Raw genomic sequence first — 66,594 nt, 5'->3', positions numbered from 1 at the left:
AGAGCACTACTTCCTGTGCCACCGGTCATACACACGTAAACATTGATTTTGTGTTGTAGATATGTGGTAGAGTAGAGGGCTGAGGTGCACACACTTAAAATGTCGTGAAATCTGTTGTGTGCATTGTAATGTTTAAAAAAAGTGGTATAACTGCCTTCATTTTGCTGGACCCCAGGAAGATTAACAGAAATGCAAAATACCTATGGAAGGTGTGTGCTACCAACTCGATCTTGTAGGATCATGAGCAGGATAGCCAGATAAAGCCCAGGCCTTGTACCATAATACCATAATAGCAGTCGTTTTATTACACATGTAGGCTGTAGTTGGCAGCTAAGAACTGAAATACATACAAAGCATATAAGTAATTAAACAAAAACAGTAAAAATCAGGATGGGAGCCGAAGCAGCTAGTTTGGGCTGAGCGGTTGAGCGGTTGAAGAATAATGTTCATAGCCAGGTGGGGGGGAATTGATCAGACAGGTCCAAAGCCATTTATCAGCACAGCTCACCGTCCACTCACATACAGCCAGTTGCATTAATCCCCCCTTCCCTGTCTTCCCTTACAGCATCCTCCTTTGTGCCAAGCCAAAGCTAACAGGTATGCTCCAACAAAGGCTATCCCAGTACTACAAAGCAATGCAAGCGATAATGCGGGTGTAACAGTTGTTAAAGTACTATGTGAATTTCACCAGGTTCGTATATTAATATGTTGTGTTGATTTGTTATGCATGCCTGCATCCTGGGAGAAGGGGAGTGTGTACTTACGTTTTGCCCTGCTTGCTCAAATCATTTTGATGCACTGAGAGAGGTAGGCACGCTTTTTCTGTCTTCAGAAAAGTTTGATTATTTTAAGTACAAAGTTGTTACGGAGTCTAGTTGATAGGTAATCGACTAGCCGGACTGTTCCCCGGGACTCCAGTTGTTGCCATTCATACAATGCACAAACAAGGCTATTGAACCTGACATTGGTGTCTGTCGTTATTCCTTTATGTAACATATCATACTGAAACATGGTATCAGAAGTGGCTCGGAAAACACACGTTTGTTATTTTTGTAGCTAAGTACAGTATAGGCGCAGTTACGTTCCATATGCGAACACACGCCGTTTCCTACTCACAACACTGATCAACTCGTTGTTAGCTGCCTAGCTAGCATCACTACCTACGTCGATGACTGAAGGCAAAGAAATCTCATATTCCATTGCTATGGCAGCGAACATTCCGCCACCAAATCCCATGGTTCTCACAGGGGACTGGAATACTAATTGGGACAACTTCAGGGATGAATTCGAGGACTATGCGCTGGCGACCGGTCTACATGAGAAACCCAACGAGGTACAAGCGGCAACTCTGAGGAGTTTAATGGGCAGCGAATGCAGGCATATCTACCGGCACAATCTCACCCTCACAACACGTCAACAGTGTGATGCAAAGGCTATATTGGATGCATTGGAGAATTACTTCAAACCCGCCAGAAACGTAATTTATGAGCGGTTCGTTTTCGGAAGCTGTAAACAGGAAGAGGGTGAGTCAGTACACAACTTTTTAACCCGTTTGAGAGAGAAATCCGCCACTTGTGAATACGGGGGATTGAAAGATGAATTGATTCGTGACAAAATAGTGCTGGGAATTGCAAATGAGGATACACGCCGGCGTCTACTGAGAGAGAGAGACTTAACATTAGTAACTGCCATTGAAATGTGCCGCACTGCTGAAGCCACTGACATGAGAATGAGAGCAATGGAAATCGAAATCCCACGCTCCGACGTTGATACCGTTCACGCTGTTGCTAGGCAGACATTCAGACTAAACCAATCGAGGCAGAGCAATTCACCACGAACGGTGAACACAGAGAACCCCGTAGCATGTAAATACTGTGGGAATACACACACGTGGCAAAGAGCACTGCCCTGCCTACGGAAAACCATGCAGAGCTTGTGGAACTAATAATCATTTTGCAAAAGTGTGTCTCAAAAGCAAAAGAAGGGTGAGTGAGGGCAAGATTCACTGTGTTGATGATGTCATTCAATGTTCAGAGCTGAAAAGTGAAAGTGACATTTACATGCATGAATCCATTGGGGCTGTACACTCAAGAGGGAAGAAATGGTTTGTGACACTACGATTACACAACAAGCAACAACAATGTCAACTGGATTCTGGTGCTACATGCAACGTAATGAGCTACAAAGACAAAATCAATCTGGCACCTGACACACATCTATTGCCCAGCGATACTAGACTAAAGCTCTACTCAGGGGAGCTAATGAGCTCTATGGGCACCTTTGAGACCGAATGTGTTATTCGTGGACGCAAACACAAGCTGGAGTTTGAGATTGTAAAAACCAGTCAACATCCTCTCCTCTCAGGCTCTACATGCGAACGCCTGGGACTGATGCAGTTCACTGTACCAAATGACCTGCACATTGTGGATCATGTCCAGCATGAACCACTGTCCAAAGAACAACTACTTAGCAGATATGACGATGTATTCAACATGCCCGTTGAATCTGTGCCTGGGGAGGTACACTTTGAAGTGGATGAGAGCATCACTCCAGTCCAGTGTGCTCCTCGCAATGTGCCCATTGCAATGAAAGTGGCTGTGAAGGCCTAGCTGGACAAGCATGAGGCCGATGGCCACATGACATCTGTGACTGAACCAACTGACTGGATCAGCAATATGGTCATAGTGAAAAAAACAGAGAAGCTGAGGGTCTGCATCGACCCAAAGCATCTGAACCAAGCACTGAAACGATCCCACTACATCATGCCGACACTAGAGGATGTCCTCTATAAGCTTCCCAAGGCCAGGATTTTCACCTTGGTGGATGCCCGAGATGCATTCCTTCAATGCAAGCTGGATGAAGAAAGCAGCCTCATGACTACCTTCTGGACCCCCTGGGGTCGGAAACGCTGGCTCAAGCTCCCGTTTGGTGTCTCGGTGGCGCCTGAGATATACCAACGTAAGCAGCACGAGTTACTGGCTGGGCTCAAGGGCATTGAACCCATCGCAGATGATGTCCTGATCGTAGGCTGTGGTGACACAGACGAAGAAGCAGTACGCGACCACGATGTGAAGCTCCTGGCACTGATGGAGCGCTGCCGATCAGTTAAGCTTCGCCTTGGCCTGAAGAAGCTGCAGTTCAAGGTGAAAGACGTCCACTTCCATGGCCACATTCTCTCGGCAAAAGGCCTGAAGCCGGACCCAGACAAGGTCAGAGCGTTCCTCGACATGCCAAACCCGTCTGATGCAAAAGGAGTACAGCGTCTCATCGGCTTTGCAAACTATCTTGCAAAGTTCATGCCACACCTATCAGCAGTCTGTGAGCCTCTGCGCCGGTTGCTGGACAAAGACACACCATGGCACTGGCTACCCAAGCACGAGGCCGCAGTGCAGGAGATTAAATCTCTGGCTTCATCCATGCCAGTGTTGCGCTACTACGACGTCATGAAGCCTGTCACAATCCAGAGCGACTCCAGCCAAAGGGGACTTGGATGCTGCCTTATGCAGGAAGGCCAGCCCGTTGCGTTTGCCTCGAGAGCGCTCACCCCCACCGAACAAAACTATGCACAAATTGAGAAAGAGTGCCTCAGCATCGTCTTCTCCTGCCAACGATTCCATCACTACTTATATGGGCGAGACCTGGTCATCGCTGAAACTGACCACAAACCACTCATTGCCATATTCAGTAAACCTCTCCTCAACGCGCCCAAGAGGCTTCAAAGCATGCTCCTGACTCTGCAAAACTACAGCCTGAAGGCCATTTACAAGCCAGAACCAGAGATGTACATCAGCGACACACTGAGCAGGGCAACAACACAATGTACAGGCAGAGGCACTGTCTATCAGCGGCAGGCCATCTGTTCGCTACAGCAGGAACAACAAGATGTTCAACAGATCAATCAGGCAGACTACTTAAACGTCACAGATCACCGCCTAGCCCAAATAAGGCAACACACTGACAAGGACGAATGCCTACAGTCACTGAAGTCCATGGCTCTCGCAGGTTGGCCATACCTGAAAGAGGAGACACCTTTCACAGTGAGAGAATACTGGACCTTTCGAGATGAGATCAGCGTGCAAAATGGCATCTTGTTCAGAGGTCAGAAGGTCATTATTCCCAAATCACTACGTCCAGAGATGCTTACCCGCATACACTCCAGTCATGTTGGAGGTGATGCATGCTACTGCCAGGCTCGTGAAACATTATACTGGCCAAACATGCAAGCAGAAATTAAAGACTTTGTCAGCAACTGTACCACATGCAACGAGTACGCTCATGAACAGCAAAAGGAAACCATGATGTCACACGAACTGCCCACGAACAGGCCCACAAGGGCCTGGCAAATCGTCAGCATGGACTTATTCAGCCACAGATAAAAGGACTATCTTCTCATCGTTGATCACTACTCTGACTTTTGGGAAATTGAACTGCTCCCTGACTTGTTGCCAATCACCACCTTCCGGAGACACCTGAAACCCCACCTCTTTAAGGAATACCTAGGATAGGATAAGTATCCCCCCCCTTTAAGATTTAGATGCACTATTGTAAAGTGACTGTTCCACTGGATGTCATAAGGTGAATGCACCAATTTGTAAGTTGCTCTGGATAAGAGCGTCTGCTAAATGACTTAAATGTAAATGTAAAATGAGACGGTCATAAAGCGCTGCAAGGCGCAGTTTGCAAGGCAAGGTCAGCCTGACAAGGTAATCACGGACAATGGCCCACAATTCACTGCACAGTTCAAGCGTTTCGCCTCAGAATGGGAGTTTGACCACGTGACCTCCTCTCCAAGACACCCAAAAGCAAATGGCAAGGCAGAATCAGCTGTCAAGATTGCAAAAAACCTGTTAAGCAGGGCCTTGAGCGACAGCAACGACCCATGGAAAGCGATCTTACAGTGGAGGAACACACCCATCGAATACATGGACAGCAGCTCAGCACAACGCCTTCTGTCCAGACGTCTGAAGACTACCATCCCCGTAGCTAACAAGCTACTTGAGCCCTGCGTCATGGTTTGCGTCACGGACAAACTGCGTCACAGAAAGCAGCTCGCTAAGTGCTTCTACGACCCGACTGCTCGGGACCTACCAGACATGGAGGTGGGTGAAACAATAAGGATGAAACCGCTGCCGGGAGACCACACAGGACTTTGGAGGCTAGGCACATGCCTGCAGAGAGTTGCACCACGTTCTTACCTGGTGGATGTTGGTGGCTCCCTCTATCGTCGCAATCGGGTGGATCTGCGCGTAGCAGAGCAGACAAACCAGAACACGCCATACACTCACCTAGATGAGCTGGATCACAGTCCAGGCCTAAGGGTAAGGGGTGCAGAATTGAGACATGGGCCAACTGAAGGTGAGGCTTCTACCCCACCAAGCTCTCCAGCTCGTGCCCCTAATCCTACCCCTGTCAGAGCCAATACTTACTCACGGGTGGGTCGGCTGTGCAAGCCACCGGACAGGCTTACTCTGTAAGCAAGGGACTGTTAACTTGCCCTCGGTTAATTAAAATCTATATTTGTTCTTAAATAATTAAATTGAAATTAAAAAAGGAAGATGACAACTGAAGTAAAAAAGAAAATGTAATGCTTTTTCTATTGTTATGACTTGCCCTCTATTGTTAAGAATTTAATGTTATGCCTTTATGTTTGCACTTTCTATTGAAAAGGATGATGTTACGGAGTCTAGTTGATAGGTAATCGACTAGCTGGACTGTTCCCCGGGACTCCAGTTGTTGCCATTCGTACAATGCACAAACAAGGCTATTGAACCTGACATTGGTGTCTGTCGTTATTCCTTTATGTAAAATATCATACTGAAACAAAAGTCATACACACAGTGTTTTGTTCATGAAGAATGATGTATATTTAGAGGTTACTTATACGTGGATGGTATTGTTAAGATGAACATGTAATTGTACTTTTTAGGATGATATCAACATTCTGAATTCAACATGTGGTTAATAGCTAGCTACGGTATTAGCAGGCTATTGTATGTGTGAATGATGGCTAGCTCCTCGAATGATCCCAGTCCCTCCTATTGTGCATATGTTGTAGAAAGAGGCGACGATTCTCAGAACATACGTGCTCTACAAATGTTTTATTTCCTTTTGGATGCAGATGCAGGATGCAGAGAGTGAGTTCTGTTTGATTAAAACTACCTGATCTCCAAAGTCCACGTTTATAGTCTCAATCAACCACACACAACGCAGAGTTACAGAGGTGCAGTATAGCACCGTCTACACGGGGTCAATTCAAAAGCCCAGGCACTTGTGTCACAGGGAGTAAGCCTTAGTGCTCATGTCTCTGCACAGGATTTAACCGCTGTGAGAAATTTACTTACCGCTATTAACATAGCGCTCAAGAAGTTTATAATCTCAAAATGCAAGTTTGTGATCTACCTCACTACAAAGAGATTGGAAGTGTCTATTCATATGCAATCCAACAGTTGAACTAAATCTCATCTCATCTCAAATCTAAAATATTTTCCAAGATCGAGAGGAATGTATGGCGTCGGAATAAATGTTCCCCTAGATAAAGATCTCAGATCAACTTCCCCAATCCTAATGCAAAATTGACCCAAGATCAGCATCTCTGGGCAACTTTAACATACATCAAATGGAAGTTCCAAAAGCCCCAAAAATAAATGTAAAGCAGAAACATGATGACCATTTATCTTCATGGAACCGCAATAGAGGAAATTGTATTACACCGGTGAAAGTTGATTTATTGCAATTAAGAAACACATGATAACCAAAAGTAGTGTAATTTACTTAAACTCACTTGATTGCAACCAACCTGCAGTTAACATAACTATATGCTTTGTTTTGAGCTCAAGGGCACACACTATAGAGAAATACATCTTAATCCAAAATCTGGTGTTCCTTTGAAAGTGTTTTGCAAGGAAATAAACAAAATAACTCACATTTTAAATAGTGAAATACATGCAATTTTAATTATTTCATCTTTACAATACATGCCTTCTGTTTTGTCATCCTTCAACAAAAACTTGGAAAATGTACAATTTCATGACCAACACGGAACAATTTTGGTTGCTCGAGTAAAATAGGTCGTCACAGCTGTAGTTTCAAAATCATGATCACCATCTGCAGAAGACATATTTACATTGCAAACAGGATCAGGAAAGCAACCATCAAGCAGAACACACCCATGGCTTCAGATAGGGCAAATCCCAGGATAGCGTAAGAGAAAAGCTGCTGTTTTAGGGAGGGGTTCCTGGGGAGAAAAACAAGTTTGTTAGATCCATGAATCAAAGCTGTGGGAGAGACTTGCAGCCATAGCAATTGTTGTCAAAAAAGCATATGAAAAAAATCAGCAAAGATGCACATTGTTGAGGGTATATAGTAGGGGACCATATCTACTAATGTCAATATTTATCTTGCATATCCGATGATAAGGCTGCCGAACACAGTCCCGATTCCAGCACCAGAACCTGCCACTCCAACTGTGGCAGCTCCAGCGCCAATGATCTTGGCTGCTGTGTCAATGTCTCTGCTCACAGCGCTAGTCTGGAAACCCCTCAGTGCTACCTGGAAAAAGGTGCTCTGTGGCACAAGGGCAGTACTAACCAGGGAGCAAAAAAAATAATATATTTTTTCATTTAAATAATTTTAAAAATATTTTTTTAATTTAAATCATAATTTTTTTATATATTTTGGGGGGGACTAAAATGACCAAATTGACCATAAAAACAGCTTGAAGATAAATATTACAAACATGTAAGATTAAGACAACATTCAGATCATTGCAGAGGTTCAGTATCATTTAAATCAAATCCAATTTTATTTGTCACATGGTTAGCAGATGTTAATGCGAGTGTAGTGAAATGCTTGTGCTTCTAGTTCCGACAATGCAGTAATAACCAACAAGTAATCTAGCTAACAATTCCAAAACTACTGTCTTATACACAGTGTAAGGGGATAAAGAATATGTACATAAAGATATATGAAGCATAGGCAAGATACAGTAGATGGTATTGAGTGCAGTATATACATATGAGATGAGTATGTAAACAAAGTGGCATAGTTAAAGTGGCTAGTGATACATGTATTATATAAGGATGCAGTAGATGATATAGAGTACAGTATATACGTATGAGATGAATAATGTAGGGTATGTAAACATTATATTAGGTAGCATTGTTTAAAGTGGCTAGTGATATATTTTACATCATTTCCCATCAATTCCCATTATTAAAGTGACTGGAGTTGAGTCAGTGTGTTGGCAGCAGCCACTCAATGTTAGTGGTGGCTGTTTAACAGTCTGATGGCCTTGAGATAGAAGCTGTTTTTCAGTCTCTCGGTCCCAGCTTTGATGCACCTGTACTGACCTTGCCTTCTGGGTGATAGTGGGGTGAAAAGGCAGTGGCTCGGGTGGTTGTTGTCCTTGATGATCTTTATGGCCTTCCTGTAACATCGGGTGGTGTAGGTGTCCTGGAGGGCAGGTAGTTTGCCCCCGGTGATGTGTTGTGCAGACCTCACTACCCTCTGGAGAGCCTTACGGTTGTGGGCAGAGCAGTTACCGTACCAGGCGGTGATACAGCCCGACAGGATGCTCTTGATTGTGCATCTGTAGAAGTCTGTGAGTGCTTTTGGTGACAAGCCGAATTTCTTCAGCCTCCTGAGGTTGAAGAGGCGCTGGTGCGCCTTCTTCACGATGCTGTCTGTGTGGGTGGACCAATTCAGTTTGTCTGTGATGTGTACGCCGAGGAACTTAAAACTTACTACCCTCTCCACTACTGTTCCATCGATGTGGATAGGGGGGTGTTCCCTCTGCTGTTTCCTGAAGTCCACAATCATCTCCTTAGTTTTGTTGACGTTGAGTGTGAGGTTATTTTCCTGACACCACACTCCGAGGGCCCTCACCTCCTCCCTGTAGACCGTCTCGTCGTTGTTGGTAATCAAGCCTACCACTATTGTGTCGTCCGCAAACTTTATGTTTGAGTTGGAGGCGTGCGTGGCCACGCAGTCGTGGGTGAACAGGGAGTACAGGAGAGGGCTCAGAACGCACCCTTGTGGGGCCCCAGTGTTGAGGATCAGCGGGGTGGATATGTTGTTGCCTACCCTCACCACCTGGGGGCGGCCCGTCAGGAAGTCCAGTACCCAGTTGCACAGGGCGGGTCGAGACCCAGGGTCTCAAGCTTGATGACGAGCTTGGAGGGCACTATGGTGTTAAATGCCGAGCTGTAGTCGATGAACAGCATTCTCACATAGGTATTCCTCTTGTCCAGATGAGTTAGGGCAGTGTGGTTGAGATTGCATCGTCTGTGGACCTATTTGGGCGGTAAGCTAATTGGAGTGGGTCTAGGGTGTCAGGTAAGGTGGAAGTGATATGGTCCTTGACTAGTCTCTCAAAGCTACCTTAGCTTTCTTGGGAACAGGAACAATGGTGGCCCTCTTGAAGCATGTGGGACCAACAGACTGGAATAGGGATTGATTGAATATGTCCATAAACACACCAGCCAGCTGGTCTGCGCATGCTCTGAGGGCGCGGCTGGGATGCCGTCTGGGCCTGCAGCCTTGCGAGGGTTGACACATTTAAATGTTTTCCTCACGTCGGCTGGGGTGAAGGAGAGTCCGCATGTTTTAGTTGCGGGCAGTGTCAGTGGCACTGTATTGTCCTCAAAGCGGGCAAAAAAGTTATTTAGTCTGCCTGGGAGCAAGACATCCTGGTCCGTGACGGTGCTGGTTTTCCTTTTGTAGTCAGTGATTGACTGTAGACCCTGCCACATACCTCTTGTGTCTGAGCCGTTGAATTGAGATTCTACTTTGTCTCTATACTGACGCCTAGCTTGTTTGATTGCCTTGCGGAGGGAATAGTTACACTGTTTGTATTCGGTCATGTTTCCAGTCACCTTGCCCTGATTAAAAGCAGTGGTTCGCGCTTTCAGTTTCACGCGAATGCTGCCATCAATCCATGGTTTCTGGTTTGGGAATGTTTTAATTGTTGCTATGGGAACGACATCTTCAACGCACGTTCTAATGAACTCGCACACCGAATCAGCATATTCGTCAATGTTGTCGTCTGACACAATACGAAACATATCCCAGTCCACGTGATGGAAGCAGTCTTGGAGTGTGGAATCAGATTGGTCGGACCAGCGTTGAACAGACCTCAGTGCGGGAGCTTCTTGTTTTAGTTTCTGTCTGTAGGCAGGGATCAGCAAAATGGAGTCGTGGTCAGCTTTTCCGAAAGGAGGGCGGGGCAGGGCCTTATATGCATCTCGGAAATTGGAATAGCAATGATCCAAGGTTTTTCCAGCCCTGGTTGCGTAATCGATATGCTGATAAGATTTAGGGAGTCTTGTTTTCAGATTAGCCTTGTTAAAATCCCCAGCTACAATGAATGCAGCCTCCGGATATATGGATTCCAGTTTGCAAAGAGTCAAATAAAGTTAGTTCAGAGCCATCGATGTGTCTGCTTGGGGGGGAATATATACGGCTGTGATTATAATCAAAGAGAATTCCCTTGGTAGATAATGCGGTCTACATTTGATTGTGAGGAATTCTAAATCAGGTGAACAGAAGGACTTGAGTTCCTGTATGTTGTTATGATCACACCACGTCCCGTAAAGCATAAAGCATACGCCCCTGCCCCTCTTCTTTCTAGAAAGATGTTTGTTTCTGTCGGCGCAATGCGTGGAGAAACCAGCTGGCTGCACCGTCTCCGATAGCGTCTCTCCAGTGAGCCATGTTTCCGTGAAGCAAAGAACGTTAGTCTCTGATGTCCCTCTGGAATACCCTTGCTCGGATTTCATCAACCTTGTTGTCAAGAGACTGGACATTGGCGAGGAGAATGCTAGGGAGTGGTGCACGATGTGCCCGTCTCCGGAGTCTGACCAGAAGACCGCTTCGTTTTCCCCTTTTTCGAAGTCGTTTTTGGGGGTGGCCGGCTGGGATCCATTCCGTTGTCCTGGGTGAAAGGCAGAACGCAGGATCCGCTTCGCGATATGAGGTTACAGTACAGAATGTCACCTTCTATTTCAGGGTATTTTTAGACTTTTCTGATTTACCGTTTCGAAACGAAGGCACTTTATATGTCTAGTTGCAAGTTTTATTAGGGATATGTACAGGATACTGATGGTAACATGATCCAATGAAATACTTACTTGCAGGTAGCTTCTCGACAAAGCAAATAAAAATGCTGGAGTGTAGAGACAATTTCAACATTTTAGCATCACTGTCCAGAGTGCAATAACAACATCCTGGCAAAGCTTTTTCCTCCACATTTCCTTTCATATGAAGCAATCTGCCATTCCACATTATATAATTAGTCTTAGTTGAATTCATTCAAATCCACAATTACAGACAGTGGTTCTTTTTGTAACCACTGTCTGTAATTGTGAAATCTTGGAGGCATTTGCCTTTGAGGAGAGTTTACTCTGTAGTCAAAATACACTGAGTGTACAAAATATTCCTAATATTGAGTTGCACTCCCTTTTGCCCTCAGAACAGCCTCAATTCGTCAGGGCATGGACTCTACAAAGTGTCGAAAACATTCCACAGGCCATGTTGACTCAAATGCTTCTCACAGTTGTGTAAATTTGGCTGTATGTCCTTTGGGTGGTGGACCATTCTTGATACACACGGGTAAATGTGGATAGTGGAAAACCCAGCAGCATTGCAGATCTTGACACAAACCGTTGGACCTGGCACCTACTACCATAACCCTTTCAAAGGCACTTACATATTTTGTCTTGCCCAGTCACCCTCTGAATGGCACACATACACAATCCATGTCTAGATTGTCTCAATGCTTAAATATCCTCCTTAAACTTGTCTCCTCCCCTTTATCTACACTGGTGGATTTAACAGGTGACATCAATAAGGGATCATAGCTTTCACCTGGTCAGTCTGTCAGGGAAAGAGAATGTTTTGTACTCAGTGTGTTGTTGCTGTTTTAAGAACATTCCGAATTTCTATTCGATGATGGGATCAAGTTATGTTGTTTGATATTCCAATTTAGACTTTACTCAACATTTTGGTCTGCCATGTAATTGAATTTACTGTAGAATCAAAGCTGAGGTTTTTGGCTTGTCACACCATAGATTGTGCAGAGATATATTTGCTGTCACCTACTTACAGCCCTATGTGTGTTTTAATAGATTAATTGTATCATATTCTTAATTGAACTATTTTCCCATTTTTGTGTTTTCAAAAAAGCAATACTTTATAGAGAAATTAACATTCTCCTAGCTGACTTAGAAGACCCTGAGTGTTCAAATCCTGCTGTGCATCACACAGTTGGAGTGTGAGGAAGGAACTCTCACAGGAGGGAGTCCAGGCCTGAGATGGTAGGTTCTCTGCTGGCTGCACAGCATGCTTCTCAGAAGATCTGTCAGTCATGCAATGTGAAAAGGGCTATTCTGCGATGTAGAGACTGTCTGCCGAAACAGCTTTACTGCGAAGACTGCGATGTCTACACATGCGAAGTTCCCCCTGCACAACAGAGAGTCCATGATCGAGGGGTTCTACACCCCCCTTCCTCCAACTACAGCCATATCTCTCCACAGTGATGGCAAATATGCACTTCATGAACAGGGTGTGTTTAAAAAAAATTGTGGCTGAATGTGTTATATCAAAGTTGAAATGTATTCTTGTTTATTGTTGTATATAAATATTGTCCTTGATTGTTTCTTACCATTGGATGTTCCAGAGGTGATATGTGGTTGCCTGACAAGCACCATCCATGTTGGCCCTGGAAAACGTATAATACTCATAGGAATAAATGGTATGTGCAATATCTACAAGAACCAAACAGTGATGTAGCAATGCAATGTAACACAACATTAATTCAGACTACATTTTTCTCCTCAAGGTCGCTACAATGTCACAGTGCCTGTGCTTACCTGCACAACTTGTCTTAGCACCTGGACAGCAAACTTGGCAGATCTGATAAAGAATGGGTACTGGCCTGCAACTGTCAACTGTGACACCATATACCATGTAGATCTGTTCAGCTCTTTTGAGGAGCTGAAAGTGTCAGCCCCAGGAATGTCCCGTCCGGCGTTTATGTGGATTTTGGAGCAACGTACTGACTACTTTGGCAGGGTAACAATCAATTATACTCAGCTTTACCAATGTATGACTTCAGGTTAACTATGTTACAACACTTTGTGTAACAACTTTATTTCCAGTACTATAACTATGTTTAAACTTCAGGTCTCTTGCTACAGTATGTGTTAGCCTCCTGCACCATTGTCCTGCCATGCACCTTATCTGTGCCCCTCTTGCATCCAATATTTCCTGCTGTTTACAACATAAGTACTCGTCTTACTTTTGCATTGACTTTCACCTGCTTTGCTGTCAATACTATGTACTGGCCCTACTTTAACTCAAATCCAGTCAGCCATAGTGAATTATAGTATGTTTTGTTTATACTATTGTTGTAAGTTATTGAATATACAGTATTTTCTTTATGTATTTTTCCCTCACCAGAACAGAATGATCTGTGGGGACACTTTTCAAAAGAGCTTCGAGTGGACGTACTGCCGCTCTGAAATTGATCAGGTCTGTGATATACAGTACTTTGACTGCCCAGCCTGTTCACCCAGCATGCTTGCAGTGTCTGGATGGGAACAAGAAGCTGTATCAATTCAAAAAAGGGTATGTAAAACTATTCATAATTTATCAAATAACACTGTACTCTATATCATTTAAACAATCCAAACAAGGTTTGCCTTTCCTTTGTCTAGTGTGAACGTTTTCAAATGCAGTTGAGGTCATTTTTAACTTAAATGTTTTGAGTTTGTAATGAAATGAATTATCAACAACATTTATGATTGACAGTGATACATGTGAGGGAGAGTGAGGAATACATTTGTGCATAAAGTAGGTTAAACTGGAGAAACGCGGTCCTCGGCCTTGATCCAGTCATCGTCCCATTTCTTGCCACTGTAAGACAAGAAAACATAAGGAATGTCATGTTTTTAAGCAGAAATAGATCATAAATGATTCAATATGTAATTGTGAGCAAGGGTTGCACCTATTCCTTTGAAAAGGGTTTGATGATTTTTGGTTCAACCTAATCTGACGTTGGTCAAGTGCCTTCCTCTCAAATATAATATTTCAACTACATAAAGTACCTTGCAAAAGTATTCATACTCCTTGGATTTCACCACATTTTATTGTGTTACAATGTTGGATTGAAATTGATTTAATTTATATTTTTTTGTCAACAAGCAAATCAAAATTAATACTCTAATGTCAAAGTGGAAGAAAATTTAGATTTTTTTATAAAGGTATGCCTAAGTTAGTCCACAAGTTAAATTTGGTTTAACAAATCACATATGTTATATGGACTCAATAGGGGTTAACATTATTTTAGAATAACTACCCATACAGCTGTACCCCATACGTAGAACATCTAAGGTTGTAACGGTTTTCCTCTGGTGAAAGAGAGGCGGACCAAAATGCAGTGTGGTTAGGTGTGTCCATCTTTAATAAAGATGAAAATACAACAATCTACAAAACCAAGAAATGTGAAAAAACCGAAACAGTCCTATTTTTTAATATTTTTTTTATAAAAATAATTTATCTTCAATACCATTCATTCTTTACAACTCATAATTTACATACATACTCAAATAATGGTATTTTAATTAAACTAAACATAAACCCCAAACAAAACCTCAGGAGCATCTTCCCTCCCCGTCACCCTACAAAATACCTTTCCCTATCTCCCCGTCCCTAATCTATCCTCTTACAAATCTAAATGACAACCAGCCCTAAACCCCCCTTCCACCTCTCCCAAGCAGCATGCTGCCCCCACTTCCTCTCATCCCTCTTCATCCTCCCCCTCAAATCTCCTTCCACCCTCCTCACTATCCCTTCCACCCCCCAATCTCTCCCTGTCTTCACCATGTTCTGCCTTGCTTCCCACAGCCCCCGTTTAAAGAGACTCATGAGAAGCCAGAGCAGAAACCTGTCCCGATCCGTCCCTCTCGCTCTCCCTACACCCCTCTCTAACCTGGCCTACGTCAATACAAAATCCCCCTTTACCAAACCTAACAACACCCGTGCCCTAGCCCTTACTACTCCGGCAAAGGCACAGTCCCAAAAGACATGGTGCACAGTCTCCTCCCTGCCACAAGAGGATCATGGACAGGTGGAGGATTGCACCAAACTATACCGGTACAAGATGGAACGTACCGGCAAACACTTATGAAGGAAGGCTCAACCAATTCAGGTCCTTGAGCCTGTTGTCCAGACCCCGCGCCTGCACTCCCTCCCAGACCACTTCCGAGATGCCCACTACAGGCGCCGGACTCCCTGCCTTTCTGACCTCCTCGTACAGGTGCCTGTGATCTAAACCTACTCGGGCAACTTCAACCTCAGGGTGCGCACGCAGCCACTTGGCCGCATGACCAAAGTGCCACGGCAGCTGTTCCGCCCGAGGACCCGTGTTAGACCACACCATTATGCTTTCTCGCCTGATACGAGAAAAACACCCGCAGGAGGTAACCCGACGGGTGTATCACTGGCTGAGCAAGCTCCGTTAACAATAAAGAAACAAAAATTGTGTCCAGCTTGAGGGGGAAATGTGGTACCCCCCTACCTCCCTCCCCGATGGGACAGATCATGCGTGCCCTGGCGACCCACTCGCACCTGCCACTCCACATAAACTGAAACACAAGTCTCACTAGAGGCCTCCTCAGACAAGCCGGCAATGGGTAGATGTATGCGAAATACAAAAGAGACGGCAACACATCCACCTTTAGGACCAGGACTTTACCCATAAAAGACAAATACCTAGCTTTCCACATTGCTAGCTTCCTCTGTACCACTGCGATACGAGAATCCTCAGGGCCCCCTCACAGAGAGATAACCCCCCAGGCACATCCGTTCTACCGCGCCATCTTCCGAAAAACTTGACAGAAGACTTTGCATGGTTCAGAACTGCTCCCGACGCTCGGGTGAAATGCCCAAAGATGGCAAGGGACCTTGTCAGGCACGAGTCCTTGCACAACAGCAAGGAAGTGTTGTCGGCGTACTGCGTCATCTTAACACGCAGCCCACCACTTCCAGGGATCAGCAAGCCTTCCACCCCTGTGTCTGCCCTAATGGCAGCCCCCAGAGGCTCCATGTACAGAACGAAGAGGAGAGCCGAGAGTGGGCACCCCTGCCTGACCCCAGATGAGAGGTCAAAAACATCACCCAAGTGACTATTTACACTAACTCGGCACCCCGCTCCGACATATAATGTATGAATCCATCCTATAAACTTCTCCCCAAATCCTAATCGACCTAACACTCTGAATAAAAAGGATCTATTCACGCGATCAAAGGCTTTCGCCTGATCTAGCGCTGCTACCATTAAAAGCAGTCCTCTATCTTCAACCCAAGCGATGGAGTCCCTGATTAACTGTAGGTTCCATCTAATAGAGCGGCCCTCTACCCCACACGTCTGATCCTCATGAACGACGTAGGGAATGGCTGTGCGCAACCGGTCTGCTAAAACCTTTGCAAGTAGCTTGTAATCTACACACAGCATGGTCAACGGCCGCCCGTTGCCAAGGTCTGTTACTTCCCCCTTCTTATATAAAAGTGACAGCACAGCCATTGATCCCCCCGGGACCCCCGTCTCAAGGATGGCCTTCAAGACTTCGAGGACCACTGGTCCAAGTATACCCCAAAACGTGATATAAAACTCAGCCGGCAGCCCATCCCAGGCACCTTCCCTTTTCCCATCCTCCTAAGAGCGCTCTCAACCTCTTCTAGTGAGATCTGGGCCTCCATCACTTCTCTAATGTCCTCCAGCAACTGCCTGGACAAGTGTTCTAAAAACACATTTCCCTGCTCTACATCTATTTCCCTTTCCTTAAATAAACCTTGGAAATGATCAGTTGTCACCCTGACCATATCCTCTGGTTCTCTAACTATACTACCATTTTCTTCCCTAACACCATGCATTACCTTCCTACTCTGTCTGGCCCTAACCAACTTAAAGAACATAGCAGAACAAGTCTCATTATGTTCTAGAAAGCCACTATGCGCACACTCCAGGAAAGTTCGAGCCTTCCGCTCCTGCAACTCCCTGAGCTGCACCTTTAGGGTTGCGGATCTCTCCCAGTCAAACGACCTGCCGAGGTTGCCTGCCTCGTATTCGAGTTCAATTAACCTTTGGATACGATCCACCTCCCTCCTCTCCTCCCTTTTTTTCCTCTTGCAATACCCTATTATAAAAGCCCTAATCCTCACCTTAACTAATTCCCACCACTCTAACACCCCCTCGCACATGGACCGGAGGCCCTCAAGCCTCCAAAAGAAACCATAAAACCCGTCAACAAAAGCCTGCTCCTCCAGCACATCCCGATCTAGCTTCCAGTACCCCCTACCAAAGAGGCAGACTGGCGTCCCCACCTGCAGGAGCACCCCGTCGTGATCCGAAAAGAAAACAGGCAACAGCCGCCCAGACAACTTACCCAAAGACCTGGGTACAAAAATATAGTCGAGCCTCCACTCAACCCCCCTGGAGTTGCGCCATGTAGGACCGTCCATTTTCGGAGTAGTGTGCAGACCACCATCTACCAGACCATGGCAAGCCATTAGCCTGGCAATGGCGCCTGCACTGCTATCCCCCCCTCTTCCTAAATCTGTATTAAAATCCCCCCCATCACTAATTTCCTATTTGTGACACACAGGGGCGTCAGACAGTCCACCATCTCCCTCCTGTCTGCCACCACCTGTGGCCCATACACCACCACTAATCTAAATTTACAATCCCTTATCGTGACATCCACCCCTATAACCCTCCCCTGCATTACCACAAAAGAATCCTCCACTTTTACCTCCCTGTGCCCACACAAAATCCCTACCCCCGATGAGTGCACCCCCTCAACCCGACTCCCTCTTGTCCCACTCCCTCTTAAACCTACTAACATCCCCTCCATCCCTCAGGTGAACCTCCTGTAAAAAACAAGAATCAAACCCCACACCCTCCAAATAACTAAAAACCGCCCTCCTCTTAACAAAATCCCTTAAACCCCTTACATTTAAACTAACAAAAGTAAAATTAGACCCCAAGAAAAAATAAAAACATGTAATACACTCAAATTCTAAACCCAGACAGAAAAAAAAACTAAAACAGGAGACTCACCCGATGCTCCCCTGCTCCATATCTACCGGTGAGAACACCATCCGTACTCCCGACATCCCCCCTTCTTCCTCCATCTCACCATCCCAGGATGCAGGAATAGTGTTTGGCTCCGGGGTGCCCTGCACCCTGGGTCTACCCCCACAATCCTCCCCCTCCCCAGTGTTGCAGCTGGTTTGGAAAAAAATCGGGGAGGCTGAGTCCCCAAACAAAAAACTCCCCACCTCCTCCTGTACCCAGTCCTGAGTCTTTTTAGGTGTGTCCCCACCCAACAGAAGTTGAGGGCCTGGGGAAACCAGCAGCAACCCAGAGGTTTCTCCCACCCCCATCACTCTCTTGGCCATCCCCTCCCTCTCACTGTCGGCCAATCGCACCCTCCTCTTCATTCTCTTCTTTGGTGATGACGGCAGTGGTGAGATACCACCCCCCCGCCAGCTCCTCCACCATACCCCTCATCTCTTCCACCAGGGCACTTTCCCCCCAGTCCACTTGTTCTTCCACAGTCTCCTTCTCCACCACTCCTCCCTCGCTTTCTTCGATTTGTTTACTTCAACTAATCTCCTAGAATGAATTGAGGATATACTGTACACAACACCATATGTATTTGGACAGTGAACTTAAAATGTACAATTTGACTCTAAACTCCAGCATTTTGGATTTGAAATCAAATGTTTCATATGAGGCGATAGTACAGGTCACCTTTTCACAATTTAGAAAGTAAATCACTTTATGTATATAGTCCCCCAATTTGAATAAGTATTTGGAAAAATTCACTTAAAGTGTATTAAAGTTATGGTAAATGAAACGTTTTATTTAAAATCTTAAATTCTGGAGTTTAAGATCCAAATTTCACATTTTATCTTCACTCTCCAAATACATATGGTTTTGGCTGTACCTTAGTATTGGATGTTACAGTGCCTTGCAAAAATATTCAGACCACTTGGAAACACCTTTAACAGTGATTACAGCTGTGAGTCTTGGGTAAATCTTTTAGAGCTTAACACACCAGGATTGTGCAAAATTAGCCCATTATTATTTTTTATAGTTCTTCAAGCTCTGTCAATATGTTGGGGATCATTTCTAAACAACAATTTAAAAGTCTTGCAATAGATTTCCAATCAGATTTAAGTCCAAACTTGAACTTGGCAACTCAGGAACATTTAATACATAATCCCCACCATAATAATTAACTTGACCATGTGTAAAGAGATATGCAATGTCTGATTTGTTATTGTGACCCATCTACCAATCACTGCCCTTCTTTATGAGGCTTTCGAAAAGATCCCTAGTCTTTGTTGCTTGAAATTCAATACCTGACTGAGGGACCTTTGTCACGCCCTGGCCTTAGTATTTCTGTGTTTTCATTATTATTTTGGTTAGGCCAGGGTGTGACATGGGGATTTATGTGGTTTATTTTGTCTGGGGTTGTGTACAGTAATGGGATTGTGGTTAGAGTAGTACTCTAGGTAAGTCTATGGTTGCCTAGAGTGGTTCTCAATTAGAGGCAGGTGTATCGTTGTCTCTGATTGGGAACCATATTTAAGGCTGCCATATTCTTTAGGTCTCTTGTGGGTGATTGTTCCTGTCTCTGTGTAGTTTCACCAGATAGGCTCGTTCACTTTGGTTTTTATTTTTTACTTGTTTTGGAAGAGAAGAGAAGAGAAGAGAACGAGCGCCATTCTCCTTGCGGGGATGGTGCTAAATACATCAACACGGTCGGTCCCTGGGATTGGGCTGGCCAACACGATTCGTTTTGCTTGGAAGGAAAAGGAGTTGGAGCCTTTAGGACGGGAATCTTTTGGAAGGATAATATTGATGGGGATTCTAAAGCTGACGGTGAAGGACATGTTTTGTTTCCAAGGCAACTCGTTGGAGGGAGCATACGACGTGGCGCTATATACAGAGGAAAAACACAATGATATCCTGAGAAGGGCAGGAGCAGTGGGAGGTGAGAGGCCGATGTGCCACTATGAAATAACAAGCCTGGCGAAGAATAACTTTAGGGTTGTAACTGTCAACATTTACAACCCTTTACGTTAAGGACGAAGAGGTGAGGGCTTTTCTGGGGAGATACATGGATAACGTCTCATCAGCAAGGCACCTCAAAGACTCCCTTGGGTTTTGGAATGGGAGGAGAGGCTTCCAGGCCCTCCTCAGAGAGGACCCAAAGGGACATGGTGGCTACCTCCATCCTCCTGCTATGTTTCCCTAGGGGCTGTCAGGGGGACGTTGTTTTATGCACGTCAGCCCCCATTTTGCAGGCGCTGTATGGCCATCTGTTAAGAGTTGTGTTGCTTGGAATGAGTTTTGCAGGTGATGTGAACTGTTTAGCTCAGGTGACTGTTGGTAGTGCAGACTGTAGTTAGAGTTTTGCACATGTAACTCCAGTTGTGCCCACTGTCATTTAGCAATCGAAAAAAAACTGTAAACATGGGGACAGGCAATCATGACAGCCTCTTTATGAAAGGCCTTTACTTATGGCTAAACAGTTTTCTACACATCTTATTCATTAATGATGTGGGCATACCCAGGATTTACATGCAGGACGGTTGATCTACACATGGAGGGAAAACTTATGGAGTTTTGATGGAGCGGGCAAGCGTCTTTGCGTTGGTGAATTCGAAACGGATAATGGTCAGTGCTGACTGGACCCTTTATCTGTAAGAAATAGTAAACATTTTGAATTATAACGTGTTAAAATGTATGTACTAAATATTTTGAATTAAATCACTGGTTTTAAAAATGTATCTCACGCTTTAACGATAGGGGAAGAGGTCATTTCATATTTCGGTTTAGGGGGGTTATTAACTTTATGGAAAACAATATTCACACTATGTGGATTATAAACATGTACATACATAGAGAGCCAACATATCAAGATCTAACAGGGATGAGTGGGGATTCATAGTACAACAGGAGTCTTCTGTAACCTGCAATACATGTTAAATATGTTTTACGTACATCCATGACTGAGTGGTTTCACAAACTCCCTTTAAAGGTTGAAGAAAGTTGTAACAGGCCTCATTCGACAGTCTAGAGATGAACCTAGAGACACCAAAAACATCATTTAGAGCAGCTTGGAGATTATTATCCATGTAAGTGGGGAGCAAAGAACGGATTTAACCAACTCTGTACAAACCCCGACACGGGGTATGATAACTCTGACGCGTACGCCTAATGATTATTGTAGATGTTTACTGAGGGAGTTGACAGTAGGTCAATGAGATGTATAAAGGCAAATTGACATAACGGACCTGAAAGACCAACAGCCTACTTTATAATATAGAATGCAGGGGTGTGTAGTGAACATGTAACCATTATAAAACAAAATGGTCTACGGTCATTAAAAACTATAGATTCATTTGAAGTGGTCGCTGCATTCATTTAGATTATTTCAACATAGTCTAGATCAGTCCACATGTTGCATATCCATTTTTTTAGTATCTCAATATTGTGTTATATGTTGGTAGGTCTAATAAACAAATATATTGTATACAGTGATAATATTATTTTGTGAGAAATTCAAGCCGTTGATACAGTTCTGTACTTGATCGCCCGCCCTGCTGATCGTGCTCTATCTGAACTACATTAACCTTTCATTATTTTGCATAAAATATTTATGGACCTTAAATTATTATAGAATACACAATATCTCACCCTTTAATGACAGGAAAATGTCCTTTCCATCCATCACCACTGTCTGTCACAAAGAAATGTAATGTCTGAAAAAAACATGTATTATTTTATAGTCTTTCCTACAATGGTATGTTATAAAGTTTGTAATAATGTACAACTTTAGGCCTCCAATGTTTTTACATAAAAACACTAATGATGCATGTTTAAATAGTAGTACAATTTGGTAATTAATTCTAACATGTCTTTAAAAAGTGTGTACTATATATTTTGGTATTAAATCAATGGATTTAAAACAGTATCTCACTCTTTAACAATGGGAAAATGTCCTTTCCAGCCATCACCCCGGATTAAAAAAGAGAAGTGAATAAGTGAATCTCTCCTAATGGATATTCCTGAAAGCAACCGGACATAAGTGATTGGGAAGCGACTGTTAGACGTAGATTCTCAGAAGCAAACTGCGCCCTGTCCTTTACGTAGTCCTTCACGATCACACAATTTTCGGCGTAAGTCCATATAATTAATCACACACCCAAGAATATTTATATATTAAAACGAAAAGTGTGCACTCTGAACGACTTCGTAAGACACCAGGCAGCAGTCCCAGGACAGATAACATAGTCTGTGAAGCCCTCCTAATGGATATTTCTGGAGCTGAGTAAGTGAAAAATATATTTTAAGTTTTGTTTGAATATTACCGTGATATTAAACACAAGTTATTTGTGTTTTAAACAGGGGGACGACCTTTTTTTGAAAATATATATATATTTTTTATATATATATATATATATATATATATTTTTTTTTTTTCTTTTAGGTATGATGGACAACTGACACAACGGGTGACTTGGATGCATTAGGGACTCTGAACGACATCGGAGGAACCGATGAAACAGACAGTATTATGCCTTTTTGTATGAAAGGTTTTCCAAACACCAAGAACAGAGAATGTAAACGTCACGACAACTCCCCCGGGAACCTCAACCCACTCGCTACACATTCCATGCCCCAACAACCAACGCAAAACTGTGGCCCAAGTGCATTGCGCAGAATCACCCTGGCCCAAGAAGGGCTACAGGGCTGAAAATGTACGGATTCAAGAACTGGCGCTCTATGGATACGGGTATGAGACCATTATACATTTGTTATTAATTATACGTCTTTTATTAGTTATACATACCTCTTTTGATAGAAATTGTTAAAACAATGTCAAATAATGTTTTTTCAGACTCCAACGAGACCGGCCCTGCAGAATCTGGAACGCTTGATGAAAAAAGTCTAGAGCCCTCGGTATCCACGATTTGTCAGAACAGCCAGCGCCAAAAAAGCATTTTAACTATGTATTGTTAATATATCGTATTATACCTGAAATGTATTTGACATTTTATGTATCTAACATATTTTTATATTTAATAACCTATTTTGTATGTATTATTTTCTTTCAGACTCCTCCCCGGCGAAAAAAACGGCACAGAAGGCCACATACAGCTGGGGGATTCCGGCTCACCGGAAGTTTTCCCTCCATGTGTAGATCAACCATCCTGCATGTAAATCCTGGGTATGCCCACATCATTAATGAATAAGATGTGTAGAAAACTGTTTAGCCATAAGTAAAGGCCTTTCATAAAGAGGCTGTCATGATTGCCTGTGCCACATGTTTAACACGTATTGCTTGTTACCGTATACTACTGTTGTACATTTAATATTCACTAGCAGATTTCGTCGCATTTGCACAAATTCTGTCATGTTACTGTGGTCTTTCTAAATGACAATAAATATGTGTATAAAGTGTACATGTTTGTTTCACTGTAGATTTGTTTAAGCCCTCCTAGAAACATCTAATTTTATCCCACCGCATTAATTAACAAGCTGTGTAGAAGCTGTTGAGCCAAAACATCACTGCTCTAGAGGAGATCTGCATGGAGGAATGGGCCAAAATACCAGTAGTGTGTGAAAACCTTGTAAAGACTTACAGAAAACGTTTGACCTCTGTCATTGCCAACAAAGGGTATATAACAAAATATTGAGATAAACTTTTGTTATTGACCAAATACTTATTTTCCACCATAATTTGCAAATAAATTCATAAAAAATCCTACAATGTGATTTTCTGGATTTTTTTTTTCTTCTAATTTTGTCTGTCATAGTTGAAGTGTACCTATGATGAAAATTACAGGTCTCTCATCTTGGAGAACTTGCACAATTGGTGGCTGACTAAATACTTTTTTGCCCCGCTGTATGTAGGCCGCTATTACACATACTAATGCCTCGTTCAGATACTATCGGAGTTCTCGGGAATACCTAGACTGGGAAGTTTCACTTGAATGAACCTCCAAATAGGAATTACAAGTGGGAAATTAGAAAATTATGTGACCAATCTTATTGGTTTAAGAATTGTTCAGACTTCAAAAGCACTTGAACACAATCATGTCGGAGTTACAACTTCCCATTTTGCCATTTCCCACGAGAATGTGAAGCCAGCATAATACTGCATTCAAGTGCTTGTCGGTACTACGAAACTGACATTTCTGACTTGCTAATTGGTTGAACGCGTTACAGTAGCCTAAGTATATAACGAGTGACATGACCGTAATAATCATAATGAAAGTCCATGTCCATGAAATGAATGGACCAAGAGATGAGAGAGAAATAATTATAAACTACTATTTTCATGCCCTACCTCCCTCAAAGATCTGTCCTCAACATGATTGGCAGCTCTAAAGCTGTGCGTGTGTGTGTCTGGGTCCATGCCTGTACTTGGGTATGCGAGAGAATGACAGGGGTGGACGGACATGCAATGATTGGTTCATAGACAGGGTCTCTGCCTTTGTCTTCAAGGACATGTTGATGTAGATGGACAAAAAGCTCAATTTTATCTGACCAGAGCACCTTCTTCCATATGCTTGGGGAGTCTCTCACATGCCTTTTGGCCAAACGTGTTTGCTAATTTGTTTCTTTAATCAATGGCTTTTTTCAGCTCTTTGGGGTACATGGCTTAAAGTGGTCCTATTGACAGATACTCCAATCTCCGCGGTGGAGCTTTGCAACTCCTTCAGGGTTATCTTTGCCTCTCTGATTAATGCCCTCCTTGCCTGGTCCATGAGTTTTGGTGGGCGGCCCCTTTGGCAGGTTTATTGTGGTGCCATATTCTTTCCATTTTTTTTATCATGGATTTAATGGTGCTCTGTGGGATATTCTGCATATTTTTTTTACAAGTCAACTCTGATCTGTACTTCTCCACAACTTTGTACCTGACCTGTTTGGAGAGCTCATTGGTCTTCATGGTGCTGCTTGCTTGGTGGTGCCTCTTGCTTGGTGGTGTTGCAGACTCTGGGGCCTTTCAGAACAGGTGTATATACGTAGAACACTTTATTTTTCTTCATAGAATCTTTATAGAAAATGGTTCTATAAAGAACATTTCAATCTGAAAGGTTCTTTGTAGATCCTTTTGAATAACCATACAGGATTTGTTATTCTGTATATATTTTATTGCTAAAATTCCAATATTTATTTTGTTAAGTGACAAGTTGAATCAAGTGAGTTAACTAACAGCTGGAGGTCCCTGATGAGAGAATTGAGAACCACTGACCTTTCTCAATTGACACAAAGCCTCTTTCACAAGACACTGTCACTGGTCATAGTCATATATAATATATTCACCCATAACACAACACATTAGATAAACTGGAATGACGCTCTCACTTACGGTTGAACAAAAAGAGCTGTAAGCAAACCACGCCCCATAATATTGTATCAAGCCTACTCCCCTACATTTTAATTACCACAAAAAGAGCAAAATGTAAAGAACCATTGAAGAACTCAATGTTTTTTTTAATCATTATGGTTCCACATAGAACCTTCACCCTTCCAAAGAATCATTGAGGAACCCTTATTTTTTGGTAAATGGATTTCCTAGTAAAAGGTCGTATTCCTTTTTAAAACCAGCGTGTGGATGAGATGTCATGAACTATCAGTTCTTGCATCTAGAGGACTGTCTATAAATTTGAGAGGGGATAACGAGCACTATCCCTCAGTAAATGAAAAAATGTCAGCGCTACCATTTTGTTGTTTTTCGAATTTCAGAATGTAGCTTTAGATGCAACTATCAATGCTTTTGTACAGCCAAAAGGGGCCAATTGAGCTCTTCAGGTTATTAGAGTCCTCTTAAAAAAGGTCATTTGAAAGTACAAACTCAAGTGTGGATGGAAACCAGTCCTAGCTTCCACAATTGTCTTTCAAACACGACAACATAAAAAAAATACATATTATATAGACATATCCTCGCTTTTCCTTCTGGAGCACCACAAGGCAAGTTATAAGGCTGTTTACAGCACACTGATCTCAAATTGACTTGCAACTTTTCATTCCGTTGTCATGGGTTACCAGTTGGCTAACAATTTGACATAAGGCTATCAGACAGGCTTGATTAGTGGTCTCTGGTTCTGTCCATCTCCGCGCATGGCTGAGCTCCCTTGTCATTTATCCACTAATAAGCCCCTAATGGGCCCAATATTCAGTGGTATGTCACTGCCACATGGCAGAAAATGCCTACATGTCTCCACCACCTTTGACAAGTTGCTTGTCTCACATCAAACCTCGTCATTTACAAGAGAGGAGGCTAAGGGTAAAGAGCTCAGTTAACACTGAGACAGAGATTTCTGCATTCACTCCTTAGCCACAGATCTCCTCGCATGCCACTAGGAGAGCAATATTGATAGATGGTGTGATAAAGATCACATTAATGCAGCTTTGAAGCTTACATAATAATTGTTCAGATTTGGATATAAGACTGGAGTGTTTGTCCATAAAGAGTTTGTGTGCTAGAATATTTGGCACCAAAACCCTGTCTTTGTTTTGCTTATTTCAGTTGTGAAATTTATTCTAACCTGAGTTTCTCAGTTGGCGTAGGAAGAAAATGCCGACAGGTAATCCCTTGCTGATTTAAAAATATGGGCAAAACTAATTCCAAATAAATCACAGACAGTGTCAAACAAAGCATACCCATACCATCACACCTCCTCCTCCATGCTTCGTGGTGGGAACCACACATGCGGAGCTCATCCCTTCACCTACTCTGTGTCTCAAAAAGACACCGCTGTTGAAACCAAAAATCACAATTTTAGACTCTTCAGACCAATGGACAGATTTTTACCGGTCTAATGTCCCTTGCTCATGTTTCTTGGCCTAAGCAAGTCTCTTCTTATTATTGGTGTCCTTTAGTAATGGTTTCTTTGCAGAAATTCAACCATGGTGGCCTGATTCACGCAGTCTCCTCTGAACAGTTGATATTGAGATGTGTCTGTTACTTGAACTCTGTGAAGCACTTATTTGGGATGCAATTTCTGAGGCTGGTAACTCTAATGAACGTATCCTCGGCAGCAGAGGTAACTCTGGGTCTTCCTTTCTTGTGGCAGTCCTCATATGAGCCAGTTTCATCATAGCACTTGATGGTTTTTGCGACTGCACTTAAAGAAACTTTCAAAGTTCTTGAAATGTTTAGCTGACCTTCATGTCTTAAAGTAATGATAGACTGTAATTTTTCTTTGCTTATTGGAGCTGTTCTTGCCATAATATGGACTTGATCTTTTACCAAATAACTCTATCTTCTGTATACCACCCCTACCATGTCCAACACAACTGATGACTCAAACGCAATAAGAAGGAAAGAAATTCCATGAACTTTTAACAAGGCACACCTGTTAATTGAAATGCATTCCAGGTGACTACCTCATGATGCTGGTTGAGAGAACACAAAGATAGTACAAAGCTGTCATCAAGGCAAAGGTTGCTACGTTTGAAGAATCTCATAAAATATATTTTGATTTGTTTTAACACTTTTTTTGGTTACTACATGATATGTGCTATTTCATAGTTTTGATGTCTTCACTATTATTCTACAAAGTAGAAAGTAGTACAAATAAAGAAAAACCCTTCAATGAGTAGGTGTGTCCAAACTTTTGACTGGTACTCTATATTGTGTTTAATGTGTATTTTATAATGCATTATACAGCGCACATTTGGAAAAAGAGACCAACATCCTCTGACGAACCATCAAACAAGCAAACATCCATTCAGGACTAAGATCAAATCCTACTACATGGGCTCTGATGCTCGTCGGATGTGGCAAGGTTTGCAAACTAGCACGGATTACAAATGGAAACCCAGCCGGAGCTGCCCAGTGACACGAGCCAAACAGACCAGATAAATGCCTTCTATGCTCGCTTCGAGGCAAGTGACACTGAACCATGCATGAGAGCACCAGCTTTTCCGGATGACTGTGTGATCACACTCTCCATAGCCGATGTGAGTAAGACCTTGCAACTAGTTAACCTCTCTGCGCACCGAACCCGTTAGCGGGATTAAATTCGACAACATACGGTGATCGCTACATAAATAGTCATATTAAAAATTCATGGAAATACAAGTATCTCACGTTTCGAAAGCCTAGAATCTTACTAATCCAACTGTGTTGTCAGATTTAAAAAAGGATTTACTGCGAAAGAATATGATGCGATTATCTGAGGACAGAGCCCCATAAAAAAAACTATTTCAACCAGCACAGGCGTAACAAAATCACAAATTGCAATAAAATAAATAGTTTCTTCCACTGTTTGTCTTCCTTTATCTTCCTCCGTTTGCAATCCCAATGCTCATTGTTACACAATGAATGGTGTTTTGTTTGAGAAAATCCATTTTTATAGCCTAACACGAAACATTTTGTGAACCCCTTGCGTCGTGAATTCCGTCTCATTCAATTTGCGCCAACACATTTGATGTAAATGCACACACTAAACGTGACTTATCCAGTCATGTTTGGTTTCATTGCAATCAACTGGTTGTTTGTAACACAACCAAACGTGATGGGTCATTTCACGGGACGTATTGACTGAAAGAAGCCGATTTGAAGACAAGTAATGACATCATTGTGCACCAATGATATGACCACTGTTTCGTTGATTGACTGTATTTTAACCCACTGACCACTGATCGTCTTGAAATCTAGCTTGGTCGATAGACAATGAGCTGAGGTAAACAGCAATATGTAATGGTTATGTGTTGGAAGACCAACCCATGTAGTAAACTCCAGCGTAAAGAGGGTCATTCACCATTGAAGATTCATACTGGAAGGAGCCGCGCATGTTACACACTTTTTGGACGGAGAGGACATCGTTTTGGACTGGTAAGTTCTTCTCTTGCTAAAATCGAAAACTGAGGAACACCTTTTTAAATCTCAAGAAATTCTGATTTAGCCCCATGTTGCCTGTAATCCATGGTGGGGGAGAGCTTTGTTTGCATCTCTATGTGTGGAGTAAAGGTGGTCTAGAGGTTTTTTTCCTCTGGTTGCACGTGACATAAAAACTGATTTAAATTGCTGGACGCATGCCAGATCTTACAATGCAAAGTAAATACGCAAAGTATTTTACGCATCAGCTAACCACGTTATAGAAAATTGTCAGCCGATGTGGCAGGCAACCATTGGTTGATGAAAGCAAGAATAACTATTGCCGCATTTAAAACTTGTGTCGTAGCGTTTGTTAAAGTAGAGTTTGTTAAATGTGTGTATATTATCAAATCAATTATCTGTGTGTAATTTAATTACGTGATGAAACTAATTATGCACTAGCATCATGCACTAGCGACTCCTGTGCACGCTAACCAGGTCGCCAGGTGCAGTGTTTCCTCCGACACATTGGCATCCAGGTTGGATGTGCACTGTGTTAAGAAGCAGTGCGGCTTGGTTGGGTTGTGTTTCGGAGGACGCATGGCTTTTGACCTTTGTCTCTCCCGAGCCCGCACGGGAGTTGTAGCAATGGGACAAGATAGTAACTACTAACAATTGGATACCACGAAAGTGGGGAGAAAAGGGGGTAAAAAAATAAATAATAAAGTCCCTAGTAGGCTAAGCTGATAAGACAGGTGTGGACAGTTCAAGAGCGGGAAACTCAGTACTGTAATACAGTTGATAACTACACTCATAGAAATTGCTAATACTTTTAACATGAACAGCCGCTCATTTGAAATTGCAATTTACATATTTACAAGTATGTGTCTTTGTTGTCCCTCTGCTATTGCCGGTCCATCTGCTGGGTAGTCAGTCAACAGAGAGCCTCTGGTTTGTCCACCAGAGATCAAAGTTGTAGATTGTTAGGATGGATACTTCAGAGTACCATTCAGAAATGTTCTTAGGATGGTTGCGTTTACCGGAGTAAAGTATTTAAACAGCTGAAGTCTGAATAATTGTTCCTTTAGTTTGTAGATTTCTAAGCCATTTCAACATGGGAATGATCTCTACGTTCTCTGGTCTTGTCCTTTGGTAGAGTTGTAGTGCTTAACCATTTCAACATGTAGTGACAGCTCCATGTTTTCTAGTCTAATGTGAATTTTGTCAAGGGATGTTTTATACTCTGTGGAAGAAGGGGCAGTTCTATGACACCTGATGTAATGTCTGGCCTCACGGGGGTGTGGCCACTGACTAGAAGTAAACGTTATATCTAAGTATCTTGTTTAGAAGGCCAGCATCACATTACATCTTCTCACACAGTTTCATATTCAATCATGTATTTTATACAACCATCACATTCAAACCCCATAATTGAGAAGTGTACACAACCGAAGACACAGTTATATATTGTTCTACTGTCTTTCCTTATGTCACACAATGAAACCAATTCAACAGGATTGTTCTTTAAATACCCCCGGACAATTCCAACATTCTCAAAAATAGAAATATTGTTTAATTCTCCAATTTGGGGGATTAAGAGTTTTGGGCAAGAAAAATGTACTTGTTCTCCATAGGCTCTCTCGCTCCATATTCCATGGCTGCGAAGAGAGTTTCTACCAATAATTTATGACCGTTGTAAAACCTGTGGTGGGAGAGGGGGGAGCCACAATATACACACAAAAGGGCCACATCGTGACAGTCCCCCTCTGGTGGGTTCAATCTTGTGATTATCCTGCAAGTTGCAAACCGACAAAAATAATGACCATGTGAAGTCCTGGTTGTGGATCAGCGTTGCAGTCCCCCTCTGGTGGTCAACCTTGGTAGGCTCTCAGAGTGGAGCAGTTTACCACAAGGATGGGCAGTGGATGTATGATTAATGATCGCCATTGCGGCCCCCCTCTGGTGGTTTCCCTTGGTAAGCTCTCTGAAAGTGAAGTCGTCCACCACAAGGATAGCCAGTGGATGTCCGGTTGATGAACGTCGTTACAGTCCCCCTCTGTTGGTCAACCCGGTAGGATTTCTGCAAATGGAGCAGGCCGATTGGGATTGACGTTCCGGACCCGTCGTCTGGTCGTCCAGGCTGGTGGATCTAGGCAGTAACTTAGGCAGATATTAAAAACGCACACTCATGAAATACATAATTACATTTCTTCCCAAATGAGCGGTGTTGTGGCACTAAGTGATGGTTGTATGGGGAACTTGTCAAGGGAAATTAATCAAAAAGGAATGAAAAAAAAACGTATACAAAATATAGCTATCACACCATAATCATCTAATTGGACTGTATTCTATATACGTTCATGGTCTTGGCAAAATGATCCTATCATGGCATTGTCTAATGTCATATCTAGGGCATTCCTAAATTGAGATGTGTTGCTTAGGGCACTATCAAAAAATTGATAACGACATGATAATCTACAGCTCTAAGCCAGTTTCAGGCAGTCTACAGGGATGACCTCGTGGAGAAACTTTTTTTTTTCAACTTTAAGGCTGGAATTTTGTTCGGACCCTTCAGGTGATCCAAGAAATAAATTCTCACTAAGTGTTCTGTTGTACGTGTGTGTTTGTGCTTACACAAGTGCACATACCAAGGGAAAGAAACCAGTATCCAGGTAGGCTGCAACCTGTTCAGAATCCGAAGCACCAAGGAAAAGGTTGGACCCCATGTACGAGTTGTCAGCGGCCACATTGTTATGAGAATGGCTGTAACCTTTCAACCAAATCTCCTGGTGTTTGTGCTTCAAAATGCTCAGTGGATGTCGAGGCCTGTCAGTCACCACAGTGTCCGCGTGTGGCAACCTCTTCAGTACCTGCGAACTGAGACAAGGATATCTGTCTGTGATATCGCAAGGTGTTTCACCAGTCATTGGGTCAGTTGCTGGACTAATGCCATTAGCATCATAGTAAGGGGTGACAGTCCCCCACAAAGAGGAAGATGTATCATCGGAAGCAGAGTGCACTCTGCACGTCAATGTTTTACTTGCTACGACAGCCGCAGTGCTTTCGGAAGTGTCTGAAGGGCGAGAGAAGTTCATCTCAACTACAGTATTGCACGACTTCAAGAAGGAGGGAAGTCGCTCATTCAGAGACTGCTGGCTCAAAATCATGAAAAGAATGGTCAATCAGGTTTGCTGAATGAAAAAAAGCATGGTGGTGGTAGCATCATGCGGTGGGGATGTTTTTCAGTGGCAGGGCCTTGGAGACGAGTCAAGAATGGGTTGAAGATGAACAGAGCAAAGTACAGAGACCATTGATGAAAATCTGTTCCAGAGCACTCAGGACCTCAGACTGGGGTGAAGGAGGGAGTGGCTTCGGGACAAATCTCAATGTCCTTGAGTGGCCCAGCCAGAGGCCGGACTTGAACCCGATCGAACATCTCTGGAGACCTGAAAATAGCTGTGCAGCGACACTCTCCATCCAACCTGACAGCTTGAGAGGATCTTCAGAGAATGGGAGAAACTCCTCAAATACAGGTGTGCCAAACTTGTCGCGTCATACTCAAGACTCGAGGCTGTATCGTTGCAAAAGGTGCTTCAACAAAGTGGTAAAGGGTCTGAATACTTATATAAATGGCATAAGTTAAATACATTTGCTAAAATAAAACAAAAAGTTTATGCTTTGTCATTGAGGGAAAAAAACCAATGTAATCCATTTTAGAATAAGGCTGTAACGTAACGGAATGTGGAATAAGTCAAGGGGTCAGAATACTTTATAAATGTCATGTTCATCCAACCATGTTCTATTTTGTTAATTGTAGGATGTCTGTAATGCCTCAATATTTCATGTGTGCAAAGTGCCAAATCTTTATTTAGTGTATTATAGGGTAAGCATTAGAATAAGCTGCCTCAATATTTGCATTCCTTGGTGAGATCTTTCTGATTAATTGTCCGTATTGTGGAATCATTCTAATGTTAAGGTAAGATGAATGGAAAAAGCTGACCCAAGAGCAATGTTTGCCTTTCTTTCGCTCCTATCAATATCGACACACTTGGCGAACATTCTCTTTACGTGGTGTTTGGCAAATGCATGTAACATTGTCGGTCTTTGTAGGAAAGACGCATCGTTAAAAACACTCATAAGCCTTCAATTCCATCGCTGTCAGGAAACCGGGCCCAGGATGTATTCCTCATGGTCTCTACGTCATGGGTTTTATTCTGTAAAACTCAATATATGTAGATCCCAAAAGTGTAAAATAATTTCATGAATATGGAATTTCTCTTAATCTGCTATTCAATCAGTTTTTTACACTACAATCCTACGTCCCTGTTGTACCTGCTCAAAAGGAGTTGCACAATCTGTCATGGTATGGTCTAATAATACAAGTCAGGAGGATGTTTATTAGATAGAACCCAAAATCAATATACAGGATTCAGGACCGCCAGAAAGAACTGGTGATTTCACATGAACCCAATTCAAGATGTACCCCCTCAAATCCTTTTCACTCTTTTCACAATCAGGACCACTGAGGGGTAGAAGAAACAGCAGCAGCAACAAGATGTGATCATCAGGATGTTTTATTGTGAATCTGTTTTAGACATCTCTTATTCATAGTCCATGAGGCACTGTTCTACTAGAAGTCATCATTGTCAGTCATCCAAGTCCAGTGTGTTGAGTTCCTCATCCAGTTCGTCCAGGTCCTCGCCGGTGAAAAGGTTCTCGTCCACAGGCACGGGCTCTGCTTCCTTGTCGTCGAGAGTCTCGTCTTCACCATCGTGCCCGTTCTCCTCCACACCTCCGCAAGCACCGTTCAGCTGGTCATCTGGGAGATGGTGCAAGGCACAGGTTCAGAACATCACATCTCCTCAGTCAAAGGCATCAGCATCTGTGCTGTGACCCATGAACGGAATTGTAATGGCATGTGACGTGGCAAGGGAGTCATTCAACTTTGTGCAAGGGGCACCTGGGATTAGAATTTATCTTTTTGGACTTTTAATATAGCCATTGATTCCTGAAGAATACAACTTATAAATTCCTCATGGTGGGGTATGACAGTTCGTTCAACTGTCATACCCCATCAGAACCCAAAATATAAGCTTGTTTTACTCAATTGTTTACAATTACATAGCTTACAAACACTGTATAGATTAAAGGGGAAATCCTCAGTTGAAACAAAGCGTTCTCCCTGTCCATTTCGGTAAAAAGCTATGGGATTTGGCTGGAATTCACTCAAATTCATACAGCGCTATGAATGCAAGGAGTGACCATCCATGATATCAAAATTATAGTTTTAAGGGGTTGGAATCGGTTCAGGGAACAGAACCGAAAACATTTTTTCAAGGAACAGAAATGTAACCTGGAACGAAAGTGATCCATATTGTTGCGGGAACAGAACGGTTATTTTAAAAGCATGGAAATAAGTTAACATTATTTTTCGTTCCAAGCATTTATTTCTAGTCCCACAAGCTGAAAATATGTCAGTGTGTGTGCAGGCTCCCTACCCTTACCAAGTATAGGGTACTGTACTGATGTTAAAACAGTGATAAGATCGGAGAGGTTTTTATTAGCAAAAGAATGGATTCACTTTTTGAACGTTACTTGACTTCTTATGGCTGGGGGGCAGTATTGAGTGGCTTGGATGAATAAGGTGCCCAGAGTAAACTGCCTGCTGCTCAGGCCCAGAAGCTAAGATACGCATATTATTAGTAGATTTGGATTGAAAACACTGAAGTTTCTAAAACTGTTTGAATGGTGTCTGAGTATAACAGAACTCATATGGCAGGCAAAAACCTAAGAAAAAAATCCAACCAGGAAGTGGGAAATCTGAGGTTTGTAGGTATTCACGTCTTTGCCTATCCAAGATAGTGTAAATTTGGTCCGATTGCACTTCCCAAGCCTTCCACTAGATGTCAACAGTCTTTAGAACCTTGTTTCAGGCTTCTACTGTGAAGGGGGAGTGAATAAGAGCTGTTTGACTAAGAGGTCTGGCAGAATGCCATGAGCTAAATCATGATCCTTTTCATTTCGAAAGACAAAGGAATTGTCCGGTTGAAACATTATTGAAGAGTTATGTTAAAAACATCCTAAAGATTGATTCTATATACCGTTTGACATGTTTCTATGAACTGTAATATACCCTTTTTTGCTTTTCGTCTGGACTAAGTGCCTGCGCCTCATGAATTTGGATTTGTGAACTAAACGCAAACAAAAAGGATGTATTTGGACATAAATTATGGACTTTATGGAACAAAACAAACATTTATTTTGGGACTGGGATTCCTGGGAGTGTATTCTGATGAATATGATCAAAGTGAATATTTATAATGCTATTTCTGACTTCTGTTGACTCCACAACATGGCGGGTATCTGTATGGCTTGTTTGGTGCCTGAGGGCTGTTCTCAGATTACTGCAGGGTGTGCTTTTTCGTAAAGCTTTTTTGAAATCTTACACAGTGGTTGCATTAAGGAGATGTATATCTTTAATTCCATGTATAACACGTGTATTTTCATCAACATTTATGGTGAGTATTTCTGTAAATTGATGTGGCTCTCTGCAAAATCGCCGGATGTTTCGTAAGCAAAACATTACTGAACATAACGCACCAATGTAAACTGAGATTTTTGGATATAAATATGACCTTTATCGAACAAAACATACATGTATTGTGTAACATGAAGTCCTGTGAGTGTCATCTGATGAAGATCAAAGTTTAATGATTAATTTCTCTATTTCTGCTTTTTGTGACTCCTCTCTTTGGCTGGAAAAATGGCTGTTTTTCTGTGACTAGGCGCTGATCTAACATAATCGCATGGTATGCTTTCGTTGCCTTTTTGAAATCGGACACTGTGGTAACAAAAAATGTATGTTTAAAATGGTGTATTATACTTGTATGTTTGAGGAATTTTAATTATGATATTTTTGACGTTTGGATTTGGCGCCCTGCACTTCCACTGGCTGTTGTCAAATCGATCCCGTTAACGGGATTTCAGTCGTAAGAAGTTAAGGATTACTATAGGCCTAGTTATCACGTTTCAAATTGGATATATTCATTACAAAAAAAAAGGTTAAACATGTTTTTAATTCTGGTGACGCTCTGCACACACAAGTTGTTAGCTAGCTCAAAAGGACATTCAAAGTCCCTTCATAGAAGCTGCTCCTCCTAGGTATAATTCTGTGGACCCAATTGAGATAATGCAATGTCATAACAAGATGCCTAGTGCTTCAAGCCTGCTCTTCAGGCTTCACACTTCTGCCATATGTAACATCCGTCCCCTCGCCCATACCCGGGTGCGAACCAGGGACCTTCTGCACACATCAACAACAGTCACCCACGAAGCATCGTTACCCATCGCTCCACAAAAGCCGCGGCCCTTGCAGAGCAAGGGGAACTACTACTTCAAGGTCTCAGAGCAAGTGACGTAACCGATTGAAACGCTATTTAGCGCACACCGCTAACTAAGCTAGCCGTTTCACATCCGTTACACTCACCCCTTTTGACCTTCCTCCTTTTTTCCGCAGCAACCAGTAATCCGGGTCAACAGCATCAATGTAACAGTATAATTTTAAACCGTCCCCTCGCCCATACCCGGGCGCGAACCAGGGACCTTCTGCACACATCAACAACAGTCACCCTCGAAGCATCGTTACCCATCGCTCACCGCTAACTAAGCTAGCCGTTTCACATCGTTACACATAGGCTACACTTGTCTGTTCATCACGCATGTGATGCACTAGACGACCAGTTCTTATATCCTTGAGTCGTACCCTTATCCTACTCCTCCTCTGTTACTCTGGTGATGTAAAGGTTAATCCAGGCCCTGTTGCCTCTAGTTCCACTCCTATTCCCCTGGCACTATCATTTGTTGACTTCTGTAACCGCAAAAGCCTTGGTTTCATGCATGTTAACATCAGAAGCCTCCTCCCTAAGTTTGTTTTATACACTGCACACTCTGCTAAACCTGATGTCCTAGTCATGTCTGAATCCTGGCTAAGGCAACCAAAAATTCTGACATTTCCATCCCCAATTACAACATTTTCCACCAAGATAGAACTGCCAAAGGGGGTGGAGTTGCAATCTACTGCAGCGACAGCCTGCAGAGGTATGTCATGCTATCCAGGTCTGTACCCAAACAGTTCAAGCTTTTACATTTAAAAACCCACCTTTACAGAAATAACTCTCACTGTTGCCGCTTGTTATAGACCACCCCTCAGCCCCTAACTGTGTCCTGGACACCATATGTGAATTAACTGACGTCCGTAATGGGTCCGCGGTCAAACAATCACCCCTCATCACTGTCAAACGCTCCCTAAAACACTTCAGTAAGCAGGCCTTTCTAATCGACCTGGAAGCATATTGACCTCATTACGTCAGTAGAGGATGCCTGGTTATTCTTTAAAAGTGCTTTCCTCACCATATTAAATAAGCATGCCCCATTCAAGAACAGATATAGCCCTTCGTTCACTCCAGACCTGCCCTTGACCAGCACAAAAACATCCTGTGACGTACTGCATTAGCATGAAATAGCCCCTGCGATATGCAACTTTTCTGGGAAGTTAGGAACCAATGTGCACAGGCAGTTTGAAAAAGCTAGCCTTCTAGCAATTTGCATCCTGTTGCACAAACTCAAAAAAAGTGCGGGACACTAAAGTCCATGGAGAATAAGAGCACCTCGGTGGGAGGTGGGATTCTGCAAAGGGACCAGGACGACTGATCCGTGTAAAGGAAAGAATGAATGGGGCCATGTATCGTGAGATTTTGAGTGAAAACCTTCCATCAGCAAGGGCATTGAAGATGAAACATGGCTGGGTCTTTCAGCATGACAATGATCCCAAACACACCGCCCGGGCAACGAAGGAGTGGCTTCGTAAGAAGCATTTCAAGGTCCTGGAGTGGCCTAGCCAGTCTCCAGATCTCAACCCCATAGAGAATCTTTGGAGGGAGTTGAACATCTGTGTTGCCCAGCAACAGCCCCAAAACATCACTGCTCTAGAGGAGATCTGCATGGAGGAATGGGCCAAAATACCAGCAGTGTGTGAAAACCTTGTGAAGACTTACAGAAAACGTTTGACCTCTGTCATTGCCAACAAAGGGTATATAACAAAGTATTGAGATAAACTTTTGTTATTGACCAAATACTTATTTTCCACCATAATTTGCAAATAAATACATTAAAAATCCTACAATGTGATTTTCTGGAGAAAAAAATTCTCATTTTGTCTGTCATAGTTGAAGTGTACCTATGATGAAAATTACAGGCCTCGCTCATCTTTTTAAGTGGGAGAACTTGCACAATTGGTGGCTGACTAAATACTTTATGCCCCACTGTATGTCCAAATAGCCACTTGTTGGTATCGTGTTCAGCCCAGTAATCCATCTTCATGAGGTGCGAGCACTTAATCCAGTCGGGAGCGCGCGTCATGAGACCAAAGCTCTCTGCCAGACCACTGACTCAGAGGTATCATGAGCCCCTCCTTTATAGTAGAATCCTCAAACTAGTTTCTAAAGACGGTTGACATCTAGTGGAAGCCCTAGGAAGTGCAACCTCATCCATATCTCAATGTGTATTCGGTCAGCCAAGCTTTGAAAAACTACAAACCTCAGATGTCCCACTTCCTAGTTGGATTTTTCTCAGGTTTTCACCTGCCATATGTGCTGTTATACTCACAGACATCATTCAAACAGTTTTAGAAACTTCAGAGTGTTTTCGATCCAATACTAATAATAATATGCATATATTAGCATCTGGGACAGAGTAGAGGCAGTTCACTCTGGGCACGCTATTCATCCAGAAGTGAAAATGCCGCCCCCTATCCCAAAAAGGTTAAATTAAGGTGAAAATGGTATATAATAATATAAATGTAAACTAGCTTGCCTGCTCAATCCGCACTGATTGGTGAAGTAATTTAATATTTATTTAAAGTTCATTTAAAGCTAAAATGAAAAAAAGGGGGGGGAAAGGGAAAAATACTTAAGAGACTATATAAAACAGTTACTTTTTTGGGGGTTGAACCGATTCAGAACTTTCTTTTGCTGGTCTATTTTGTGGCTTCTGTTCAAAATGAAACGATTGGGGGGGAAAAATCCGTTCCAATCCCTGGTTTTAACCATGTTTTACTTTGTTTACAAATATTGGAGTAAAGACAAGCGTATATTTTGGATTCTGACAGGGTACGATAGTTGAACTAAGCTCATGAGGCATTATTCTTCAGAAGTCAAAGGGTACATATCATTCATTTATAAATCCAAAAGTGGATGTACCAACTTCAGATTGTCCCTTTAAAACTATAATTTTGATCAAAAGGATGGTCAGTCGTTGTATCATTAGGTATGTCTGCGAATTTGAGTTTATCAGCTGTTTACAGAAACAAGTCTCTCGGATTGCCCCTTTAAAGGCTGAGGGCCAATTGTGTGATCGAAAGAGGTTTAAAGACAGGCATGTTATGGAAAACACATTGGGATAGAAATGAATGCTTTGAAAAAAAGAGATCAAGGATGATGTGGCTTCCATTAATTTTATTGGCAGAATAATTTCAAACACTCACCATTCGTTTCCTTTGTTGGCTTTAATTTGGCTGTAAATCTGTCGACTGCAGCAACAGTTATTCCGGTGTTGTCAACTTCCTTTGGAACAAACCTGGCTAGATCAACATCCTGGAACTCGTGAACATATTCAACCTGTGGGGGGGTGCCCAGTATCAATGTCATACATATGTATCACTTCATGATATATACATATGGTGTAGCACCTACACACTTTAAGGTACTTCAGTAAAGATTTCCTGAGTATCCCCACAGCATACCTATTGAAACATGTGTTTATCAGGCTTACCTCAACGTCATCATTGTCCTCAACATATTTTATGTCATCAGCCTCCTCATCGTCATCATCAGCCAGATCAGGACAGAACTCAAATACTTGACGGCCGCTTACCTACAGAACAAAAACAATGTGTTAGTATTAAAATGTTTTCCACTTATCTGTAAGATGTGATACGGCAATAAAAATACATGATTATTTCGAGCTTTAGCAACATCCTCTGGTAGAAAACAAAATCAAAGCTCACCCCAAAGGACCTGCCAGCTTTAAAATCAGCCTTCTTTTTCTCCATGTCTTGCTCTGCCTTGGCCACTTTTTCTTGCCTTTTCCTCTTTTTCCAGGCCAAGAAGGTCTCCAGAGTTATCCTGGTGACATTTGGTCCTAGGGCAGATCGCTGACAGACAAAGTCATTTTTTTGTAACATTTCTTAATCTCAACACTGTTATTGAAGTTAGATTTTTTATATGTTGTTCACTGAGTGATCTCAAACATTAACAGAGTTGACAGACAGTCCTGGCATCCATAGCTCTTTATGTATTTCAGAGTGGATAAAGTAGCAGGGCTGCCGATTGAAACAAACATTGTGGCTTGAAGAGTAATATGGGCTAAATAATAATAAGACAAATCTCAAGTAGGAACATGAATTTTAGTGAAAGTGGTCAAATCTACCTCATTCTCTATCAACTCTTCCATTGAGATTTCATCTTCCTTTTCATCCTTCTTCTGGTCTTTCTTGAGCACAAAGCCAGCAGGCAATGCATGGCGGTACATACAAGTGTCAGCTCCACTAGGACATACCCAAAACCAACCATATTTGTTGTTTTCAATGGCATCAAGGAAATGCTTGCAAACCTACAAGACGATAAAAGCAGAAGTAAGTCTATTGCATTCAGAAAGTATTCAGACCCCTTGACTTTTTCCATATTTTGTTACGTTACAGCCTTATTCAAAAAATAAAATCCCCCCTCAATCTATACACAAATTGCAAATTGATTGAAAATAAACTGAAATATCACATTTACATAAGTATTCAGACCCTTTACTCAGTACTTTGTTGAAGCACCTTCGGCAGCGATTACAGCCTCTAGTCTTCTTGGGTATGACGCTACAAGCTTTGCATGCCTGTATTTGGGGAATTTGTCCTATTCTTCACCGCAGATCATCATCTCAAGTTGGATGGGGAGCATCGCCGCACAGCTATTTTCAAGTCTCTCCAGAGATGTTCGATCGGGTTCAAATCCGGACTCTGGCTGGGCCACTCAAGGTTATTCAGACGTGTCCAGAGGCCACTCGTCTTGGCTGTGTGCTTAGGGTTGATGTCTTGTTGGAAGGTGAACCTTCAGCCCAGTCAGAGGTCCTGAGCACTCTGGAGCAGGTTTTCATCAAGGACCTCTCTGTACTTTGCTCCATTCATCTTTGCCTCGATCCTGACTAGTCTCCCAGTCCCTCCCGCTGACAAACATCCCGACAGCATGGTGCTGCCACCCCCGCGCTTCACCGTAGGGATGGTGCCACGTATCCTCCAGATTTTATGCTTGGCATTCAGGCCAAAAAAGTTCAATCTGGTTTCATCAGACCAGAGAATCTTGTTTCATCTTTCTCTCACAATTCCTTTGACCTCATGGCTTGGTTTTTGCTCTGACATGCATCGTCAACTGTGGGACCTTAGACAGGTGTGTGCCTTTCCAAATCATATCCAATCAATTACATTTACCACAGGTGGACTCCAATCAAGATGTAGAATCATGTTAAGGATGATCCATGGAAACTGGATGCAACCAAGCTCCATTTCAAGTCTCATAGCAAAGAGTCTGAAAACCTATGTAAAATTGAAAAAACAGTATTCGCTTTGATATTATGGGGTATTGAGTGTAGATTGAGGAGGATTTGTTTTTTTTGTTTTTTAAAATCCATTTTAGAATAAGGCTGTAACATAAAATGTGGAAAAAGGGAAGAGGTCTGAACATTTGCTGAATGCACTGTATAGTAGTGATGAATCTTAGCTTTTAGAGTGATGTGGCAAAACATACAATTTGAGTTTTTGAGCTTAGAGCTTTTTTCTTTTCAGCTTCTCCGTGCTTCTGGTTCACAACCTCCTCCAACTTCTTCTCATCCCAATTATCCATGGTGTCTATACAAAACAGGATAAATAGTCAGCTCTACAAAACCCAGCAGAGATATCAGCTGTTTATTCGCTGCTGACAACACTAATGATTAGAAGACACTAACCTTTCTCAAGCTCATCATCTCTCTTGTCAACGTAGAGGCTCCGTTTTTCACACTTCCTCTCGAGTGTCAAATCGTGGGAGAACTTGCACTTGTCTCCTTTGGTGCATTGGCCTTGCTTGAAGAAGGCACAGAGAACTGACTTTGGGTCCACCCCTGCAGAATTAAGAGGAAAATGTAACAAGTACTGTATGTTTCTTCTCGCGCTCATTACCTCAGGGTCTTTCCTGCCACTGTTGCCAGATGGGTGGATTGAATAGTATAATTACACAAATGTTTTTCTTATTCTCTTTTGTTATTGTAACCCAACAGAGGGTAATGATAATGATTTATGATTTAAATTATGTACAGTACCAGTCAAAAGTTTGGGTTTTGCTTTACTTTTACTATTTTCTACTTTGTAGAACAGAAAAGACATCAAAACTATGACCACATGGAATAATGTAGTAACTAAAAAAAAAGTGTTAAATCAAAATATATTCTATAAACTTTAGATTCTTCAAAGCAGCCGCCTTGACAGCTTTGCACTCTTGGCATTCTCTTAATCAGCTTCACCTGGAATGCTTTTCCAACAGTCTTGAAGGAGTTCCCACATGCTGAGAACTTGTAGGCTGCTTTTCCTTCACTCTGCGGTCCAAACCATCTCAATTGGGTTGAGGTCGTGTGATTGTGGGTTGCCAGGTCATCTGATGCAGCACTCCATCCCTCTCTTTCTTGGTCAAATAGCCCTTAAACCTGGAGATGTGTTGTGTCATTGTCCTGTTGAAAAGCAAATTATAGTCCCACTAAGCGCATACCAGATGTGATGGCGTATCACAGCAGAATGCTGCGGTAGCCATGCTGGTAAGTGTGTCTTGAATTCTAAATAAATCAGTGTCACCAGCAAAGCGCCCCCACACTTCATGGTGGGAACAACACATGTGGAGATCATCCGTTCAGCTACTCTGCCCATCACAAAGACATGGGGGTTGGAACCAAAAATCACAAATCTGGACTCAGCAGCCCAAAGGACAGACTTCTACTGGTCTAATGTCCATTGCCCATGTTTCTTGGGCAAAGCAAGTCATTTCTTCCATTTGGTGTCCTTTAATAGTGGTTTCTTTGCAGCAATTCAACCATAAAGGCCTGATTCACACAGCTTCCTTTGAACAGTTGATGTTGAGATGTGTCTGTTACTTGAACTCTGAAGCATTTATTTGGGCTGCAATTTCGGAGGCTGGTAACTCTAACAAACTTATCCTCTGCAGCAGAGGTAACTCTGGGTCTTCCTTTCCTGTGGCGATCGTCAGAGCCAGTTTAATCATAGCGTTGGATGGTTTTTCCCGACTGCACTTACATTTTCCCGATTGACGGACCTTCATGTTTTAAAGTAATGATGGACTGTCGTTTCTCTTTGCTTATTTGAGCTGTTCTTGCCATAATATGGACTTGGTATTTTGCCAAATAGAGCTGTCTTCTGTATACCACCCCTACCTTGTCACAACAACGGATTGGCTCAAATGCATTACAGAGAAAATAAAATTCTACAAATTCACATTTAACCTTTTAAAGATAGGGGGCAGCATTTTCACTTTGGATGAATTGCGTGCCTATAGTGAACTGCCTCCTACTCTGTCCCAGATGCTAATATATGCATATTATTATTACTATTGGATAGAAAACACTCTGAAGTTTCTAAAACTGTTTGAATTATGTCTGTGCGCATAACAGAACTCATAGGGCAGGCAAACATCCAAACAGGAAGTGGAAATTCTGGGGCTGGTTGATTTTCAACTCATCACCTATTCACATCCAAATAAGATATGGATCTGTTCGCACTTCCCACGCATTCCACTAGATGTCAAGTCAGTAGAACGTGGAATGAAGCCTCTAGTGTGATGTGGGACCGGATGGCCGCTATTTTGAGTCACTGGTCTGGCAGAATGCCAGTTCCTGGTTCCGCGCAGTAGTCATTATATTGCCTTGCGTTCCATTACTTTGTAGACAATAACGAATGCTCCGGTTTGAATGTTATTGGATATATATGATAACAGCATCCTGAAGATTGAAGCTCTACTTAGTTTGACCAGTTTATTCGACCTGGAATATAACTTTTTGATGTTTTCGTCCGAGTTCGCCTGGACCAGTGCCAGCTTTTGGACATGTGAACTAAACGTGCTAGCAAAAGTAGCTTATTGGACACTAGTAATGGACATTATGGAACAAAACAACAATTTATTGCAACGATTAGGATTCCTTGCACTGCATTCTGATGAAAGATCAAAGGTAAGGGAATATTTATGATGCAATTTCGTATCTCTGTTGACTCCAACATGGCGGAGAAATATATTTACTTCTGAGCGCCATCATTTCAAAAAAATCTGACACAGCGGTTGCATTAACAACCAGTGTATCTTTAATTATATATAAACATGTATCTTTCGTCAAAGTTTATGATGAGTATTTCTGTTATATGACGTGGCTCTCTGTAATTACTCTGGATATTTTGGAGGCATTTCTGAACATGGCACCAATGTATACCGAGATCTGCGGATATAAATATGTATATTATCGAACACAAAATAAATGTAGTGTGTAACATGATGTCATATGAGTGTCATCTGATGAAGATTATCAAAGGTTAGTGATTAATTATCTCCAATTCTGCTTTTGTGACCATCTTTGGCTGGGAAAAATGGCTGTGTGTTTTTTTTGGATTTGGTGGTGATCCAACATAAATATATGTTGTGTTTCGCTGTAAAACATTGTAAAAATCGGAAACGATGGGTTGATTAACAAGATGTTTCTTTCATTTGCTGTATTGGACTTGTTAATGTGTGGAAGATAAATATTTCAAAAAAATATTTTTGAATTTCCCGCGCTGCCTTTTCAGCGGAATGTTTGGGGGGGTTCGTTAGCTGAACCTGTGTCCTAGACAGGTTAACAAGGGACACCTGTTAATTCAAATGCATTCCCGGTGCCACCTCATGAAGCTGGTTGAAAGAATGCCAAGAGTGTGCAAAGCGGTCATCAGAGCAACAGGTGGCTACTTTGAAATATATTCTGATTTGTTTAACACTATTTTGGTTACGACATGATTCCATGTGTTATGCAGTTTTTGATGTCTTCACTAGTATTCTACAATGTAGAAACTAGTCAAAATAAAGAAAACCCCTGAATGCGTAGGGTTCTCCAAACTTTTGACTGGTACTGTACATCAACAACAAACATTAACATGCATTACAAACTCATTCATTGAAACACGCAATACAATATTTAAGAACTTTATTAACATTACAGTGAACATTAATTTGTTAACGCTGTTACAAATGCTTTTACATGTTAGTGTTAAACTTGTAATTTGAGAAAGCTCTTTTACAGAGCCCTCATACGTTGCAATAAACTTTTCTTTACAGAGACAACTTAGAGCGAACATTGCAAATTGGATTAATTGAAACCTGATATAACCCTCCAGAGAAAACTGAACTAATGGAATGAATAATGTTCCAAGTTTTCTATTTGGAATTTTAACATCTCTTATAGTATCTCCGACACAAGACAGCAATGATGCAACTATGCACACTGGTTGGCTTTTCGAGACTGAAGATACACAGTAGTTTTCTTGGTGCACAAAAATGCTCAGTTTATAGCATAATACCCTTTTGCACCTTTGCCCTGTCCTAATTATTGACAAAGATTAGTGGTGGGTAGTATGCAAAAGCCTAATCAGTGATTAATCCTGACAATATGAGTTTCCTAAGCATTAAATAGGGTAAGGTCGCAAAACGTCCTTTTAGATTAAACAGGGCATTTTCTAAATCTATGTACAGTTGAAGTCGGAAGTTTACATACACACCTTAGCCAAAATTACCTATCTTCGGTCAGTTTGGATCACCATTATTTAATGTGAAATGTCAGAATAATAGTAAAGAGAATTATTTATTTCAGCTTTTATTTATTCCCAGTGGGTCAGAAGTTCACATACACTCAATTAGTATTTGGAAGCATTGCCTTTAAATTGTTTAACTTCGGTTAAATAATTTCAAACACACAAGCATCCCACAGAAAGCTGGGTGAATTTTGGCTCATTCCTCCTGACTGAGCTGGTGTAACGGAGTTTGTTGACCTCCGTGCTCGCACACGCATTTTCAGTTCTGCCCAAAGATTTTCTATGGGATTCAAGTCAGGGATTTGTGATGGTTTGTGATGGTATTGAAGTGGCCTTGACTTTGTTGTCCTTAACTTCTTATGGGATGGGGGTATTGAGTAGCTTGGATGAATAAGGTTCCCAGAGTGAACTGTCTGCTACTTAGGCCCAGAAGCTAGGATATGCATAGTATTAGTAGATTTAGATAGAAAACACTCTGAAGTTTCTAAAACTGTTTGTATGATGTATGCGAGTATAACAGAACTCATATGGCAGGCAAAAACCCGTGAAAAATGTAGGTATTCAAGTCGTTGCCTATCCAAGATAGTGTAAATTTGATCCTATTGCACTTCCCAAGGCTTCCACTAGATGTCAACAGTCTTTAGAACCTTGTTTCAGGCTTCTACTGCGAAGGGGGAGTGAAAAAGAGCTGTTTGACTAAGGGGTCTGGCAGAATGCCATGAGCTGCATTCCTTTTCATTTCAAAAGAAAAAGGAATTGTCCGGTTGAAAGATTATTGAAGATTTTGACATAAAACATCCAAAAGATTGATTCTATATATTGTTTGAAATGTTTCTACGAACTGTAATATAACTTTTTTGACTGTCTGGACTAAGTGCCTGCGCCTCATGAATTTGGATTTCTGAACTAAACGCGCAAACAAAAAGGAGGTATTTGCACATAAATGGACTCAATTTAAAAATAAATAAAAAACATTTGTGGAACTGAGATTCCTGGGAGTGCATTCTGATGAAGATGATAAAAGGTAAGTTAATATTTATAATGCTATTTCTGACTTCTGTATGGCTTGTTTTGGTTCCTGAGCTCTGTACTCAGATTATTGCATGGTGTGCCTTTTCCGTAAAGCTTTTTTAAAAATCTGACACAGCGGTTGCATTAAGAGGAAGTATATCTTTCATTCCATGTATAACACTTGTATTTTCATTAACATTTATGGTCAGTATTTCTGTAAATTGATGTGGCTCTCTGCAAATATCACTGGATGTTTTGGAAGCAAAACATTACTGAACATAACCATGCCAATGTAAACTGAGATTTTTGGATATAAATATGAACTTTATTGAACAAAACATACATGTATTGTGTAACATGAAGTCCTATGAGTGTCATCTGATGAAGATCGTCAAAGGTTAGGGATTCATTTTATCTCTGCTTTTTGTGACTCCTGTTTGGCTGGGAAAATGGCTGTGTTTTTCCGTGACTAGGTGCTGACCTAACAATCGCATGGTATTCTTTTGTCAAAAAGCCTTTTTTATTTTTTAAATCGGACACTGGTGAGATTAACAAGTTTATATTTAAAATGGTGTATAATACTTGTATGTTTGAGGAATTTTAATGAGATTTCTGTTTGAATTTGGCACCCTGCACTTTCACTGGCTGTTGTCAAATCGATCACGTTAACAGGATTTCAGCCCGCCTCATCCCTAAGAAGTTTTAAGCCATTTTGCCACAACTTTAGAAGTATGCTTGGGGTCATTGTCCATTTGGAAGATCCATTTGCGGCCAAGCTTAAACTTCCTGACTGATGTTTTGAGATGTTGCTTTAATATATCCACGTAATTTTCCTTCTATTTTGTGAAGTGCATTAGTCCCTCCTGCAGCAAAGCACCCCCACAACATGATGCTGCCACGCCTGTGCTTCACAGTTGGGATGGTGTTCTTCAGCTTCCAAGTCTCCCGCTTTTTCATCCAAACATAACAATGATCATTATGGCCAAAAAGTTATATTTTTGTTTCATCAGACCAGAGGAAATTTCTCCAAAAAGTATGATCGTTGTCCCCATGTGCAGTTGCAAACCGTAGTCTGGCTTTTTTATGTCGGTTTTGGAGCAGTGGCTTCTTCCTTGCTGAGCGGCATTTCAGATCATGTCGATATAGGACTCGTTTTACTGTGGATATAGATACTTTTGTACCGGTTTCCTCCAGCACCTTCACAAGGTCCTTTGCTGTTTTTCTGGGATTGATTTGAAATTTTCGCAGCAAAATACTCTGAGACAAAACACGACACCTTCCTGAGTGGTATGAGGCTGCGCGGTCCCATAATGTTTATACCTGCGTACTATTGTTTCTACAGATGAACGTGGTACCTTCCGGCGTTTGGAAATTGCCCCGAAGGTTGAACCAAACTTGGAGGTCTACAAAAAAAAAATCTGGGGTCTTGGCTGATTTCATTTGATTTTCCCATGATGTCAAGCAAAGAGGCACTGAGTTTGAAGGTAGGCCTTCAAATACATCCACAGGTACATCTCCAATAGACTCTAAATTAGCCTATTAGAAGCTTCTAAAGCCATGATGGAATTTTCTGGAATTTTCCAAGCTGTTAAAAGGCACTGTCAACTTAGTGTATGTAAACTTCTGAGCCACTGGAATTGTGACAATTAATTATAAGTGAAATAATCTGGTCTGTAAACAATTGTTGGAAAAATGACTTGTGCCATGCATAAAGTAGACGTCCTAACCGATTTGCCAAAACTTTTAGTTTGTTATTAAGAAATTTTAGGAGTGGTTGAAAAATGAGTTAATGACTCCAACCTAAGTGTATGTAAACTTCCGACTTCAACTGTACTAGAAAAAACTTTGTAGCTGAATATAGAAGACATTTCCATCCTCACCTTTAGCGACTTTCTGAGCAGCCACCACTGGCTTGAAAAGCTCGTTCAGCTCATCTAACTCTTTCTTCTTGTCACCCTTTTTGTTCTTGTCCCCTTCAGCAGCAGCCTAGGAAAACAGGATCTAGTTAGTCACAAGTCCACAACAGGATCCAGGTTTGCCGACCTCCTGACCTAATAGCAAGCAATAGCTTGAGATTAGGCCGGCTTTATATCCATTTACATTTTCCAGAAGGTGCCTTATTTTACCTTGTGTAGCAAGAACGTTGAATGAACTGTCATTGGGACTTGCATACCTTAACCTGTTAAGTCGACACTCTACTTTTTCTAACATTCTGTTAAAAATCGCGCAACATTTCAGCGCCCTGCTACTCATGCCAGGTATATAGTATATGCATATGATTAGTATGTGTGGATAGCAAACACTCTGACGTTTCTAAAACTGGTTAAATCACGGCTGTGACTTTAACAGAGCGTGAGTTTCATCGAATAGTGCAGGAAAACCTGATCACTGAAAATGGAAATAAATATCCTTGCGCTTACTTCCAGGAATTGTTCAAAGTGAACCGAATTACATGAGACCGAGGTTTCAGCGCCTACAGCTACCACACGTTGTCTAGAGTCTTGTCATTTGATTCGCAATTGATTCTTGGTCTAACCGGTTCAAGGGAACTCCTTCCCTCCGTTCTCCGACCGGATGTTTTGGTCGAGCTCTCTCGGCCATGTTTTTTTTTCCAGACGACACCTATAGAAGTTACATCGCCTCCTGATGAATTTTATCGCTTATTAACGTGTACTAATACCTAAAGTTGCATTACAAAAGTATTTCGAAGTGTTTTGTGAAAGTTTATCGTCGACTTTTTGAATTTAAAAAAATGACGTTACGTTATGAAACGCTCTTTTTTTCCGTTTATCATACAGTCTACATAGAACGATATCTAGGCTATATCCTCTTAGTCCGCCCCATCCCGGATCCGGGATCGTGACTACAACCTCAAGCTCATTACCATAACGCAAAATTAGCGATTTCTGAAAATTGCAAATTAAATGAAATAAATATGCCTATCCTCAAGCTTATCCTTTTCTTAACAATCCTGTCGTCTCAGATTTTCAAAATATGCTTTAGAACCAGAGAAAATCAATAATTTGTGTAAGAGTGGTGATAGCTAGCTTAGCATTTAGCGTTAGCATTTAGTACGCAACATTCACAAAAACCAGCAAAGGGATCAAATAAAATAATTTACCTTTGAAGAACTTCCGATGTTTCAATGAGGAGACTCTCAGTTACATAGCAGATGTCCAGTTTTTCCTGAAAGATGCTTGTGTAGGACACAACGTTCCGTTTTGTTACTATGCATTTGGCTACCGAAACTAACCGAAAATTCAGTCACCTAAACGTCAAACTTTTTTCCGAATTAACTCCATAATATCGACTGAAACATGGAAAACGTTGTTTGAATCAATCCTCAAGGTGTTTTGTCATATATCTCTTCATTGAAATCCCTTCCCTGGAAGCGTGCATTCTTCTCTGATTCGGATGGAAAAATACTGGTACCTGACTTTTGCGCACCAATTTCCACGCAGACACCGTGCGGGACACTTGGTAATTGTAGGCTCTTATGGTCAATCTTCCAATGATATGCCTACAAATACGTCACAATGCTGCAGACACCTGGGGGAAATGATAGGAAGTGTCCGTTCATTCCTGTCGCATTCACAGCCATATAAGGAGATCATGGAAAACGTGCCTCCAGAAATCCTGTTGATTTCCTGGTCACTCAAACATCTTGGTTTTGCCTGTAGATTCTGTTCTATGGCACTCACAGTGAAAAGCTTTACAATTCTGGAAACGTCAGAGTGTCTTCTTTCCAAAACTATCAATTCCAAGCATATTCGAGCATCTTTTCGTGACAAAATATTGCGCTTAAAACGGGCATGTCTTTTTATCCAAAAATGAAATACTGCCCCTAGAGTCTTAACAGGATATATATGGACGGATTTAATCGAAAAAAAGACCCAATAGTGATTATGGGACATCTAGGAGTGCCAACAAAGAAGATGGTCAAAGGTAATGAATGTTTTATATTTTATTGTGCGGTTTGTGTAGCGCCAAATATGCTAATTATTTTGTTTACGTCCCCTGCGGGTCTTTTGTGGTGTTACATGCTATCAGATAATAGCTTCTCATGCTTTCGCCGAAAAGCATTTTAAAAATCTGACTTGTTGCCTGGATTCACAACGAGTGTAGCTTTAATTCAATACCCTGCATGTGTATTTTAATGAACGTTTGAGTTTTAACTAATACTATTAGCATTTAGCGTAGCGCATTTGCATTTCCAGAGCTCTAGATGGGACGCCTGCGTGCCAGGTAGGAGCAAGTGGTTAAGGGAACATTTTGACATTCGCCATATGGTTAGTGAGAAAGTCCATATTGCAAATGTACGGTCCCTTACTAGACGTCCGAAAACGTTTGTAAAATTTGCGGAAGGCGTCGGGCCGTGCGGCAGGGCCGGATCTACCGGGAAGTCATCAAATGAAATCTGACATTCGGTTTCCGTTTTTATAAAATAATCTAATTTTGGTAATTTTTCCACTGTCCCGATAAATCCCACAAGAGGGCGAATGGAATCATATTGCAAATGTACAAAACATCACGAATCACGACGTGGCCTTATCTCCAAAAAGGAAAAGACTTTGAAGACGAAACTTGGTGAGCATAGGTTTGGCATAATGGGCAGTTGGCCCCGAACAAGATGGCGTCTAGGCCTCAACGGTTTTTGAGTTATGGCCATTTTTCTGGGATTAAAGGTCCAAAATGAAAATAGAGCAATGATTTTTCCGCTTCACGTCAAAAAGAACCAGCCATTTATCTATCGTCATTTAAGAGAACTCATACACTGTCAAATTGGTGATGTTCAAAAATAGTTTTTTTTAAACAGTTACAGATCCAGTTGCAGCGTGTTCATACGAATCTTTTTAAAGTGTGCTTCGGAGCTCTGCGAGACTTCTGTGATTTTCTAAAATAACACACTCACTAAACACTCCGTAAATAAGTCAGTTCTTAACATAAAGACTTAAAACTCAAAATTCTATAATTGCCTACCCCAAGGAGGATATGTTCACTTTCAGCTTCCTGTGTAAACCGGAAGTGCCTTAAAATGGTGTCATAGGTGCTGTTTCCAAGGGTTAAAAAGGTCAGATCTTTTCAAAACTTCATATATGTGTGATTAGGCAACCCCCAAGAACAGTCAGTCATTTCTCCCAACAGATGTCAAAGAAAAGCTCACACACACACACAGCAAGGATGGAGTGACAAAGTGCAGTGCTTAAAGACACACAGAGCCTGCAATGGCATTTCCATATTCTCTAGGCCATGCCGAGTTCAACGAGATGCCCCACTTGACCGTAGCTCGCTCTGAGTGCAGCGACCTTGAAAAAAAGTAGGCCCAAAATTAAACGTGGCCCTAAATGTCATTTGCTTTTGGGTGACAGTGAGAGAACCTTTAGGGTGAGAAGCACAATTCGACCTCATGTACGATCCTGAGGTCCTTCCGATCTGTGCAAGCCTAACCTTGACTACATGGCATTAACCCGTAACAGTAGAACAGGGTTTTTTGATCTCACAGATTACAATGACATCTCTCCCCATAGGAATACATTGCCTGCCCCTCTAAAGTCAACCTGAAGCCTGTGTGTGTTATGAATGCCTTATGAATCTGTCTTTGATGACAGTCCATCAGGACACTATGAGGTCTACCTGTGTTGATTCTTAGCTTCCTGGAGCAACCGGAAGTGATTCAATTCACCCTAAAAGTGTTTTGGAAACACATAACACTGCATTCAGTCACTGTAGATCAGTCAATTCTTAACCTGTTGCGACGAGCCATCCCGGACCCGGGATTGTGAATACAGCCTCAAGCTCATTACCATAACGCAACGTTAACTATTCATGAAAATCGCAAATGAAATGAAATAAATCTATTTGCTCTCAAGCTTAGCCTTGTCATCTCAGATTTTCAAAAATATGCTTCTCAACCATTGCAAAACAAGCATTTGTGTAACATTATTGATAGCCTAGCATAGTATTATGAAGCAACATTTTCACAAAAACCAGAAAAACATTCAAATAAAATCATTTACCTTTGAAGAACTTCAGATGTTTTCAATGAGACTCTCAGGTAGATAGCAAATGTTCAGTTATTACAAAAATATTATTTGTTTAGGACAAATCGCTCCGTTTTCTGCGTCACGTTTGGGTAAGAAAAAAATGAAAATTAAGCCATTAAAACGCGAACTTTTTTCCAAATGAACTCCATAATATCGACAGAAACATGGCAAACCGATGTTTAGAATCAATCCTCAAGGTGTTTTTCCACATATCTATCGACGATAAATCCATCGTGGCAGTTGACTTTCTCTTCTGAAGAAATGGAACGCGCATGGACCTAGAGATTACGCAATAATTGACACAGGACACCGGGCGGACCCCTGGCAAATGTAGTCTCTTATGGCCAATCTTCCAATGATATGCCTACAAATACGTCACAATGCTGCAGACATCTTGGACGAACGGCAGAGAGCTTAGGTTCATTCATCACACATTCACAGCCATATAATTTGTGATGGTACATGCCCAATAGTGAAAGAAACATCACCAATTGGACATGATGAAATCAACACAATGAGATATGCAAAGGAGCAACTATCACTGCCCGGCCATCCTGTGTTCATCAGGTCAGTCAATTTTGCATTTCTGCAGTATTTCTGAGCATGTCAAAATTGTGATGGTAAATGGCAAAAGGACATAACATCCTGATTTGGCATTTTCAAATCTTTCATATTGCATTTGGACACTTCTTATGGCATTTGGCCGAAAAAAAAGTGACTTTTGACTTCCTATGAAATCATATTACAAATGGACAAAACATATGCACAAGTAAAAAATAAAATAAATGATAAAAGTTGACAAAAGTATATTCTACAGTTCTTACACATGACTAATTGACAAAAAGCGAAAGAATTTTGAAAAACGGTCCAGAAAGCACTTTAAGGGTGTGTGAAGTTAAAATTTCTGCTATTTGACTTTTGACTTCCTATGAAATCATATTGCAAATGGACAAAACATATGCCTTATGCACAAGTTAATTTATTTTTTAAATTATGATAATAAAATTGGACAAAAGTATATTCATACAGTTCTTACACATGTGTAATTGAAAAAAAAATCAAAAGAACTTCAAACAACGGTCCAGAAAGCACTTTAAAGGGGTTGCTAGGTTTTTGATGTTGCTTTTGGATATTGACTTGTGTTGCATTTGCATATGGCATTTGCAATCAACTTTGAACGAAACGACGCCGAATTGAGTGGTATTGGACACCGTGTGGACTTCCCATTCATTTTTGTCCATTTCAGGGGGGTTGTTCCCTTACTCTGCCAATTGTCCACTTGGTTGGTCCTATGCCATTTGAAATTTCACAAAACATCCACAGGAAAGTATTATCAAACCGACATATTAGCAGGCAAAATCCTGAGTTGAAATCAAAACAGGAAGTCAGAAATCTGAGCTTTGTATATATTCACCAGTCCCCAATGAAATCCCCTTGAGATATGAATGATGTTGCACTGCCTAGGGGTCCACTAGATGTCAACCATCAATAGAAATTAGAATGAGACTTCTATGATGTTGTGGGAATGAATGATAGCAGAATCTGACAGGTGTTTGGCAGTCAGCCATTTTCTGATCATGTTTATTCCTCATGGTAGTCACTTGCGTTCCATTGCTCAAAGACAAGAAGGAGTACACAGGTGTTTAGGGATTTTTATTTATTTATCTACAATGACTAATTATGTATACATTTCAATCAGGATGTACTAATCAGAATACTATTATGCTACTGTACATGTATGAATTTTCTCTCTTGCTCCCAGTAAAATCCAACCAGGAAATGGGAAATCTGAGGTTTGTAGATGTTCAAGATACAGTGGGATATTAGTTATGTTTAATTTCCTATGGCTTCCACTAGATGTCAACAGTATTTAGAAACTGTATTTAGGATTCTACTAAAGGAGGGGCTCATAATAGCTCTTTGAGTGAGTGGTCTGGCAGAGTGTCACAGCCTCGGTCTGGAGCGCTCACATGAAAGATAGTTACGTTCCACTTCATTTGTACAGACACAGGAATTGTCTGGTTGGAACATTAAGTTTTATTTTAAAAACATCCAAAAGATTCCATACTTAGTTTGGCATGTTTCTACAGGCTGTAACGGAACTTTTCGAACTTTTTGTTCGGCGCGACCTGAATACGCTTTTTGGTTTTTCACCAAACGCCCTAACAAAAGAAGATATTTGGACATAACTGATGCACATTAATCGAACAAATCATACATTTATGGTGGAACTGGGATTCCTGGGAGTGCATTCTGATGAAGAACATCACAGGTAAGTGAATATTTAAAATGCTATTTCTGAGTAATGTTGACTGCTTTGTTGTGTAAAGGCTGTACTCAGATTATTGCATGATTTGCTTTCTCCTTTCTTTATCAAACAAAACATGCATGTATTGTGTAACGAAATCCTATGAGTGTCATCTGATGAAGATCAAAGGGTTTGATTAATTTTCTCTATTTCTGCTTTTTGTGACTCCTCTCTTTGGCAGGAAAAATGGCTGTGTTTTTCTGTGGCTTGGTGGTGACCTAACAATCGTTTGTGGTGCTTTCGCTGTAAATTATTTTTGAAATCAGACACTGTGACTGGATTAACGAGAATTGTATCTTTAAAATGGTATAAAATACTTGTATGCTTGAGGAACTTTAATAAGATTTTTGTTGTTTTGAATTTGGCGCCCTGCACTTTCACTGGCTGTTGCGGGGGGCTTCCGCTAGTGGAATGACGATCTGAAGTTATTTGGATTTTTACGAATTATTTTTTAAAGACAGGGTCCTGAAAAAAGGACGTTTATTTTTATGCTGAGTTTGTATCCCATAATTGCTCTGCTGTGTGCATCTTGCTAGCTGTCACTCAAGACTGATGGCTGAAGCTCGAATTACTAAGGGGCTGGCCAAGGTGGGGGAAACCGGCGCTGCCCGGCTTCCAGAAAAGTCTTTCAGACTAGGCATTGCGTGGCTAATTGAGGTAAGACTGAAATTCTGCTTATAGATCATGCATGTATGAACTGCACACATTAACACATCCAGCCTAAAGTCGGGAGGTTTCAACAATAATTACTCGCCAAAGTTCCGGAGCATGTCTTTAATACTTTTCTGTGGATGTTTTGTCTCAAATTTCCAACAGCACAAGGACGAACTCAGTGGACAACCAGCAAATCAAATGAAATTTTATTTGTCACATACACGTGGTTAGCAGATGTTAATGCGAGTGTAGTTCCGACAATGCAGTAATAACCAACAAGTAATCTAGCTAACAATTCCAAAACTACTGTCCTATAAACAGTGTAAGGGGATAAAGAATATGTACATAAAGATATATGAATGAGTGATGGTACAGAGCGGCATAGGCAAGATACAGTAGATGGTATTGAGTGCAGTATATACATATGAGATGAGTATGTAAACAAAGTGGCATAGTTAAAGTGGCTAGTGATACATGTATTACATAAGGATGCATTAGATCACATAGAGTACAGTATATACGTATACATATGAGATGAATAATGTAGGGTATGTAAACATTATATTAGGTAGCATTGTTTAAAGTGGCTAGTGATATATTTTACATCATTTCCCATCAATTCCCATTATTAAAGTGTCTGGAGTTGAGTCAGTGTGTTGGCAGCAGCCACTCAATGTTAGTGGTGGCTGTTTAACAGTCTGATGGCCTTGAGATTGAAAAACAGCTTCTGTCTCTCGGGCCCAGCTTTGATGCACCTGTACGGACCTCGCCTTCTGGATGATAGCGGGGTGAACAGGCAGGGGCTCGGGTGGTTGTTGTCCTTGATGATCTTTATGGCCTTCCTGTAACATCGGGTGGTGTAGGTGTCCTGGAGGGCAGGTAGTTTGCCCCCGGTGATGCGTTGTGCAGACCTCACTACCCTCTGGAGAGCCTTCCGGTTGTGGGCGGAGCAGTTGCCGTACAAGGCGGCGATACAGCCCGCCAGGATGCTCTCGATTGTGCATCTGTAGAAGTTTGAGTGCTTTTGGTGACAAGCCAAATTTCTTCAGCCTCCTGAGGTTGAAGAGGCGCTGCTGCGCCTTCACGATGCTGTCTGTGAGTGGACCAATTCAGTTTGTCTGTGATGTGTATGCCGAGGGACTTAAAACTTGCTACCCTCTCCACTACTGTTCCATCGATGTGGATAGGGGAGTGTTCCCTCTGCTGTTTCTTGAAGTCCACAATCATCTCCTTAGTTTTGTTGACGTTGAGTGTGAGGTTATTTTCCTGACACCACACTCCGAGGGCCCTCACCTCCTCCCTGTAGACCTTCTCGTCGTTGTTGGTAATCAAGCCTACCACTGTTGTGTCGTCCGCAAACTTGATGATTGCGTTGGAGGCGTGCGTGGCCACGCTGTCGTGGGTGAACAGGGAGTACAGGAGAGGGCTCAGAACGCACCCTTGTGGGGCCCTAGTGTTGAGGATCAGCGGGGTGGAGATGTTGTTGCCTACCCTCACCACCTGGGGGAGGCCCGTCAGGAAGTCCAGTACCCAGTTGCACAGGGCGGGGTCGAGACCCAGGGTCTCGAGCTTGATGACGAGCTTGGAGGGTACTATGGTGTTGAATGCCGAGCTGTAGTCGATGAACAGCATTCTCACATAAGTATTCCTCTTGTCCATGGGTTAGGGCAGTGTGCAATGTGGTTGAGATTGCATCGTCTGTGGACCTATTTGGGCGGTAAGCAAATTGGAGTAGGTCTAGGGTGTCAGGTAGGGTGGAGGTGATATGGTCCTTGACTAGTCCCTCAAAGCACTTCAAGTGAGTGCTACGGGGCGGTAGTCATTTTGCTCAGTTACCTTAGCTTTCTTGGGAACAGGAACAATGGTGGCCCTCATGAAGCATGTGGGAACAGCAGACTGGTATAGGGATTGATTGAATATGTCCGTAAACACACCGGCCAGCTGGTCTGTGCATGCTCTGAGGGCGCGGCTGGGGATGCCGTCTGGGCTTGCAGCCTTGCAAGGGTTAACGCGTTTAAATATTTTACTCACCTCGGCTGCAGTGAAGGAGAGTCCGCATGTTTTCGGGGCAGGGCCTTATATGCGTCGCGGAAGTTAGAATAACAATGATCCAAGGTTTTTCCAGCCCTGGTTGAGCAATCGATATGCTGATACAATTTAGAGAGTCTTGGTTTCAGATTAGCCTTGTTAAAATCCCCAGCTACAATGAATGCATCCTCAGAATGTATGGATTCCAGTTTGCAAAGAGTCAAAAAAAGTTTGTTCAGAGCCATCAATGTGTCTGCTTGGGGGGGAATATATACGGCTGTGATTATAATCGAAGAGAATTCTCTTGGTAGATAATGCGGTCGACATTTGATTGTGAGGAATTCTAAATCAGGTGAACAGAAGGATTTGAGTTCCTGTATGTTTCTGTGATCACACCACGTCTCGTTAGCCATAAGGCTAACGCTGCTCTTATATTCAGTAGTTCTTCTCGACTGTATGTAATGAAACCTAAGATGACCTGGGGTACTAATGTAAGAAATAACACATAAAAAAATAAAAAAAACTGCGAAGCGAGGCGGCCATCTCTGTCGGCGCCGGAAGTAACTCGTTCAACTGAAGTTTATTCAACATTCTGACTTGTAAAGGGATTGTTCAGTCTTCTGGAATATTATTGTTAGCAACTAGTGTGGGAAGTCCACATGCCGAAATAAGACGCTAGATCCAGGCAAAAATTAGGCTAGATGAGTGTCAATTCAAAGTAAATTAGAGAGAAAACATCTGTAGATTGATGTAACCATAAGAACCTGACTTCCGGAAAAATGTATTCTCTAGTTGGAACAGAGCAATGCCATAATGTGGACAGCGTGGAGCCCGGCACGGTATATGGCTGGGAAAATGTACCTCAATCCAATGATGGAATATGTCACTGTACTCTTAAAATGTTCCCAAAATGATAAAATGTTTAATTGATAAGATTGAAATACTGATTGAAATACTGCCTTTTTCGTCAGCCTGCTAGCCTGCTGTGTTTCAAGCCGCCGGTAGCTTGTGGGTGCTTTATATGTACTTCAGTCAATTATGAGTGCAATCCTACTTAAATTAAATATATAATTATTATATGCCTACTGTATGCTTGCTAGAAAATTAATTAGCTAAATAACATTAGCTAGAACGTCTGAAGGAAAATGTTTTATTTTTAAAAAAAATCCAAAAGGTAACAAAAACATTTACGAGACGTGTTTGTGCCGTCATCTGCATTAGTAGCACAATTTCTAACTTGTATGCATTAATTTTTACTTACACTTGTATGTTGTTTTTACGTTTTCGCTAACTTTTCTAAGCGGATGTACAATCTTCACGATTTGAAAAATGGGGAGTTTCAGGCCCCGGAGTGAACATAATTGTACACTCGCAAAGCCGACTAAAAACGAGGGCTCCGGGCAGCCGAGCGGAAATGGAGGAAAACTCGCCTCCCTGCGGACCTGGCATCCTTTCACTCCCTCCTCTCTACATTTTCCTCCTCTGTCTCTGCTGCTAAAGCCACTTTCTACCACGCTAAATTCCAAGCATCTGCCTCTAACCCTAGGAAGCTCTTTGCCACCTTCTCCTCCCTCCTGAATCCTCCGCCCCCCCCCCCCTCCTCCCTCTCTGCAGATGACTTCGTCAACCATTTTGAAAAGAAGGTCGACGACATCCGATCCTCGTTTGCTAAGTCAAACGACACCGCTGGTTCTGCTCACACTGCCCTACCCTGTGCTCTGACCTCTTTCTCCCCTCTCTCTCCAGATGAAATCTCGCGTCTTGTGACGGCCGGCCGCCCAACAACCTGCCCGCTTGACCCTATCCCCTCCTCTCTTCTCCAGACCATTTCCGGAGACCTTCTCCCTTACCTCACCTCGCTCATCAACTCATCCCTGACCGTTGGCTACGTCCCTTCCGTCTTCAAGAGAGCGAGAGTTGCACCCCTTCTGAAAAAACCTACACTCGATCCCTCCGATGTCAACAATTACAGACCAGTATCCCTTCTTTCTTTTCTTTCCAAAACTCTTGAACGTGCCGTCCTTGGCCAGCTCTCCCGCTATCTCTCTCTGAATGACCTTCTTGATCCAAATCAGTCAGGTTTCAAGACTAGTCATTCAACTGAGACTGCTCTCCTCTGTATCACGGAGGCGCTCCGCACTGCTAAAGCTAACTCTCTCTCCTCTGCTCTCATCCTTCTAGATCTATCGGCTGCCTTCGATACTGTGAACCATCAGATCCTCCTCTCCACCCTCTCCGAGTTGGGCATCTCCGGCGCGGCCCACGCTTGGATTGCGTCCTACCTGACAGGTCGCTCCTACCAGGTGGCGTGGCGAGAATCTGTCTCCTCACCACGCGCTCTCACCACTGGTGTCCCCAGGGCTCTGTTCTTGGCCCTCTCCTATTCTCGCTATACACCAAGTCACTTGGCTCTGTCATAACCTCACATGGTCTCTCTTATCATTGCTATGCAGACGACACACAATTAATCTTCTCCTTTCCCCCTTCTGATGACCAGGTGGCGAATCGCATCTCTGCATGTCTGGCAGACATATCAGTGTGGATGACGGATCACCACCTCAAGCTGAACCTCGGCAAGACGGAGCTGCTCTTCCTCCCGGGGAAGGACTGCCCGTTCCATGATCTCGCCATCACGGTTGACAACTCCATTGTGTCCTCCTCCCAGAGCGCCAAGAACCTTGGCGTGATCCTGGACAACACCCTGTCGTTCTCAACTAACATCAAGGCGGTGGCCCGTTCCTGTAGGTTCATGCTCTACAACATCCGCAGAGTACGACCCTGCCTCACACAGGAAGCGGCGCAGGTCCTAATCCAGGCACTTGTCATCTCCCGTCTGGATTACTGCAACTCGCTGCTGGCTGGGCTCCTGCCTGTGCCATTAAACCCTTCAACTCATCCAGAACGCCGCAGCCCGTCTGGTGTTCAACCTTCCCAAGTTCTCTCACGTCACCCCGCTCCTCCGTTCTCTCCACTGGCTTCCAGTTGAAGCTCGCATCCGCTACAAGACCATGGTGCTTGCCTACGGAGCTGTGAGGGGAACGGCACCTCAGTACCTCCAGGCTCTGATCAGGCCCTACACCCAAACAAGGGCACTGCGTTCATCCACCTCTGGCCTGCTCGCCTCCCTACCACTGAGGAAGTACAGCTCCCGCTCAGCCCAGTCAAAACTGTTCGCTGCCCTGGCCCCCCAATGGTGGAACAAACTCCCTCACGACGCCAGGACAGCGGAGTCAATCACCACCTTCCGGAGACACCTGAAACCCCACATCTTTAAGGAATACCTAGGATAGGTTAAGTAATCCCTCTCACCCCACCCCCCTAAGTTTTAGATGCACTATTGTTAAGTGACTGTCCCACTGGATGTCATAAGGTGAATGCACCAATTTGTAAGTCGCTCTGGATAAGAGCGTCTGCTAAATGACTTAAATGTAAATGTAAATGGCTGAGGGGCTTACTTTGCAAACTTCCCTTGCTTGGCTAATCATTTGGACCGCCCCCCAAGATGGCGATGGGGCATAATGTATAATGCATAAGTGGACAACGGTGTGTCTTTTCAGTGTTTGGACCGCAGCCGGTCTTCCATAAACAAGCGCCGTAACATGGAGATATGGCCGTGCGGGAACACTAACCATAAAGTGTGTAGATATTTAACATTTTGTTTAATTTTTCTTTACTGATATGCAAGAAACGTTCCTTATGTTTCCAAAACAGTACCAGAAGAGATGCATGTTTATATTAATGTTAACAGCAAGCGCCAGGGATCTTAACAAAACTCCCCCGGTCAGATGATACTATTATCAATAGGCCCTAAAGCAATTAATGTCTATGAATGGGGTACATTCTGACCAAAGAGAAGACACGAGAACAAAAGCCTGGTTCTTATGGCTTTAGGTTGATGATGCTCTAATGGCAAACATCTCTGTTGAATTTACAAGTCAAGCCAGTGGTCATTCACTGAGAAACAACAAGACTGTAGGCCTGATTGGTCCTGCTTACCTTACTACCAGGAACTTGCTTGACTTGCTGGGAGACATTCTTGATAAATTTCTGTTGTTTTCCACCCTTTTTGTTCTTCAACCCAAAAGTCTTGTCCTACATAAAAGATAAACAAATGGAATATCAACAATTTAATAAGGACATAACGTTAAACGTTGTTAGTTGGCAGGCTACCAAGAAGAAACCTCTGAACGACAAAATAATACGGTTTCTGGCGCTAGCTATCTAAGTAGTTATAGTAGCTGACTAACTAGCTAACTTACTGTACCAACAAAGATTAGACATGATAACTAGCTAGCCATCTGTTACAACTACTAACATTAATTAACCAGTTCATTCAAGCCCTGGACAGACGATCACACAACCTAGCTAACATTAATTCGAATAAATAAGTTTGTAACCAGAACGCCGCAGCCCGTCTGGTGTTCAACCTTCTCAAGTTCTCTCACGTCACCCCGCTCCTCCGTTCTCTCCACTGGCTTCCAGTTGAAGCTCGCATCCGCTACAAGACCATGGTGCTTGCCTACGGAGCTGTGAGGGGAACGGCACCTCAGTACCTCCAGGCTCTGATCAGGCCCTACACCCAAACAAGGGCACTGCATTCATCCACCTCTGGCCTGCTCGCCTCCCTACCACTGAGGAAGTACAGCTCCCGCTCAGCCCAGTCAAAACTGTTCGCTGCTCTGGCCCCCCAATGGTGGAACAAACTCCCTCACGACGCCAGGACAGCGGAGTCAATCACCACCTTCCGGAGACACCTGAAACCCCACCTCTTTAAGGAATACCTAGGATAGGATAAGTAATCCCTCTCACCCCCCCCCCTTTAAGATTTAGATGCACTATTGTAAAGTGACTGTTCCACTGGATGTGAGCGTCTGCTAAATGACTTAAATGTAATGTAAATGTAACCTTTGCTAGCTACTTTCTACAGCTAACTAGCTACAACATCCAAGCACAAATTAGATACCAGTAGCTACCACGTTCTTAAAAAGGGGTTAGCATAAGAACGCTACGTTTGTCAGTTTGGTACCAAGCAAATATAACGGTTTGGAAAGTGCGTTCAACAATCCGTGGTATAACTAGCTAGCATCTAACGTTCTAACTCACTAGCTAGCTTCACAAAATAACCTTTGGACGTTACTGTAATTTAGCTAGCTACCAATTACTCTTGTAGCTAGCAAACTAGCTTAGCATTATCCCATTTAATTTGACTATGGTGCGCGAAAGGGATTTCACCTCAATTATCTTTTCCTTCTTCTTTTCTTGCGTTTTTTTACTACCAGTGGCAGCTTGAGCTGGTTTCTTCGGAGGCATAGTGAATGATGTAACTATATTTAGAAATATTCTATTACCATAGCCACCGCTACATAAAGTACTAACAGGCCACTCCGTGACGCTGAATGACGTCAGTGTTCATTTTCTTCTTCGTAGGTATTTTTTTGGTGCGGTTGGCATCCAACATTAATGGTACATTACCGACACCTACTGTGCTGGAGAGTCTTGACCATCGTTTTACGTCAAACACATTCAACCACAAACATTTAAAATCGTGGCTATATTGTGTAAATTAAATCTGAATATAAGGTTCGGCATAATGATAGCAGTGTGGTTAAGATTAGGGTTCACTTTCAAATCAGATTTTTAGAAGAGAAATTGCGGAAATAGGTGGCGTTTAGCAGTTATGACTATGTCGCTGTGGTAACTAGTGGAGAAATCCCTCAACCAATATTATGAAAAACTGTTTATTTACATATACAGAGTGCATCAAATGTTGTTTATGGAAAAGTGTTTATTTCTGTATTTCATGGTTGCAACTTGCTGAAAATTGTCCACAGTGTTCTTATCATCTAGTTTCAACAGTAGTGCAATAAAAATTACACAGTGTGCATCAAACATGATTTAGACCTTGTTTATTGAGATTTTAAAAAATATGTTTTTCATGGTTGCAATTTCCTGAAAATTGTCCAGTGTTATTATAATTTAGTTTAAACAGTACTACAAAAAATGTTACCTACAGATTGCATGAATCATGATTTAGAGCTTGTTTATGGAAAAGTGTTTATTTCTGCATTTCAATGTTGCAACTTGCTGAAAACTGTCCCATTTTTGCTGTGCTATCTATTTGAGATGAAATGAACATTGTGGACAGTTTTCAGCAAGTTCCAACATTTGAATACAGAAGTAACTTTTTTTCCATAAACAAGCTCTAAATCATGTTTGATGCTGTATATATTTGTGCACATTCATGTACGTTGGCGTGTATAAGAGCTAATAATTTGATGGTTTCTGTGTGGAGTTGATGCAAAAACACCATTTTGAGAAGAGTTCAAATAGTTTTGAATTAAGTGTTTGGTTTTGTAAGAGATGTGACGTTTTGGGGTTTTGTGTGTAGAGTCTAGAGAAAATTAACTATAGTTTCAGAAATCATATGTAAGCAATTGTCAAAAACTGTAACTAGGCAAGTCAGTTAAGAACAAATTCTTATTTACAATGATGGCCTACCCCGGCCAAACCCGGACGACACTGGTGCCAATTATGCGCTATCCTATGGGCGGATGTGATACAGCCTGGATTTAAACCAGGGACTGTAGTGACAACTCTTGCGCTGAGATGCAGTGCCTTAGACGGCTGCCCCACTCGGGAGCCCAAAGACATGGATTGTGTGAGTGTGCCTTTCAGAGGGTGAATGTGCAAGGCAAAAGATTTCAGGGCCTTTGAACAAGATATGGTTGTACAGTAGGTGCCAGGCTCACCAGTTTGAGTGTGTCAAGAACTGCAACACTGCTGGGGTTCACACAACAGTTTCCTGTGTGTACTAAGAATGGTCCACAACCCAAAGGACATCCAGCCAACTTGACACAACCGTGGGATGCATTGGAATCAACAGGGGCCAGCGTTCGTGGAGTGCTTTCAACACCTTGTAGAGTCCATGCCTCAATGAATTCAGGCCGTTCTGAAGGCAAAAGGGGGTGCAACTCAATATTAGAAAGGTGTTCCAAATGATTTGTACACTCAGTGTACACATGATTTATCTGAAATGTTTTTTAATAACACAAGCACAGGTTTATTGACTCTCGTTACGATTGTACCACAATAGAGTACCACAGAATGAGTCATAATACCCATAAAAACTAGGGAACTGGTTCCAATTGTTTTTACACCATTTATTTTTCCCATAGAGGATTTTAGAAACACTTAAAACAAGGGCTGTGTTTCTTGTGGGCTTACCCTGGTGTGATGTTTTGATAACCTTGTAAAGATTGTAGTACAAGGTGACTTTCAATATATTTGCCTGTATTTACCCCCACAAAATGAAATGCTAATTAGCTGCTAATGCCATGATGATCTGGACGAGACTGCTGAATCGAGGCAAAGGTAAGAATCTCTGGATGAACTAATGCACTTTCCTAAATGTACTGTAGTAATAAGTGCTAAATTTATTTAAATAGTCAAGTTAGTTAACTTAGTTTAAGTGTTTCTAAAAATCCATTATGGGAAAAATGAATGGTGGAAGAACGACTAGAACCATTTTCCTGTTTGACAGCTAGGTTTTATGGGTATAATGACACCTCCACTGTAATCTATTTTAGCACTCACTGTGGTGGGTAGCATTTTCGCTATATACAACGACAAGACTTTCTGCCAATATTCTTTATTGTCCCTTAAGTTCAAGTACAGTACCCATCAAATGTTTGGATACACCTACTCATTCAAGGGTTTTTATTTATTTTTAAAAAATTACATTGTAGAGTAATAGTGAAGGGAAAGGGGGATACCTAGTCAGTTGTACAACTGAATACCTTCAATTGAAATATGTCTCAGCATTTACCCCAACCCCTCTGAATCAGAGGGGGGGGGGCTGCCATAATCGACATCCATGTCTTCGGCGCCCAGAGAACACTGGGTTAACTGCCTTGCTCAGGGGCAGAATGACAGATTTTTACCTTGTTAGCTCAGGGATTCCATCCAGCAACCTTTCAGATACTAACCCAATGCTCTAAGACATCAGAACTATGAAATAACACATATGGAACCATGTGTTAACCATAAAAAGTGTTGAACAAATTAAAATATATTTTCTATTTGAGATTCTTCAAAGTATCTACCCTTTGCCTTGACGGCAGCTTTGCACACTCTTGGTATTCTCTCAACCAGCTTCATGAGGTAGTCACCTGGAATGCAATTCAATTAACAGGTATGCCTTTTTAAAGTTAATTTGGGGAATTTCTTTCAATGCATTTGAGCCAATCAGTTCTGTTGTGACAAGGTAGGGGTGGGTATACAGAGGATAGCCCTGTTCGATAAAAGACCAGCTCAAAAAGGCAGAGAGATACGATAGTCCATCATTACATGAAGGTCATTCAATCTGGGAAATTTCATGAACTTTTCAAATTCAGTCACAAAAGCCATCAAGAACTATGATAAACTGTCTCTCATGAGGACACCCACAGGAAAGGAAGACCCAGAGTTACCTCTGCTGCAGAGAATAAGTCCATTAGTGTTAACTGCACCTCAGATTGCAGCTCAAATAAATGCTTCAGAGTTCAAGAAACAGACACATCTCAGCTTCAGAGTTCAAGTAACAGACACATCTCAACTGTTAAGCGGAGTGACACAAGGGAACCCAAGATTAGACTCAGATGAGGAAACAGGGATGAATGAACCAAAATATGTATTGTTACACAGAGGGACATGGAGTGTAGCTCCGAGGAAGCTTGGATGAGTTGCAGAAAAAAC

The 66,594-nt window shown here is 42.1% G+C and overlaps 2 protein-coding genes and 2 long non-coding RNA genes across 5 annotated transcripts; 2 read left to right on the top strand and 2 right to left on the bottom strand.

The window, feature by feature from the left end:
• Window positions 1–7,119: 7,119 nt before the first annotated feature.
• Window positions 7,120–12,708, bottom strand: LOC124038991 (ATP synthase F(0) complex subunit C1, mitochondrial-like). Its single transcript, XM_046354889.1, has 3 exons — window positions 12,659–12,708; window positions 7,401–7,582; window positions 7,120–7,238 (listed from the first exon to the last, which is right to left on the bottom strand). Exons 1-3 carry the CDS (start codon window positions 12,706–12,708, stop codon window positions 7,120–7,122), a joined length of 351 nt encoding a protein of 116 aa, XP_046210845.1.
• A 207-nt stretch (window positions 12,709–12,915) lies between these two features.
• LOC124039203 lies at window positions 12,916–22,439 on the top strand. Its single transcript, XR_006839521.1, has 3 exons — window positions 12,916–13,068; window positions 13,456–13,623; window positions 22,083–22,439. It is a non-coding gene; the product is annotated as an uncharacterized LOC124039203 (long non-coding RNA).
• A 123-nt stretch (window positions 22,440–22,562) lies between these two features.
• On the top strand, window positions 22,563–23,710 carry LOC124039202. Of its 2 annotated transcripts, none has more exons than XR_006839520.1 (3): window positions 22,563–22,868; window positions 22,974–23,035; window positions 23,191–23,710. It is a non-coding gene; the product is annotated as an uncharacterized LOC124039202 (long non-coding RNA). The 2 variants fall into 2 exon arrangements; XR_006839519.1 differs by having other exon boundaries at window positions 22,974–23,085.
• A 9,753-nt stretch (window positions 23,711–33,463) lies between these two features.
• On the bottom strand, window positions 33,464–63,270 carry LOC124039848 (zinc finger CCCH domain-containing protein 15-like). Its single transcript, XM_046356310.1, has 10 exons — window positions 63,094–63,270; window positions 61,858–61,953; window positions 48,708–48,813; window positions 41,952–42,104; window positions 41,753–41,853; window positions 40,392–40,574; window positions 39,970–40,116; window positions 39,735–39,836; window positions 39,448–39,580; window positions 33,464–33,726 (listed from the first exon to the last, which is right to left on the bottom strand). The coding sequence occupies exons 1-10, from the start codon at window positions 63,169–63,171 to the stop codon at window positions 33,554–33,556; spliced, it is 1,272 nt and encodes a 423-aa protein (XP_046212266.1). The 5' UTR covers window positions 63,172–63,270; the 3' UTR covers window positions 33,464–33,553.
• Window positions 63,271–66,594: the final 3,324 nt, after the last annotated feature.

Source organism: Oncorhynchus gorbuscha, linkage group LG07, assembly GCF_021184085.1.
Source record: "Oncorhynchus gorbuscha isolate QuinsamMale2020 ecotype Even-year linkage group LG07, OgorEven_v1.0, whole genome shotgun sequence".
NCBI lineage: Eukaryota > Metazoa > Chordata > Actinopteri > Salmoniformes > Salmonidae > Oncorhynchus > Oncorhynchus gorbuscha.
The sequence above is the reverse complement of the archived record's forward strand: the minus strand, read 5'-3'. Positions and strand labels throughout refer to the sequence as shown.

What these genes read in the sequence shown, in the direction of transcription:
- LOC124038991 (XM_046354889.1), bottom strand. Translation starts at nt 12,708, where the DNA reads ATGGATGGTGCTTGTCAGGCAACCACATATCACCTCTGGAACATCCAA. An exon ending in CACCTCTGGAACATCCAATG is followed by an intron (nt 7,583 to 12,658) that starts GTAAGAAACAAT and finishes CTCCCTGGTTAG; the next exon opens with TACTGCCCTTGTGCCACAGA. An exon ending in CAGCCTTATCATCGGATATG is followed by an intron (nt 7,239 to 7,400) that starts CAAGATAAATAT and finishes TTGTTTTTCTCC; the next exon opens with CCAGGAACCCCTCCCTAAAA.
- LOC124039848 (XM_046356310.1), bottom strand. Translation starts at nt 63,171, where the DNA reads ATGCCTCCGAAGAAACCAGCTCAAGCTGCCACTGGTAGTAAAAAAACG. An exon ending in AAGCTGGCAGGTCCTTTGGG is followed by an intron (nt 39,837 to 39,969) that starts GTGAGCTTTGAT and finishes TTTGTTCTGTAG; the next exon opens with GTAAGCGGCCGTCAAGTATT. An exon ending in GCCAACAAAGGAAACGAATG is followed by an intron (nt 33,727 to 39,447) that starts GTGAGTGTTTGA and finishes ACCATCTCCCAG; the next exon opens with ATGACCAGCTGAACGGTGCT.